Below are 72,089 nucleotides of genomic sequence, written 5' to 3'. Positions count from 1 at the left end.
CGTGCATCCGGACGGATGCCTGACAGCGTGCACGGTCACATCCGAGTGCACGTCTGTGTGTGTCTCACTGCCCAGCCCCGCGCATTATCAACCAGGCGCATGCCCAAATGCCCAGTGCTACCCCTGTGCGAGGTCTATCGCCCAGCATCGCCCATCAGCCTGCCAAAATAACCTCTAAAAGACGTTTTTTGGAAAGTTAGGCCTATTTTGGTTATTTTAAAAATGAGGAGAAATTCAAGGAGACAGGGCCAAGAGTTGTTTAGGGAGGAGGAACTGTGAGTGGTTATTCTTATTATTTTCCTATGTTGAATTCTATATATATATATGTGTGTGTGTGTAATTATATATATAGCAAATGTTTGAAACATTATTTATTGGTCATTGTGATTGTCTTTATTTTTCTTGTTGTGATTTGCATTGGAAATTAGGATTGTACCCGAGATATTGTTAGCATACGTCGTGGACGCTTGGCTAGGATTATCAGTATAACTGGTTGGGATTGTCGGCCTTCTCGAATATGACTAACAGGATATTGTCGATATGTGCACATTCAGCGAGATATATGGGTACTGGGATTGTTTTCACATCATTCATATCTGGGAATTCTTTCATATTTTTCTTCTCAAGTAGCGAAAGAGAAGAGTTCCAGGGTGCTACTCAGGTCAGGGTCTGCCACACTACAACCGCAATTTCGAATTTAAGTTTGTTGTTATAAACTTCTATAATTAAGAGTCTGGAGTTGTTGAGTTAAATTGGGAATTGTATAAACGGTATACTGAATGTAGTAAAATAAATTTAGCCAATGAGCTGTTGTTTATTTACTTGACTTTAATTTTAGAAATCGAGACAGGTTCAAATGGGTTGTAGGTATCAAAAAAGGGCGGTATTTTTCGTCTTCACATCTCCTTCCAAGTATAGAAGACAAGGCTCAGGAGAGGGCGTGACAAGTTGGTCTTAGAGCATAAGTTTCTGGGAAACTTGAGGTTTAAGTTTAGGAATTAGAGGGTTGTGTGGTAAAGTAGATTCCATAGGTTTAAGAGAAACTAGGAATAAGTCAAAGTGAGACTAGAGGAACAGTGGAAGCGGCAGACCTAGTAGACAAACCGAGCTGAAACTCACAACGCTACCTGAAGATGTGCCAAAGAAGGTAAGAGCAAATTAAGTTATTCTTAATTAGAATTTGAGATAGAAAAGTTATTTGTAGTTAGTTTGGTTTAAAAACTAGTCATGAGGCTAGGAGAAGTACTGTTGGCCAAATTAAGAATGTTATATCAGAGTAACGTAGTAGAAGCATAGTGGTAAAAAAGGGTTATAAAGTTTTTTATGTGGAGCCTTAACCCGAAGTAGGTTCAGACAAATTTCGAGGATGAAATTTCATAAGGGGGAAGTAATTGTGAAACCCTAACCCTAATTTCCCTATTTAAATATGTTTATTGTTGAGATTAGTAAAATGAGAGGTTTAATATTTAAGTTAATTGTAGGAAAATGGGTAAAGGATAAGGAAATGAAGAAGTAAAATGCTTAAATACTGGAAACTTGGCTCTCAGGTGTTTATAAGTTAGCCTTGTAAGAAGAAAATTTTGGCTAAGTATTGCCCGTGAAAATGGTGGCCAAGCATCAAGTAAAAGCCATGCATGATCGAGGAAGGGATCATGCATTGAGTATGTGTAAGCGAGGGAAGGATCATGCATCGAGTATGCGCGATCAAGGAAAGGCCATCGTGCATTGAGTAATGGTCATCGTGCATCGAGTAAATGCCATCGTGCATTGAGTAATGGTCATCGTGCATCAAGTAAAGGCCATGCGCGAGAGAGGAAGCACTCAATTACACGCAAGGCATTGGGCGAGCGTCATACGTACGACTATGAGCTGAACGTTGAGGCATAAGGCTGGTGGGTTTGCTATGCGATTCCAAGGCTATGCAATAAGGCTGTGAGCTATGTGATGAGGTTGGGATTTGTACGATAAGACTAAGTTGATGCATACAACAAGAGGGCTTAGGCAAGAGGTTTATGCAAACGTTGCCACACATGGGCTATCTAAGGTGAGCGTTGGTGTGGAGCATGCAGCCAAGACACCAAGCAAGGAGAGTTGTGCTTGGCAGAAAGCCATGATGAACGCATGGAATGGTAAGCAAGGACATAGGAGATTTGTCTAAGCATGGGCATGAGGAACATGCCAAACGCAAAGTGTTGGCCAAGGCAAATTGAGGTTAAATGTGGAGTGGTCGATCCTTGCTAAGTATGGATGGGATCCATGCTATGCCTAGATAAGCTTTGTTATGCATTAGTGGTGTGTTATGCATTGATGTTGAAGTGTAAAGCTTGGCAAAGAGCCAAGGTTGTTGAGGTTAGTGGTCGCATTAGGAGGCCCATGCGACAAAGCCATGTGATGGCTAGCTCTTTTAAAGTTAGAAAAAGGGTTCGCAGGCATATATGGCAAGGTTGGCTAGGCGTGGAGATGGTGTTATGGGTGGCATGCGATGGTCATGGTCCAAGTTGAATGTCTTGGGTGATTAAGGGATGTCTTGGGCTTCAAACAAGGTGAGATGGATGCGTGAAAGGACATGCAAATTGAAGGATATGTGTTGGCTAAAAGAGGTGATGCCACTTCAGGGATAATGTGGCAAGGGTTGGCGTTGGCAGCACGAGAAGAGAGAACTTAGACATGCAAACAAGCTGGAGGTGTTAAGCTTGAAAGAGGTTTGGATGCCTATAAATGTGGCATGTCGGGGCATTATGCTCTGACAATCCACTCGTGCCATTTTAGTGCAATTACTGTGACAGTGTTTAGAAGTAGGTGTAATATGAGGCCCCCGACTGCCATTTAAATTGGTATTCTAAATGATGAGGTAATTGCATTGCAAGTCAAGTGGCCCAGTTGATCGCATATCCCAGACGCTTGTCGCTGTGCCTATGTGCGCACTCCCAACAGCCGCACCACCCAGCCCTGTCGTGCATCCTTGCCACCACGAGCGCTCGCGCGCACCATCACCAGACTCACATTTGGACGGACGCCTGACAGTGTGCACGACCGCATCCCATCATCTATACACATCTCACTGCCCAACCCCATGCGTGATCAACCAGGTGCATGCCCAGACGCCCAACACTACCCCTATGCGAGGTCTGCCGCCCAACATCACCCATCAGCTTGCCAAAATAACCTCTAAAAGGCTGTTTTTGGAAAGTTAGGCCTATTTTGATTATTTTAAAGGGGAGGAGAAATTCAAGGAGATAGGGCCACGAGCTGTTTAAGGATTTGGTCAGGAGGAACTGTGAGTGGATATTCTTATTGTTTTCGTATGTTGGATTCTATATATATGTGTGTATATATAGGTAATGTTTGGAACATTGGCATGATCAGAAAATGTGTTGTCTAGATTTTATTGGTCATTGTGATTGTCGTTATTTTGCTTGTTGTGATTTGCATAGGAAAATAGGATTTTACCCGGGATATTGTTAGCATACGTCGTGGACACTTGGCTGGGATTGTTGGTATAACTGGCTGGGATTATCAGCGTTCCCAAATATGACTAACAGGATATTGTCAATATGTGCACATTCGACGTGATATATGGATACTGGGATTTTTCCACATCATTCATATCGGAGAATTCACAGGAATACTAGAGAAATATATGATCATGCCAGGGGTAACCAGCTAAGGCTAGGGAGGTTACATTCTGTTATGTGATAATTGTTTTGTTGTGATATTGTTTTCCCAAAGATAAATTTTGATAATCAAACCTATTTTCTTATAAAAGGTACCACTCACTGGGCTTCTTGAAGCTTATTCTTTCCTTTCATGTTTTTCTTCCCAAGTAGCGAAAGAGGGGAGTTCCAAGGTTCTGCTCAGGTCAGGGTCTGTCACGCCACAGCCACACTTTCAGATTTATGTTTGTTATTATAAACTTCTGTAATTAAGAGTTTAGAGTTGTTGAGTTAAGTTGGGAATTGTATAAACGTTATACTGATTGTACTAAAATAAGTTTAGCCAATGAACCGTTGTTTATTTACATGGTTTTAAGTTTAGAAAGCGAGACAAGTTCAAATGGGTTGTAGGTATCACAAAAGGGTGGTATCTGCTATCTTCACTTCTCCTTCTGGGTCTGGAAGACAAGGCTCGGAGGGGGCGTGACAACTAGATTCTACATATGGGAGGACCCACTACTATTCAAGATACGTGCAAACACCATTATACTTATAAAAAAAAAAAAAAAAAAAGTTTATGACATTTTCTATTTTCTATTTTTTTTAATTATGCTTATTTGTTCACAATCATGCTATAAGTTTGGATTTTTCGCCAAATTTAAAAAATAAAAATATATTTAAAAAGAACTCTTTTTAATTTTTAAAATTTCCTTAATTTTGATAACATTTTAGAATAAAAGAAATAGAAAAAAAGGGGAGTTTCAAAAATAGAAAAATAAAGGAAACTATTTACACAAAATAGCAAAATTTAATCTTCTTTAATAAAGGCTGATAGAGGCTGATAGAAATCTATCAGTGTCAATGATAGAGATTGATAGAAGTCTATCATTGTAGTATATGATAGATGCTGATAGAAGTCTATCAGTGTCTATCAATGTTTTTTTTTTCTTTTTGCTATTTTTGTAAATAGTTTGACATTTTTTCTATATATTAAAATTTTTCTAGATAAAATAGTATTTGTAGGATTAATTTTTAATTAAAATTTTAAAATCTAAAACTAATCGAATATATAAAATTATGCTAACTTTTTTATTTATCATTTTTTGTAATAATTTTATCAATTTACACCCTTCTTAAGACGTAGTACGAATGTCTAAAAAAGACGTAGTACATAAAATAAGATATTAAAATATAAGTGGTTCATTATGGATTGAACCCATAACCTCTTAAGAATGTCATGCTCCTCTATTATCCAATCTTATGTTCCTCTATTATCCAACCCATGATAGTTTCGTCTGAAATATATATAGTTCAAATTAAACTTGTAAATTATTATAAGTGAATCAATTTAGACCATTTATTAATATTTCATTTAGTCAAAATAATGATCCCCCCACCCCATATATCGTCAAAAATAAAAATTACACTTAAAAGTCTTACATGTATTCAATTCTTACGCGTGTCTAGACTTCTTCAAATGTCGAATTAATAAAATAGACATTTAGAATTTATACATAGACAATTTTCAAAGGAGATCTTAATTGAGAGTCTAAATTGACTCGTTTAAAAGGAAGTTTAATTGATAAAATTATAGCCTGATACACTATATATCCAAATAGAATGCAATGGAGGTGTAAATTAATACAAAGTTTAAGATTTAAATTGATTCAGTTATTAGTTCAGAGTTTAAATTGGTATAACTCTAAGTTAATGGGTATAAATTGTTATTTTCCCTAAAACAAAATTTTTCATTAGGATGTACAAGGGGTTGAGTAGGATTGAGGAGTTTTTTTTTTTTTTTTTTTTTTTTTGACCAGTTCGAAAATTTGAGCTAGTCAGATTGGCTACTCAAAAGATCCAACACACACACACACACACACACACACACACACACACACACACACACAATTTGAAATCCGACCCAATCCAATGCTATAAAATTAAAAAAAAAAATTAACTCAACTCAATCTAATAACAAAACTAATCCAATTTAATCTTTATAATTTGGGTTGAATAATCCCAATTCTCCAGCCATTTTGACACCCCTGATATATCATCTAAAAGGGTAATTTTGATATTTTAAAAAACCAAACTTAGGGAGAGAGAATTCCAAATTACGAAAGGCTAAAACCGTAAAATAGCTAAGAATAGTAACGGACAAAAAGGAATACTGTTGCGTGTGGGCCCATCACTACCGTACACGTGGCACACGTGAATGTCTGTTGGCATGCAATAATCCACTGGGTCCCACAAATTACGTGTTTTGACCACAAAACTAAAAAGAAAATATAATTTATCAATACTGAAAAAAATGCACTTTTGGTCCATCAAAAAAATTTCATATCAGCTTAGTCGAACTCATTTAAAAATCTTAGAAACTAAATGAATATTAATTTTAAATTTCAGAGACTAGAAATATATTTAATTTATAATATAATAATAATAATAAATTGGACGTGTTTGGATGAACTTTTTTTCAATTTTCAAGACTTGACTATTATATTCTGAATGCTTCTAAATACACAAAATTTCGTAGTCAAAACAACTATGAAACGATTTGTCAAACAATGGCTTTCGATTTAATATTAACTACCCATTTTATCGTCCTATTCTATTAAATTAAACAAAATCAATTTGGCAAATAAGAAATTTAGATTTTTTGTTTCTTATCTTATTATAATTCTTCTTTTTCTTTTTCTTTTTTTAATTTTTTCGACAATACTTCATTTTCGAGCAAAATACACACTTTACTAATTTTAGAGGTTTAAGGTGAAAATACCCGACATTTTAAACACAATGGACCTTTTGTAGATGTCATGACCACGAAAGTTACGATATTGCCCTTCTTTCTTTCTTTCTATATATATATATATATTCTTTTTCTTCTTCTTCTCCACTACGATTTCTAGTAAGTTTTTTTGTCTACTTCACATCTTCTTCTTCTCCTCTGGCATGTCTTTTTCTTCTCCGACATGACCACAACTTCTTCGGACGATGAATCCACACAAGCAGTTCCAACAGGACATACTTTAGGCAGAGTGAGACTACGAAGAGCGGATGAGGGAGCGAGAGTAAACAAGAGAGCGAGACAACAAGAGAGCGAGAGTGATCTGTGAGGGGAGAGTGATGTGAAGGACGAAAGAGGAGAGAGCGAGATAGTGAGATAGTGAGAGGTCATTCCGCGTGCGTGTGAAAGTTTCGTTTTGGTAATTACTCCCGGTGTTGACGTTAGCAAATGGTCAAAAACTTCTAATGAAAAAAAGGATAAATCACACTTTTATATTTGGGTCATCCATACAAAAATCCCACTGATTGAAAATATCTAATATTTTTGTAAAGATGTTGTATAAGTCCACATAGATTTTACATACTCAATCGTAACTCAAAATTAGAGTGTATGTTGGTTGATATTCTTTTAAAGTTTGCACTGTCCTTCTACAATCTCATTTTAGGAGTAAAAACTACTAAAACTAAAAATTTGTTAAAAAGGGGGTAAAATTTTCCCTTTCAATTCTAAATAATAAATAGATAAAAGAACCGAAAGAAGGTATAAAATTTGAAATTTATTAAGTGGCAATTGTTAGTATGTATTATAAATGGAAGAGGTTAATTGCATTGATTATGAAAATATCAATAATTAATTAAAATATATGCAAGGATTGTGGTAAATGAAATCTTCTGAGAATGGGATAAAGCAATAATATGTCCACTTTAAATGATTAATGGACCTACTTTGACCCAATCTTAGTGCCCTCCTTTCTCCTTTTTTCTCTATTATTTCTGTGTTTTTATTACATTTTTGTTTTCTAAGTACATTTATCTCATAATTATTAAAGAAAATGGTATTAAAAAAATTTAAAGATTTGGTGATAATAGTTAATCATCAGTGAACACAGCAAGCACTATGTGGCTTTAACTTACTCAGCCCTTTTTTCACAAGTAAATTATTTACTTAATTATATGCTGGATGGCTTTAATTATGATGTGATTATTCATAATTCGATGTATTCATTAAATTTAAATTAACTAAATTCTAAAATATTGCAAGTAGAGTTATTTTGAAAAATAAAAATTTAAACTTTCATTTGGTAATTATTTTATTATTATTTTTATTTTCTAAAATTAAATTTATACACACTATTTTTACCTCCAAATTTCTTCATTTGTTATCTATTTTTTACCAATAATTTAAAAAACTAAACCAGATTTTGAGAACTAGAATAATAGCTTTTTGTTTTTGAAATTAACTAAGAATTCAACTATCGTAATCAAGAAAGATACAAATCATTGTAAGAAATGTTTACTTCATGAGATTCCTTAAATCATGATTCAATGCCTTTTTTTTCCTCCTTATTCTGATTTTAAATGATATACTCATCAAAATAAATGATTCAATTTCCCTTTTTTGGGATGCAAAAATATTCAACACTAAAAACCAAAGAAGCATTATAATTTGGGTTTCTGAATCATCATCATGAAAGGCTTCATCTCTCTCTACAAATAAAGAGAGAACAAAGTCAAAACCCCCAAATAATGCTCAAAACTCAAGAACATAAAGAAAAACAAGAAGGAAAACACATTCAAATTCACCTGATAGAGAAAAAGAGAGAAATGAAATCAAAAAGTGGATCCAAAGTTGATAATCAAGATTTTCTTTTCCCCAACTTTAATTTACACATCTTGTGACCCAAAACAAGGCCAAATCTACCAAAAATCTTTCCCCCCCAAAAAAAAAAAAAACTCTCTTCCATATCTTCCTCTTCCTAGCTACTCTCTATTTACACTCCACAAAATTAAATAAAAAATAATAATCTGGAAAAAGAAAAAAAGCCCTAATTGGTCCTGTTTTTGGTGAGAGAGATGATGTGTATAATCTTCTAATCATGCCAACAAAGAAGCATAACAACACATCTTCTAATGATGTAAAGCTTAGCCCTTTGCTCTCTAAGAACTCCTCCAAATCCTCTACTTGGAGATGAAATCCTTCTCTTGGAGCTTCCACTACTTGACATCATCATCTTCATTTTAATTCTTTGTTTGTATTGTAAATTCTACTAGGTTTGAGCTGCTGCTGCTGCTTGGCTGAGTTTGTAAATGGGAGATTTGATTTGTTTTTTGTTTTGAAGAGAGATTGAGGGAAAGAGGGGTTCTTATATAGCAAAACAGAAGGGTCAGGCATGGACCATCAAACCCCTGTGGCTCTGTCCCCTAAGCCCACCAGACAACTCCCATTTTCATACACCCCACACACACTCTACCCCTTTCATTCATTTATTTATTTAAATCATTTCATTCAATTCCCCTTCCAATTAATTATTTTTTTAATTCCCTTTACTTTATTGGTTGTGTAGCCATCACCCACCAGCAAAATGGGTCACCCAGTTAAATAAAATAATTTCATATATAAAAAAATGGGTTTTATAATTATTTATGTATGTATGTGTGCATTATTTTCAACATGAACATGATAAGGTTATTATTATTATTCAGCTTATTAATTAGTGACAAAACCCCTGCCTTTTTTTTTGTTGGATCCTACTAAATAAGCAACATGAAACTATTTTTTATGAGTTGAGTCTCACAAGAAAAGGATAAATTTGATGATGTTTGCCTTACTCAAGTTACATGCATTTTTTAATTGGAAAATTTTCAAATCATTTATAGAACTAACTTATAAACTTTTATCAGTTTCTATCATTGATAAGACTTCTATTAATCTCTATTAAAGAAGATTAAATTTTGTTATTTTGTGTAAATCTCCTTTTTAACTGTATCTCTCCAATAATTTGGGGTGTTCGTGGGTTTAGTTGAAAGACTTTTTGGACCCAATCCAATTGTTCGGTTGTTAATTTCTTCAATCCAAATAACCCTTCTTAAAGTTTGAACCCAACCTAACCCAACCCAACCATAAAACATTTGGGTTAGGTTGGTTTGGGTTGATCGAGTTACTTTTGTTCTAAAAGAAAGTAATTTGTTAATATGTAAAAATTTGATTTAATTATTTTCATATATTGAATTAAGAATAACAACTCGATTTCAATTTATATAATGAATATTTTCATTCCAAAGTGCTAAAAAATTGTTTTTAGGAGTTGTTAGAGAATAAATTATCTAAAAAAATTGATAAAAATTAAATAAATATATGTATATATGATTGTATCGTAAGTAAAAAATATACATTATAAAGTTAATAAAAAGTTCGGGTTAGTTCGGGTTAGTTCGGATTGGTTTGAGTCATTTTAGGTGAACCCATGAACCAACCCAACCAAAAAAAAATTCATTTATTTGAACCCAATCCAACCCAAATGAGTTGATAACCCAACTCAAACTGCATGGATTGGGTTAGGTTAATTGATTTTTTGGATCATCGGGTTTTTTAAACACTCCTATCAATAATTGTTTGATAAATTCATAATTAAATTAATACTAAAGAGGATAACTTTTATTATTAGAATTATGTTCAGTTATTTTTAGTTGGGAGAGAGATTAAAAGACCGACCTTTGGTTAATACAATTTAACGTGATGTTTGACGAATTTTTGTTATATAAATTTACTTCAATGGCTAAGAATATTCTGAAGGAAGATGCTGTTAAATTTGTCTATAATTGACTCAGTTTCCTTGTGACATCAAAGGTCTAATTTATTACTACTATTTAATGTAATCCATGTTGAGTTTTATATATTATATGATATCTTGGTAAGAATTTTGAGGTGTGTCACATCAACATTTTTCCTTTATTAACTTCATAACTTTGTTTAATTATTATTAAAGACGTAAACAGAACAATTTATAAAATATGTAAGTGGTTAAGCAAACTATAGTCGAAAATGTAAATATTGAGATTCATATATTTTTAAAAATTAAAATTTGGAGGAAGAAAAAAAAACAAAAATAGACAAATGACAAAAAAGAAACATAGATAGCAAGACAAAAAGGTGGCATTAAGATTGTAATATGAAACAAAGAATGTTTTGAAGAAGGGGTTACTATTTTGTGTAGAGTTGGCAATCTGACATATCCTGACCTACCTGAGCTTAACATTTTCTATATATCCCACCGTATAAAGTTTCATACATTTTCAGCCATTTAAATGATAATAATACAACTTTTTATATCTTCAAAGTTTCTATAAATCGGTCGAATTTCCTGAATTTTGTGACGCTTTTCACACACAATTTTTAAAAAAATTATTTTTGGATTATTTTCTATAGTGTAGAATTTTAAAATATTTGTATGTTTTCTACTGTATCTCTTAAATTTAAAATTTTAAAATTTTAAATACAATTATCTATCATATATATATGGATAATAATTGAGATCCAACAAAGAAGGAATTAATTGGTGGATAGACATATTTTTATTATTCATATTTATTTTATAGACATATTTTGAACAATTTTCTAAATTGGACTCCATTTCTAAATTTGAAAAACTTTAAAAACAAAAAAAACACAGAATTCAATTCTACTTTTCTTTAAATTTCTAGTTTTTAAATTTTTGTTTTTAGGTTCACTAACAAATGCACCTAATTGAATGACTAAGCGTCCCTTTGAATTGAGTTAGAAAAAAAATATATTTTTTAAAAAATTCATTTTTTTTTATTTAAATAGTTCTTATAAAAGGGATTAAAATACACTTCAAAAACTATTTTGAATGATTGTCAAACATTTCAATTTCTTCTAAAATGACTTATTTTTTAAATTAAACACTTGAAAATGAATTCCAAACACACTCTAAATTAATTAATCTAGGTTGCACTTAGTTTCACTTTTTTTAGTGCAATAAATATAGAGATATGAGGATTTGAACCATTTAAAAGATATTGTTGGATTGTTCTTATGATTATAAGTTTCAATTTAATCTTTATAATTTGATCAAACCTCACTAATTAATCAACCCTGTAGAACCAAGCTTCCATTAGAGTTTTTATTTGGTTGACTATGTTAGTTGACTTAGGTGTTGAGTATAACTAATAACATATATGAAAAAATAGCGGATGAAAAATATACATATTAAAATTTTGTGAAGTTTAGCTACTAAATTAAGATATTTAAAATTAAAGTAAAATTATAACGAATAAATTTGTAATTAAAAATTAAGATTTTGTTGGTACTAAAAAGAAATGTTGTGCCAAATAAATTCAACTTTTAAAATGATATTAGAATAAATTCATATATTAGATTGGGCATATAAATAAAGGAAAACTTTTAATAGTAGAATATGAAAAAATTTCCATACTATCTCCATTTATTGTTTGTCACATAAAGATCTTTTAAAAATTACGTATAATCACGTAATAAATATTTAATAAATTAATAAATAATTTAATTTCATTCTATTTCAATAATACTGGTGGGTGAATAAAGAAATGGATGGTTTGATCTATATGCATGACCAAGATTCCAATTTGACACAAATGTAATTTAATTAAATGACAGGTTAATTAGTTGCATTAAACTATGTTGATATATTTAATTAAAGCTTCACTTTACCAAATGCAAAGCAAAGAATCCCAACTGGTTCTTGTGTTCCTCCCCGGTTTGTTTTCAATTCTTTAAACTACAATAAATAAAATAACAACCCCTTTAAATTTAATATGATTCTCTCCTTCGAGAATGTAAATATGGTTTATATAAAATTAAAATGTAATATAATAACTCAATTATTTGGTCCAATTCATATTTATTTAATCAAAAATTTGTATGAAAAAGGAAGTATAAATATTAGATGATATAATACTAAATCTACTTTTATTTATCAACTTAAAGTTTTTGGGTTAGTTAGTAAGATCCCGTTTGATAATCATTTGGAATTTTGTTTTTGATTTTGAAAATTAAGCTTATATACACTACTTTCATCTTTAAATTTATTCATTTGTTATCTACTTTTTTTACTAATGATTTAAAAAGCCAAGTCAGATTTTGAAAATTAAAAAAAAAAAAAACTTTTAAAAACTTGTTTTTATTTTTGGAATTTGATTAAGAATTCAACCATTGTACTTAAAAAAAATACAAATTATTGTAAGAAATGAGAGAAAATAAACTTAATTTTCAAAAATAAAAGATGACAAACGAAATAATTATAAAAAAGAGCCTACATTATTTTCTCCACAATTAATTTTAATTAACGATACTACATTTTATTATTCTACACGAAAGGGAGAAGTTTCCTTGCAATTATAAAAAAGCAAGCACATCCATGAAAAGAGACCCTACAAAAGGTATAATATCTTCCTCATAAACAATTGAATAATTAAAGTTGATGTCCAAATTTAACAGTAATTTATTCATGCATGTCTAACAGTACTTTTTGTTATAATGTACTATAATTTAATTAAAAGAGAATTTTAAGATTCAAAATTTGAAGAAGGTAGCTATTAATATTGTTTAACTCGTTAAACTATTATTAAAAATAATTATTTATAGAATACCTGAATGTCATAGAAATAACTGTCAGAAAGTCCATAAGTTAAAATTAAAGAGATCTGTCGCATGTTTATTTTTTGAAAAAGGAAGAGATTGCTTCGTAAGTATTTCCTCTCAAGTTGAGGCAACTCCGACTTACACAAAAGGATAAAAAAAAATCCTAAATTGATTAATAGGTTATCAAATCTTGCCTCATGTATCCCACTAACATCACAAAGTACTCAAATACAAAGTTCAAGAAATTGTCAGGAAAGATCGATAATGTAGAAAGGGATACATTCGCCAACTCCAAATATATGCAAGAACAATCTTTGTTCAATTCAACTCTACTTCAACTTACATTGACTTAAGCATTCGAGCGTGTTGGGCACAACAGCACATTGGTGCAATTTTTTATCCAACAAGTTAACGTAAATTGGACGATCAAGAATATTTGATCCAAACAATCATGTTCTTTCGAGTAAACTACGTTATCAATATCATACGTCAACCCATACAATTTTCGTGTAGAAACTAAATTTAAAAATTTTAAAAAAAAAAAAATCGCCCGAATTTGGTTGTTGGCATTGTTTTGTTTCTAATTTTATTTGTGCAAACAGAGAGTAATTATGGAATAAACTCTAGATTTTTTTATTTAATATATAAAAAAGGATGATTAATTTAATGGGCATAATTAGAACAAAAAAAGAGGAGACAGAGCATTGGGAATTAAAGAATTAATTATATTTAGGAGATAACATTAGCTAAGGGAAATGTGAATCACAGGAACCAAAGTTTAGAAGGTGGGGATTTTTGGTGAATAAAGAAAAATTGTGGGGTGGGAATGAACAAACAAACAAGTCAGAGTTGCACGTGAACTTCTCGTGCTTTGTCAATGTCTTTGTCTGTCTATGTGTACTGCTTTACTCAACCAAACACCACTTTTTTTAATATTATCTCCAACCTCTAAATCTCCATCTTTCCTTTTCTTTTTTTTTTTTAATATATATTTTATATATTGATTTCTCCATAACCATAACCATAAGAAGTTTTTATTTTTGTTTTTTTCTTTTAAAAAACCTGTCTCTATCACTCACTATTCTCTCTAAAAATTAGTTAATTAGGACAAATTTAGAAAGAAGATATCAATTAGGAATCATGAAAATTGAAGTTGTTTAGACCAATTTTAATTGGGACCTTGGTTTAGAGGCTAGGGTTTTTTTTTTTTTTTTTTTCTCTTCTTTTTTGTCTTTCTAGATAATATTGCCATTCTGATTTCCCTTTTGTTTATGATATTAACTGGTACATATATGTGTGTTTATTACCAATGTTTTAGAATTGGATCAATATTTTAAACAATTCCATCGACATATTATTTTTTAAGTGTTTCGATATCATCATAGGAAAAATTTACATTTTTATTCTATCAGAAAATGTCTATAAAATATAATAAAATTATAGATATTATTGATGTGAACTTAATCGTGATAATAAGATATTTTAAGGAGTAATATATAATTAATGCTCATCGAAAGGAGGGTGTCTAGTCCTTCTCCGACTCATCAAATAAAATTTATAAATTACTAAATACTAATATTGAATCAAGATATGTGTTTAATGTTGGATATTGATGTTGATCACCAAAGCATGGTTTGAATGTTCTAATGTTGGATTTCTATCTTGATATATTTGTTTAGATATGTTGAAGTTATTGTTGGTGTTTATTGGGCTTCATGTATATGTAGATTTGTGAAATCATGTTTTGTTCTACGTTTTTTTAATTTTATAGCATGCTCAATTGTACTCTATTTTAGAAAAATCCCACAACATTTGATGAATGACTTAAGTTGAATTCGATAGTAAATATATGTTCGTTTTGCATCATTCAAGGATAAGAGATAGGATAGATAATTGGGATGTGAAAAATAAAGGTTGCATCACATTGAAAAAGTTATATATTAATGGATACATGTGTATCTCAATAAAATTAGAAAGTCAAGATTACTTTCTTATTTAATTTATTTACTATATAAATGTAATTTGAAGAATATGACAATTTCACCCAATAAAATATGGTTATTTATGTTTGTGAAGTGTTGTAGTGATTGAAACATTACATCGGAGAGAGATATGTTTAGAATCTTAAAATTTTATTTTGATGTAAGTACAGTTTTTCACATTCAAGGTTTTTATAATTAAAGTTGATTTTACGTTTATATTTGTAACAATTTGTTACTCATATAAAGTCCAGTATCAATGAAATACAATTTGATTAAGATGAAAATTGTCTATATGTTATATCCTTTTTAAAACATTTTTTTACTACTGTAAAAAAATGCTATTAAAGGCTATTGTAAAAAATATGAATTATTGAATTCACATGTCATATCCAAACGAAATGAAAAATAAAGACAAACTAATATACAAAAAGATGTTTGATATTTCAAATTAGAGGTATAGAAAATTCAATCTATTGGAGAATATTATTGTATAACAAATGGAGAATAATTATTTGAAATCTTATTAAAGAAAGTTTATTTTTTTATTTATGTGTTATATATGAATATATGAAGACTTATTTTATTTAAAAAAAAAAAAAACAAAACAAAAGGAGTCAAATATTCCATCAAAACATATTGGGCATATCTTTGTAAAATGGGGCTTAATTTTTTAAATGTGGCAATGCTTTCAAAATCTTTTCTTTAGTGGGGTGAAAGAATCTCACCAATAAGATTTTTGTAAGAAGAATATCTTGATTAATAATTTAAATTGCTGAAACTTACATTTTAAGACATCATATCACAACTTTTTTTAAGAATGAAAAATAGATTAAATTATAAATTTAGTCTTAAAAATTATGTCAACATTTTAACAAGTACTCTATAAATTAATTAGGTTTCTTAACTTGATAATCTATTTAATAAGTTCCTAAAATTTTCAATTTTATATTTAATAATTTTTAAAATTTTCAATTTTATATTAGATAGGTATACATAAAATTTTATTTTATATCTAATACATATTTTAACTTGAAACTTCGAAATTTGAAGTTCGATCCTCCATCCTACTATCTAAAATTTTTTTTTGGAACATATCATATGTTAGAGATCTCTTAGACCCAAAACTGAAAATTTACATACTTGATGTTATTTTTAAAGTTTAAGAAATTTTTAGATATAAAATTAAAAGTTCATTGATCAATTAGATACTTTTAAAAGTTTAGGACGTATTACTAATACCTCTGTTCAAAATTTGAAAATTTAAGGTCCTTGGAATAGCTATTTTGTCTTAAATATTATATTTTTAGAAAAGCTTTTGTTTGTTAATTAAATTATAACCAAAGTTTAAAGACTAACAAACTAAAATCAAGAAGTTAATTTTTGTTTTTGAGATTTGATGAGGGAGGCCTTATTTATTGTTGAAATAAAAACTACAGAGAAAACATGTTTAGGAGACTAGCTATTTTCTTTTAATTTGTCTCATTTACATGCCCTACTTCTAGAACAATTAAAGTTATTATTTTTTGAGAAACCATAGAGCTGTATATTTATAATTAGTTTACAATAAATTTTAACCTTGACCACAATCATTCTTGCATAGAGATGCATATATGATTTTGGAGATTTTTTCTAATGGGCTTCTGAAGAATGGATATTAGATTCCTGAGAAGAAGAAGCTCTTCACTATAAAAAGTGCATATAAAATGGTTTTGAATGAGTTAACGAGAGCCAGGGACCCACATCTAACGTTGAGCAATGGTGGTTTAGTGAAGAAGATTATGACAATGTCCCTTGCCTCGTAAAGTAAAGATCAGTTGTTGGAAGATTCTTAATGACACCATTTCCACAGTCTCTTGTGTTTGAGTGAGTCACCATACGTTGTGTCACTAAGGCCTGGTATGTTCATCTGCTCTGAAAATAAAATGCTTTGTTACTTATAAGGCTATTTGGTACTATTTTTCCTCTACTAATATTGTGTCTTTTATTTTCTGGCATGAACAAGTGGTCAACATTAGATCACTTTGAGCTTATGGGGGAGAATGAAATGTTTGATCGTTCTGATTTTTCGTATGGATGACTAATCTATGTGGATCTTGGTGGAGTCCATTCAGGGTTCCCTTGCATCCTGTTCAGGTAGGTTGATTGTATGGACAGGATAAAAGGTTGAAAGTCGTGGTTTGATTAAAAAAAAAGGTAGGATGACCCGTGCTTGGGTGGATGGGCGATTAGCACAATCGTGCAATGTTGCTTGGGATGCTTTGTAATGCAAGAGAAGTATTGGTTGGATGCTTTGAGATCATAGGGGCGTTCGTGACAACTGGAGGGGAAGCTGTGAAAGGATCTTTTGATGTGTTGTATACGGAGGTTTCTGCAATTTTCGATAGGCTTTGGCGTGTGATTTCAAGGGTGTGCAATTACCTTTAGTGGTGGAGCTGGATTATATAACAACAACCGTTTATTTATAATCTTACCTAAAGTATTTTTTTTTTCAATTTAGTCCTTATTACTAAAAAAATTTATTGATGTTTTTATATTTTATTTATTGATAAATGTTGTCACTAAATTGATGATATTTTTTTTTTTTTGTTTTTTTAAATAACAGATTGATGATAAACATACTTGATATGATATTTAGTAAATATAATTGATAAAAGAAAACTAGAAGCTGAATTAGATGTGATGTAACTAAGTTCTTACCCACCAATTTAAACATTCATAATGAAAAGAGTAGAATAGAAAATTCTCATTTCATTAATTGCTTAAAAACAACAAAGTCTAAAATTAAAAAAAAAAAAAAAAAACACTAAAAACATTAAGAAGTAAAATATATATTTAGCAAAAACTTGCATGGGTATTTGGATTAGAAGAGATGTAGGGACAAACTTGAGAGAAGATAAACTGAAATAGATTTCAATAACAAATGAATAAAATATAAAAACCAAATGCAAATTAGAATAGAGAATTATAATCAAAATATGAACCTAAGAAATTCCCCATGTGGAGAAATGATTGAAAAATGGTGCAAGGCAAGTACTTTAAGAACATTTGGGGCATTACAGTTGTCCTTGTAATACATGTTGGGTGTGGGGATGTCTGAGATTTAGACAGCCTTTGGTGAACAGGAAACATAATAAACATATATTCTTTAATAATCATCATATCATCTTCTTCTTCATTTTCTTCCCTTTTATTTATTTGCAGTGTCCAAATACACTGCCTTTAATTTCCTTTTTATGTTTTTTTTTTCTTGAAGTTGTCTCCCAACAATTTCAAGTGTATATAGTGAACTTTGTTGGTTCTTTTCATTCAAACCATGCTAAAAAATAGACAGAGCACTCTCATTTATTTCATGAAAGGGAAAATTATTCTATTGCAAAAGATAAAAACCCCTTTTAGTTAGTTTGTATACAGTGCAAAAGATTATTGTTAAATAGATAAGAGATCAAAGTTAACTTTGTGCATAAAAGTTATGGTGAGAGAGTGGTTGTTAGAGCAATTGGCTCTCAATAATTCTAACATTTTGGTAATATTGTCCAGTTTGAGTCTAAGGGTCGGTTTGGATTGCAATCCAAACATACCCTAAATTCATATCATTTTATTATTGGATAGTTACAAATATAGCAGTCAGACCTAGAGTATGATCAAATATAATACAAAATGTTAAAAATAAAGAATAGGGAAGAGAAGAACAACAAGATTACGTGGAAACCCTAGTGCAGGGACAAAAACCACGATATAAAGTCTTTTCTTATTTGTTTTTAAACTGATACACTAAACACACAGGGACACACTGTATAAATAGACAGTAAGAAACCTTAGGGGTCTTACACAATTACATAAATGCCCCTAGATTAAAAACCTTATTTCCAACACTCCCCCTCAGGTTGGTGCATAGATATCAACAAGCCCCAACTTGCTTACACAATAATTAAAATTTTGTCTCAATAACCCTTTTGTAAGTACATCAGCAACTTGTTGATTCGAAGGAATATAAGGAATGCATATGTTTCTACTGTCTAACCTCTACTTAATGTAATTTATCTCCACGTATTTAGTTTGTCATGTTGAACTAGGTTGTTTGCAATACTGATGGCAGCTTACAAAATAATTTCATTGGAAGCTCATTATCTTGCTGGAGATCTGATAATACTTTCTTCAACCAGATTTCTTCACAAATCTCTAGACTCATGGCCCGATACTCTGCCTCAACACTACCTCTAGCAACAACTCCTTATTTTTTTACTTCTCCAGGTGACTAGATTTCCTCAGACAAACGTACAATATCCAGACATAGATCTTCTATCAACAACAGACCCTGCTCAGTGAGAATCAGTGTAAGCTTCAACAGATCGTTTATCAGTTTTCCTGAACATTAGGCCTTTACCAGGAGTTCCTTTTAGATACCGAAGAATACGTTCAACTGCTATCATATGATCCTCACAAGGAGCTAGCATGAACTGACTCACAACACTTACTGCATAAGAAATATCCGGTCTTGTGTGAGACAAGTATATCAACTTCCCAACTAACTGCTGATACCTTTCTTTATTAACAGGAATTCCATCATTCTTATCATCGATTTTCGCATTGTATTCTACTGGCGTGTCAGCAGGTTTACACCCAGTCATACCTGTTTCCTTTAGCAAGTCTAGTGTATATTTTCGTTGAGAAACTGATATACCCTCTTTTGAGCGAGCCACTTCTATTCCCAGAAAGTATCTTAGCTTCCCGAGGTCTTTAATTTCAAACTCTCTAACCATCTCTGTTTTTAGTCTTGTGACTTCTACATCATCATCCCTAGATAAAACAATGTCATCAACATAGACAATAAGAACAACTATTTTCCCTGAAGTTAATCTTCTTATAAAAAGAGTGTGATCGGAATGTCCTTGAACATATCCCTGTGCTTTCACAAATGTTGTAAACCTGTCAAACCAGGCCCTTGGAGACTGTTTCAATTTGTATAGTGATTTCCTCAATCTACACACACTTTATTATTTAATTGACTCTCAAACCTGGGAGGGAGACTAACGCATTTTTAACATCAAGCTGGTGTAGGGGCCAATCTTTATTCACAGCTACTGACAAAAACACTTAAATCGTGTTAAGTTTAGCCACAGGTGAAAACGTCTCAGAATAATCCACTCCATATGTTTGGGTGAAGTCTATTGCAACAAGTCTAGCCTTGTATCGATCAATCGTCCCATCTGACTTGTACTTTATAGTAAACACCCATTTACATCCTACTATTTTGTACCCTTCAGGCAGAGTCACCGGTTCCCAAGTTTTATTCTTTTCCAGAGCCCTTATTTCTTCATAACAGCAGATCGCCATTCTGGGTTTTTTCATTGCAACACTTATGTTATCTAGAACCACCTCAGTGTACAAGCTAGTAGTAAAAGCCTTGTACTAGGATGTCAGATTACTATATGTCATGTAACTATGCATAGGATATTTAGTACATGAATGGGTACCTTTCCTCAGGGCTATAGGAAGATCAAGTGATGCATCACGTTCTTTCACCTCTTCAGGCTTCTCACCATGATTTACTATCTATGTATCAGAAACTTCAGTAGTATCTTCCACATCATCGTTAGCACGGACCATTTCATCTTCTGTAGCTTCAATTATTTCATCCTCTACAATTTCCCTTTCTATCACTCTCTTAGTATCACTACTCCTTTCCCCCTTGTCATGACTGCCTTCATCATTCTCCATACATAAATCAACATCATTAGAAATATACGTACTTGGACCTTATGACAGGTCTGACTCCTGCACTAGAGCCGACAGTTCTGGTTCAACAAGTGACACTGCTTCCTTCCTGAGATTCTTCCTGTAGTATGTTTTCCAAAGAACTTGATTGATAGGAAGAACCAGACTATCATGCTCAAGACTAGGTTTAGAAAAGGTTTGAATGGGCGCTGACTCTAAAGGAATAGCATAAGATGACCAGTTAGTCTCTTCATTTATGTTCTCCCCCTGTAGATGACTAATAGGGAAGAATGACTGATCCTCGAGAAAGGTGACATCCATAGAGACATAGTACTTTCGATATGACGGGTGATAGCACTTATATCCACGTTGATGGAGTGGATATCCAACAAAGACACACTTCTGAGCATGAGGAGTAAATTTCGTGTGGTTTGGACCATGGGAGTGAACAAAAGCAACGCAACCAAAAACCCGAATAGAAACATCAGAAATCAACCGAGTAATAGGAAAAGACTCTTTAAACAATTCTAAAGCGGTATGAAGATTAAGAATACGAGAGGGCATCCGATTAATGAGGTGAGTAGCAGTAAGAACTGCATCTCCCCAGAGGTATTACAGAAGGGTGGCAGATAACATAAGAGATCAGACTACTTCAACTAGATGCCGATTTTTACACTCAGCTACTCCATTTTGTTGCGGAGTGTAAGCACATGAGCTCTGGTGGACAATACCTTTAGAGTCGAGAAATTCTCTGAAAAAGGCATTAAAGAATTCTCACCCATTATCACTTTTTAAAATCCCAATCTTTGTTTTAAATTGAGTTTCGACAGTTGTGTAAAACTGTTGGAAAACAGAGGACACTTCAGATTTATCAGTGAGCAGGAAAACCTAGGTGAGACGGGTGTGATTATCTATAAACGTGACAAACCACCGTTTTCCCATGGAAGTAGTAACCAGTGAGGGACCCCATACATCACTATGAATAAGTGAAAAAGGACTCGAGGGTTTATAAGGCTGAGAATGGAAAGAAACACGATGTTGCTTGGCACGAATACAAACATCACAATTAAAAGAAGAAGTACTAGCATTATGAAATATGAGGAAATAAATATTTCATATATTGAAAATTCGGATGTCCTAAGCAAAAATTCCATAACATAACATCATTTTCAGAAACAAAGAAATTTAAAGACATAAACCCCAATTATGGGTGTTCACAATGATATAAGTGCTCACAATGATGTGATACTACTTCTATTTATGGTTAATTATGGGTGTTCACGTAGTATGCCATGCGTTGTCACAAGTTTCCTTACGATGGAACCAAGTGTAATTCCACCACAAGTTTCTCGGTGTGATCTGAGGTCGAACACGGTGAAATGGTATAGGTTATTGCGGTATGTTCATGGTATATGTGACCAGGTTTTCAATTTTTTAAAAATGAGTTTGTACAAGTATATAAATTGCGATAAAATAAAGGAAAGTAGTAAAGATGCGATAAAACAGAAAAATACAATAAACTTAAGCTAGATGTTACAAGATACAGATTTCATGTACAAGATGCTGGGATTAAGGTTGGCTGTGAAAGTTGTGCAAAGACGTGGGATACGGCGACAAGTCTTATGGACAGAATAGAAAGAGAAAGACAAATAATACAAACAACGCAAGTTCTTAATTTGATTGAAGGTACAAATACTATTCCGCTCTTATCTTGGCGTACAACTCTCAGTGATCGACCGCGCTCCCACATGTCTGTGGTGAAACAGAGATTAACGTAATGAACGCAAGGTTGCTTCCATTTCTGGAAGTACTACTCGCTTTAGTTAATGCACTCTTCTGACCTTCTCTCGATAGATCAGAATGACATCTTCATTTCTGCTCTCACAGGTGAAGATGTCGTCTAGCATGCTTTAGCTAAACCTATTTTATAACTTTAATAAAGATTAAGTTCTTAATTACTCATATTGCTCATCAGGGGATTAAGAAGACATCATGAAGTAAGTGACTAATGGGTGAACGAAAATAGACAGAAAATGGTAAATGGAATCTATCGAAACATTTAATATTTCTACTAAGCGTTTGATACATGATGTGTGAATGAAGGGATAAAGAAAACATGAAATACACAGTGAAAGAAAGATAGAACAGATACAAACAAGTGTCAATGTCTTGGCACAAATTTGATGGAGATCTGCTTGTCGGATAGAATGGTTTCGATGGCAGGAAGAGCTTTCCTCTCAGGTGCCCTCCACCGGTAGCATGGTTCTTTGGATAGAGCTTTGATTGGGTATATGGCAGGTTGGATCTGAGATTCACCTTTCGGCCTTATCTCGTTTTCTTCTCGGATTTCTTCTCTTTAAGTACTCAGCTTAGCCTTTTCTCTCTAAAATCTTGCAGCACTTAGCCCAGTATCAAATGGCATACCTTTTCTCTGAAATCAATAAAGTATTTATAGGTGTAGATCTTTGACTCCGGCCTTGTGGTCCCCACTTGATTGTTATGGTAATTCCGAAGATGGAGGGATATTATTCCTTCTATTATGCAATCAGACCATTAATTCTGCACAATTGTTAGTTGTACACGTGTCTTAATCCTCTGCTCTTGCGTTTCTCAGTTGCATCTTTCGATCATAGGTTTGCATGTGGTGTTTGTTTTTATTACCGCATGCGGTTGAAGCATAGCTCTGGACCGACTGTCGCATTGCACCGTCACTGCGGTAATCATCTCTTCATGATTTATCAATGGGCGCAATGTGACAGAGATGCGTTGATTAGTCTCTCATGAGCCTTGAGCGCAAGCGGTGACTTGGTCTCCTACAAAACAAAGTAAAGTTTGGCTTGTCTTCCATCTTTTTGGCATTAATGGGTGTAATCGCAAACATTTATAATTATTGTCATACTAGGCTAATTTTCATACAATTGGCGCATAATTACTAACTTTTGGTCGCAATATCTAGATAAGGTGGCATAAATAACTAGTATTTCTACAAATTATCATACCCCCAAATTTAAATATATGCTTGTCCTCAAGCATATCTTTTACCAAGGCATTCATGCTTCATTCCTATCCTATATTTCTACGATGATTGGTTGCTTTGAATGTTACACTTAGGCACATTACCTAACATCGCACTTTCCTTCTATCCTTGCTAATTCTTAGCAAGCCTTACTTTATTCTTCTATGTAACAAAATTCTGCTCAAAGACACTTTTCTAGTTTTCCAAAATAGAATGTTTATCTCTTCCTTATCAAAGCAACTTGATGTATCTATATGCGGTGAGCAATACTTTGCGTCATTTATTCACTTAGAGACAGTTGGTCATGGTTACACTCTTCGTTTTGGCTTGTCCCCCCCGGTGTCATGTGAACATCCAACTACAGTTGTGTGCCAATTTCAACTTTAACTCATGATAATCAGAGGAGTTGTCCCTTGCATTCTTTTATTTTTCTCTTTTTGGTTTATACTACATTGTTCTTAGAAACCCACCTTCATTTTGGCTTGCTCCTACGGGTGTCATACAAACATCCAACTACGAGCAGGCTCCTTTCACAACTAAACTTTATCAGGTTGGGAACAGTTTTGAAATTTCCCCTTGCACTGACATTGGAGTTTTGCATAATTTTTTTTTTGGTAAATGGACGCATTTTCTTAAATATTGCATATTTCTGATCTCATCTGCTCAGACCTTCCCCACCCCCAAATTTAAAGATGAGCAAGGTCCTTATTGCGTTGTTTGGACAGACTAGACAAACACTTAGAAGAAAATTTCAAAAAGAAGGTTTGAGCAGGACTTTGAAAGAAAAAAGTTAAAGTACTGCTAAATTAAGAATTAACTAAGTGTTAGTCAGACTTTACTAAGTATGTAAAGGTTTCTAAATGTAACACATAATACATCATAGCAACGTAATGAATATTGTAAAAATAAAAGAGGAAGAATATAGCAAAGATTATCAAAGGAAGATAAAGAAAGAGGCAGAGGCAAAAAGTAGAGTGAATTATGTACTCTGATTGTATTGACTATTAACAAAGTACGCGAATATAATACAAATGAATGCATTACAAAAAATTTTCTATTGCCTGTATAAGAGTCAAAGAATTTGATTAACTTACAAAATAAAAGAAGAGAATGCATGATTTTAAATTCACACTATGCTTCTAATAAACACAGATAAATTTTTGCCAAGGACGAGCAACACGCATACATCCCCGCAACACACCCCTTACCTAAACACATTACTGGAGGGTACCTCAACATGGTGCATTTAACTAAGGTGGGGAAAAGGATGTATACGTGCGCAACACACCCCTCACCGCAATGCATTTGGGTGTACTAGACGCATATCTTCTCTTATTTCAACTTACTACACCCATCCTCACGTTTCATACCAATTTATTTTCCTCTCTTCATAATTCATCAAAAATGTAGGCCGAAAAGACCTTGTGGTAATTTATTTCAACATTCACAAAATTCTACGACCATCGCTACTACATTTAAAGTATGGAAACCTATGCGAAATTAAATTGCCAAAACATTAAAGACTAATCCTACTACACAATAATTACAAAATTAAGAAAACTGTAAAAGAAAGCAATAAAGAAAGCAAGTAAACATAGATAGGAAGGCCGATTGAAAGAAGTTCTTAGAGTTACCACAATCGCTTTCCCTGCAAGCGGTCTAAACTTGCTTGCCCAAGTCAATGGTATCCATGCATCGATCGAAGTTGCCTCCATAGTAGGGCTTGATCCACTGACCATTGACTTTGAATGCACTGTTCCCGTCTAAAGTTGTTAATTCCACTATGCCGTGAGGAAAGATTATCTTGATTAGAAATGGCCCCGACCAGTGAGACTTCAAATTTCCTGGGAACAGTTGCAAACGTGCATTAAATAACAATACCTGTTGACCATCAGTGAATGTTCGGTCATTAATGCGGTCGTCGTGCCATATCTTTGTTTTCTTCTTGTATATCTTGGCATTTTCATAGGCATCCCTTCACCATTCGACCAGTTGATTCAATTACAGATTCCGGACTTTCCCCGCACTGGCTAAATCAAACCTTACCTTCTTGCATGCCCACATCGCCTTGTGTTCCAACTCAAGTGGCAGATGACAGGCTTTCTTGAAGACCAAGGCATACGGAGACATGCGAATTGGTGTTTTGTAGGCAGTCCTGTAAGCCCATAGTGCTTCATCAAGCTTGGGTGACCAATCCTTTCTGGTAGTATTAACTACCTTCTCCAAGATAGTTTTGATCTCTCTGTTAGAAATCTCTGCCTGCCCATTAGTCTGTGGGTGATAAGCAGTTGCAACTCGATGGCTGGCGTTGAATTTAGTCAACAGGTTTGCAATTATGCGTTTGATAAAGTGAGAGCCCTCATCGCTGATTAAAGCCCGTGGCGTCCCATATCGAGCAAACATGTTTTTCTTCAGAAATTTCGCCACAGTGGCTGCGTCATTCTTGGCACATGCGATGGCCTCAACCCATTTTTATACATAATCAACCGCAACCAGAATATATTGATGACCTTCGGATGGTGGAAACGGGCCCATGAAGTCAATTCCCCAAACATCGAATAATTCAACTTCTAAGATTGACGTCAATGGAATTTCATTTCTTTTAGACATATTCCCTGTCCTTTCACACCTGCCACATTGCACAACATGGGCATGGGCATCCTTGAATAGAGTTGGCCAAAAGTAGCCGCACTGTAAGACTTTTCCTACAGTTCTTTGCCCCCCAAAATGTCCTCCATATGGAGACTCATGACAGAGCTCTAAAATGTGCTTGGCTTCATGCTCAGGAACGCATCAACGTATTATATGATCAGGTCCTTGTCGATATAGGAAGAATCGTCCCATAAATAAAATTTTGCGTCATGTCTTAGCTTCTTCTTTTGTTGGTATGTATAATCATCCGGTAGTTGACCGCAAGCTATGAAGTTTACTATGTTCGTATGCAAGGGAACATTAATGTCTACTGCCATTAGCAGTTCATTGGGGAATCTTTCTTCAATATCTTTTTCTGTCCCTTAAACCTCGTAATTTTTCAATCTTGACAAATGATCTGCGACTTGGTTCTCGGTGCCCTTCTGGTCTTTGATTGCTAGGTCAAACTCTTGCAGGAGCAACACCCACCGTATCAACCTCGGTTTTACATCCTTCTTCATCATTAGATATTTAATCATAGAATGATCTGTATACACCACCACTTTTGTTCCAATTAAGTATTGTCGGAACTTCTCTAGTGCAAATACTACTGCGAGCATTTCCTTTTTTGTGGTCGTATAGCTCTCCTGCGCGTCGTTCAGTGTTTTGCTCGCATAATAAATAGGATGCAACACCTTTTCCCTACGCTGACTCAAAAATGCGCCCACAACATATCCGCTAGCATCACACATGAATGCAAATGGTTGTGCCCAATCGGGCGCATTCAAAATTGGTGCGAAGATTAGTTTCCCTTTCAAGGTGTTAAATGGTGCAATCGTCATCAAAATTATACTCGCGGTCAGCTTCTAGAAGCGCACTTAAGGGTCTTGCGATCTGGGAAAAGTTGCGAATAAATCTTTTATAAAAGTCCGCGTGTCCCAAAAGCTCCTAAGTGTCTTTACGTTCACGGTGGGGGTAATTTAGAAATTGTGTCGATTTTGCCTGATTGACTTCCAATCCTACCTTGGAGATTTTGTGACTCAGAACTATTCCAATCCTGCCTTGGAGATTTTATGACCCTGAACTATTCCTTCTTCCACCATAAAGTGGCATTTCTCCCAGTTTAGGACAAGATTTGTTACCACGCATCTCTTCAAGACTTTTTCGAGATTAATCAAACAGGAGTCATAATTACTGCCGAAGACTGAGAAATCATCCATGAATACCTTGAATGACTCCTCCAAGTAATCTGAAAATATTTCCATCGTGCAACGTTGGAAGGTGCCTGGTGCATTACAGAGTCCAAATGGCATGTGTCAGAATGCAAACGTACCAAATAGGCACGTGAAGGTTGTCTTGTCTTGGTCCTCCGACACAATTGCTATTTGGTTATACCCTGAATAGCCATCAAGAAAACAGAAAAATTCATTCCTAGCAAGTCTATCTAACATCTGATCAATGAACGAGAGTGGAAAGTGGTCCTTTTTAGTGGCCAAATTCAGCTTGCGATAATCCGTGCAGATTCTCCATCCCGTAGTTGTCCTTGTGAGAACCAATTCATTCTTGTCATTAGTGATGACTGTCATCCCCCCTTTCTTCGGAACACATTGCACTGGGCTCACCCAACTACTATCAGATATCGGGTAGATGACACCGGCATCCAGCCACTTTACTATTTCCTTCTTTACAACCTCTTTCATGGCAGGGTTCAAGCAACATTGCCTTTCTACTGATCCATTCTTTCCTTCTTCCAGATGAATCTTATGCATACAATACGAGGGACTGATTCCTCGAATATCTGCCAAGGTCCATTTTAAGGCTTTTGCGTTATTTCTTAGGATCTGTACGAGAACATCTTCTTTCTCCTTACTCAATGATGCAGAAATAATAACTGGTAACGTGTCGTTACTCCCTAAGTAAGCATACTTTAAGTGCACCGGCAACGACTTTAACTCTAACACAGGTGGCTCTTCTAAATATGGCTTAATTCGCTGTGATGTTCGTTCAGAAAACTTGAGCGGTTTGAAATTAGATTCAACATGAATTGTGGTGCAGTCCTCCTCCAATATTGTGCCGCTTTCCAAATCTTCCTCTTCCATTTCCTTCAGGGGTTCGTGCCACTGTTCTCCCTATAGTTCTTCGATACATTGGCAGTTCTCTATATCTTCTAGGTACTTCAACGCATTGAGTATGTTGAACTTTACTTCTTGATCAACGATCCGGATGGTCAATTCCCCTTTCTACACATTGATCAATGCTCGCCCTGTGGCGAGAAATGGGTGACCTAGGATGATAGGAATTTCTCTATCTACCTCATAATCCAATATAACAAAATCTGCGGGGAAGATAAACTTGTCCACCTGCACGAGATCTTCTATCTTGCCCTCCGGAAGCTTTATTTATCTATCGGCTAGCTGTAATGTGATTGTGGTTGGCCTGGCTTCGCCGATGTCCAGCTTCTTAAAAATTGACAAGGGCATCAAATTTATGCTCGCCCCTAAATCACATAGTGCGTTTCCGACCATCTTCCCTCCTATGGTGCAGGGTAATGTAAAAGCCCAGGATTCTTCATTTTAGCAGGGAGATTGTTTTGAAACAAAGCACTACACTCATATGTTAGTGCAACTATTTCATTTTCCCCAATCTTTCTCTTGTTGGCGAGAATATCCTTGAGAAATTTCACATAGCTCGGCATCTGCTCTAATGCCTTTATTAAGGGAATATTAATATGTAGTTGTCGAAGAACATCCAGGAACCTCTGAAACTACTTACTATCATCTTTCTTTTTCAGCCTGGACGGGAAAGGTGGAGGATCCCGTCGTGTTTCTTGCTCACGTTGCTGCTTGGTGAGGTCCTGTGCTTGCTGTGTGTCATTGATTGGAGGTTGCGTTCATTGAGAATTCAAGTCTTGAGAAGTTTCATCTTTTGTAGATAATCTTGCTTCTGAATTGGGGTTACTTCCGTTATTCCGTAACTGGTCATCATCAATAGTTAAATCTTCTGGTGTTGTTACCACATCTGGTACCTTTGGTATAATGGGGGTTGTTGTTCTACCGCTCCGCAATGTCACTACATGACATTGTTCTTTACCTTTTTGCCCCAACATTCCTGAACTTCCTTGCTGTGTACCAGGCGTTTTCTTCTTTAATTCCCTCACAAGTTGATCTATCTGGTCTTCTAATTCTTTGAGAGATTCAGCTTGCGATTGACGCATTGCCTCGTTATTTTCAATATAATGCTTTAATGATGTCTCTAGAGACGAGGTACTGCAAGAGGTATCATATGCAAACAATTGGTCACATGGTTGCATACCTTGAGAATTACTTGGGCTGCAGTTCGGGGTAATGAAAATCGGAGGATTTCCTCAATCCTCTTGATAACTAAATTGATAGAAACTATGGCCCTCATGATTGAGGTTCTCATCCAAATCGAAAATTGGGTGACCCCCCCAACCAAGTTGTGGTTGTTACCCCATGATTCATCATAAATAGCATATACGGGTTGTTGATCCCATGGGCAGACGTCTATTGGATGTACCTCTCCCCATTGAGTGAAATCCATAGCGGTCTTATGAGTCACCGCATTAACTTGTGCTGTTCCTTGGGAAAGAGTTTTCTGATGATTAGCCACCGTCTGGAGGAGTGATGTCATCGTGGTCATTTGTTCGACCAATGCACTCATTATGTCCGTTGGCATATCGGCCCTTTCTACTCTTTCTGGCTCCAGACATCTTACCTAAAGGCCATTATCAATCCATTCGTCAGAATGTCGCGATATGAGATCCAATATGTTCTTTGCTTTCGTATATGGCTTATTCATTAATCCTCCTTCTATGGAGGAGTTGGCACCTGCTCGCGTCGATGGGTCCAGGCCATTATAAAAGGTTTCCATCAAGATACTATCAGGAATCCCGAAATGAGGACAATTCTTTACTAATTATCGGAATCGCACCCAAGCGGTGCTCAAGGTTTCATAACTCTTTTGCTCGAAATTCAACACCTCTCTTCGCCTCTTTGCGTTGATGGATGGAGGGAAGAATCTGTTCATGGACCTATCAATCAACTGCTTCCATCCATGAATTTCGCCCGGCTCTAATGCTTGAGTCCATCTCTTTGCTTCATCCCGCAATGTGTATGGGAATAGATACAGTTTAAGACTTTCTTGAGTTACACCAGGCATGGAGAATGCGCTACACATGTCTGTGGAGTTAGTCAAATGTGCATGTGGGTCTTCTCCTTGTAGTCCTCCGAATTTTCCCACATTCTGAATCATTTGAAGCATGATAGGCTTTATTTCAAAGCTTGCATTGCCCTCAACTACTGGTCTTGAAATCCCTGGTGAAAAATTATAAAAATCTGGCGCTGCATATTCCCTTATAGGGATGTTCTGGTCAGCAGCAAGAAGAATAGGATCTTGCACTGGCAAATCTCCTCTCAAGTTTCCAGCAGGTGCCATATTTTCTTCAGCCATACTTCTTCACCAATTAGTTCGGTCCTCATGAACTCTGCGAAAAGAATATACTTGATTTATGGGTCCACTTAGAGTTACCAGATCACCTCAGCATTCCTAAGTCGTCAGACTACTCTCCGCGTTGAATAGTCAGTACAAAGAGATTTGTCCTGCACATAACATGAAAATATTCAACATTAACCGTTAATCAAGTTCCCGGCAACGATGCCATAAACTTGTAACGCTTCTGGGATGTATGATATAAGTGCTCACAATGATGCGATACTACTTCTATTTATGCATTAATTATGGGTGTTCATGTAGTATTCCATGCGTTGTCACAAGTTTCCTTACGATGGAACCAAGTGTAATTCCACCACAAGTTTCTCGGTGTGATTCGAGGTCGAACATGGGGAAATGGTTTATGTTATTGCGGTATGTTCATGGTATATGCGACCAGGTTTTCAATTTTTTAAAAATGAGTTTGTACAAGTATGTAAATTGCGATAAAATAAAGGAAAGCAATAAAGATGCAATAAAACAGAAAAATACAATAAACCTAAGCTAGATGTTACAAGATACAGACTTCATGTACAAGATGCTGGGATTAAGGTTGGCTGTGAAAGTTGTGCAAAGACGTGGGATATGGCGACAAGTCTTATGGACAGAATAGAAAAAGAAAGACAAATAATACAAACAACACAAGTTCTTAATTTGATTGAAGGTACAAATACTGTTCTGCTCTTATCTTGGCGTACACCTCTCAATGATTGGCCGTGCTCCCACATGTCTGTGGTGAAACAGAGATTAACGAAATGAATGCAAGGTTGCTTCCATGTCTGGAAGTACTACTCGCTTTAGTTAACGCACTCTTCTGACCTTCTCTCGATAGATCATAATGACATCTTCACTTCTGCTCTCACAGGTGAAGATGACGTCTAGCATGCTTTAGCTAAACCTATTTTATAACTTTAATACAGATTAAGTTCTTAGTGACTCATATTGCTCATCAGGGGATTAAGAAGACATCATGAAGAAAGTAACTAATGGGTGAACAGAAATAGACAGAAAATGGTAAATGGAATCTATCAAAACATTTAATATTTCTACTAAGCGTTTGATATATGATGTGTGAATGAAGGGATAAAGAAAACATGAAATACATAGTGAAAGAGAGCTAGAACAGATACAAACAAGTGCCAATGTCTTGGCACAGATTTGATGGCATAAATAACTTGTATTTCTACAAGTTTAGGTGACATAAATAACTTGTATTTCTACAAGTTATTAGCATACATAATACAAGATGATTGCATAAAGTGAAGATCTCAGGTTATGCTAGCTAAGTGCTTCTCAACCCATTCGATAGTTTAGTTACTCATGTGTAATGTAAAGAGAGTGAACAGATGTAGAGATGCAAATTCCATTTTATAAATAAGATCAGAATACAGAATGACAATGGAAAATAGGGATAGAGAGCCTTGTAACAATGTCTTACTTCCCAAGGCTTTTACACTGAGTTTTCCCTCTACTTTGCCCAAAAGAATGTTCTTGCTTCCGCAAGAGTCGACCCTCTCTCTATTCCCAATGCTTCTTGGCACTCTTCTGAGCTAACCAAGACGATCTTTTGACGTCTTCTCTCTTCACTCACCTCCACCTTCTAAGTATATAAGTTACAGACTACGACTATCTATGTATATGGCGAAGAAGAACTCTGAATTCTCAATAGCGGAACCCCATTAACGAAGGTGGCCTTTGGTATTTATAGAGCTTCAGGGTGAAGAGCTTTTCTCTCAAATGATTGCACTGATGTGATGTCATTAACTCTCTGTCTGATGCGTCGATTAATTGTCACCGAAAAGTTGAGTGTACTTGCTAAAGTGTGTCGTTAACGGCTTGTCAATTTAATTCGGATTCGACCGTCATCAGCTTTCTGTCCCATCGTGATTTATTAAGCTTCCACCTTGATGTGCCGTCTCTGTGCGGCCACCTTCTTGAGCAGGTCTTCACGAATGCATACAATCGCATAGCCTTGCAGTCGCAATCTTTTAATGCATTTGGATGCTAAATTCCTTGGATCGCAATTCTGCCCTGCACCAACGTATTTTCCTGCATAAAATACGTAAATTAACTGCTTAAATGTGATGGACGCATCCAATCGCAATGTTCTCAACTTAATGCTTTTGGACACAATTTTACATATTTTTACTGTTGCAATCCTACATTGTTTTATATTTTTGCGTTGTAATAACGTACATTTCTGCCCGTTATCAACACCCTATGTCCCCAACTATCTATTAGGTCTTACCCCTGAAATGGGAGTCTTATTGAGCCGACACTGTTGAGCCAACTCTCACCTATGCAAATCTAAGGGTAATCCCGAATAAACATGAGTTCATAGTTAGCTCAGGATTAAGATCGAGTTACCTAGGTCATCTAAGTGAAATAGTCAGTCTTATATAGTAAACAATGTTATAAAGTAAGAGTGACTCATTGCATAGGACGCCCCCACTCCTCATGTCATAACATGTACGAATTAGGATCACATTGTATGTAGCACTTTACAACTCTTTGTAACAAATAAAGAGTAGGCCGCATCCAATAATGTTACCAGAATAAGGTACCCAACCTTATTCATGTACTATAGATTATTTTGACTATTTACTCGAACTTGATCCACTCTTATGTCTCCACATAAAGTTCAAGTACTCTTGCAATAGTCACGGGTCTTAGTTTTTTTGGATTTAGACTTTCATACAATTTATGAAATCAATAACAAGTATATTGATTATAGAAAATGTTTATTATTTTACAAACTGCGAGTTTTAGGACATAAAACCCAACAACAACTCCCTTTTAATTAAACTAGCATGCGTTAATCGTTCTTCTAAACTTGATTTGCTTGGAAACTTACTTTGAATTAAGCTAGCATGAGAATAACTTTCATGTAAAAACATTAATTACTAAATCATTTAGGAAACATTCATAGTCACTCACGACTTTAGGCAATCCTCCTATGGTTGATAAGTTTCTCCTATTGGTGTCAACACTGTGGACATAACAACTCACTTTAGCTAGAAATGGTCTCACTTTTTAGACTAACTTACATAATTAAGCTCACATTTTCCTTGACACATCGGTCTTGCCTACCATATTATGCGTTGAGCATTTAGAAATTTCTTTAGATTTTAAAACTTGGCTATGTAGCAATCACACACCAACAACGCATAACATACATGCACTCATCTCATGACTAGACGCTTCAACCCACACATCATCGCATAGCCCTGCCCTTATGTGTCCAAGCCTTCCACGCTTGCATACATAGCCCCACACTCAGCTCAACGTAGGCTAACGCTCATTCCTACCCTTGCATACTGATAACTTGTAGAAATACAAGTTATTTATACCATCTTATTTAGATTATGCGGCAAAAAGAAGGAAAAAGTTTCGTCGAACATATAGAAATTGGCTTAGAAACGCAAAAGTTGTAAGGTGTCGGAAGCACACCCGCTAACCCCATTGTGATGGCAAAATGGAATGTCCAAGTCTTTGTTTTACAGGAAACAGGTCACCACATGCGACAATCGCTCGAGGAAAAAAAGAGCAACACATTCGCACCGAATGCGACGGTCGATCATGGATTCAAACGAGCAACGCAATTGCACTGCATGCGACGATTGATAAAAAGACCAACACATTTGCACCGCAAGCGGCGATCGATCGTAGATGAAAAGAGCGACACATTCGCGGGAATTTTTGAAATTGTACAACTTTTATGTTGTACGATCTGACAAATTGAATGTGGAGTAGAGCAAACGTTTCCACTAAGCCATGGTAGAAAAAGCAGCTTTTCAGAGAGGGACCACTGACGAAGGAGGTGCCAAGGTCTATAAATAACTATATCAATTCCAAAGAAAGCAGGCTGGTCTAAAGAGACAACTAGAGAAAATCCCGAGAGAAGTTCTGTGCAAAGATCATTTCGACTTAGGAAACCAGCTTGAGAAGGAAGTTTTCCACCACACTCCTCCTACACGCTGGTAAGCAAATCGTCTCCGATCAGGATCCGTGTCAAGACATTGACACACTTTTCTTATTTGTTCTCACTTTCTATTCATCAACTGTTGTTCATCTCTAATCTTTCATTCATCATCTATAACAAACGCTTATCTTTAACTTTTAATATCATTATCATATTCATCGTCATCTCTCTATTCTTTACCATACATTCATCGTCCATTTCTTTCACTATATGTAACTAACCCCCCAGGGTACGAGGGAAGGATTAAGCGAGTAAGTTAATCCTTGTTGAAGAAATCAACTAAGTTTAGCTAATGCATGCTCAACGACATCTTCACCTGTGAGAGCAGAAGTGAAGATGTTAATCCACCTCTTGAAAGAAGGTTGGAAGAATGTGTTAACTAAAGTAAGAACTATTTCCAGAGATGGAAACAACCTTGCGTTCACAACGTTCATCCCTAATTCACCATAGACATATGGGAACATGGCCGATCACTGAGAGGTGTAAGCCAAGGGAAAGCGGAATCTTAGTTGCGTCTTCAACAGGATTGATGAACTTGCGATGTCCTTTCCCCCAACCCATTCTCTTTCTAACTCATTTCACAAGACTTTCCATCGCATTGCATCAGATACTTGAACATCTTCACAGACAGCCGTTTATTAGTTTATTGCTTTGTTTATTTATTTATTTTTCATCGCATTTAACTTTCCCAATACAATTCATTATTATTTTGTTTTCGGTTATCGCATTGATCATCGCAATCCCCGTGTTCAACCTCAGATCACTTTGAGAAACTTGCATTGGAATTATACTTGTTTCCAGCGCAAGAAAACTTGTGACACTCGAGTACTACATAAACGCATACTACGAATGCATATCAGCAGCATCGCATACAGTACTTAAGGACGTAGTATCGCATTTATTATCGAGAAGCGTGATTCATCACCACATACACATCATCCACACGTCTTCATCCAGTTCATTCATCTCCCCACCACTATCACCACCATCATTTTTCTCATCTTTGTTGCGGCATTACATTACATTGCATTACATATTATGTTCCGTCCGCTGCAATAAAAAATTCATTCAACAAGTTTTTGGCGCCGTTGCTGGGGACTGACAATTTTTAGTGCTGAATATTTTTGTGATATTTTGCAGGACAGATTTCTATTGTACAGTCTGTTTACGCGAAGAGCAGGCTGACGGTGCATGAGTACTAGAACTGAACCAGAATTCGACGTCAACCAAGAGATCGAGCGAACCTTTTGTAGAAGAGCACGTTAAAACCGTACTAGCCATAGAAGAAATATGGCAAAAAACAATGAGAGGCCTGAGGGGAATCAGGGAAGGTATCCACCAGTGCAAGACCCAGTCTTTCTATTCGCTGACTGCAATATTCTCATGAGGCACTATGCGGCGCCTAATCTATACGACTTCTCTTGTGGTATCACAAGGCCTAAAGTAGAGGAGAACACCATATTTGAAATTAAGTCTGTCATGCTCCAAATGATTCAGAATGCAAGTCAGTTTGGAGGGTTATAAGAAGAGGACCCGCATGCACATCTGATCAGTATTGTAGAGATGTGTAACACATTTTCCATCCCTGGCGTGACTCCAGAAGGAATTAGACTATATCTTTTTCCGTATACACTTAGAGACGAAGCAAAGAGGTGGGCTCATTCATTGGAGCCAAATGAGATAAATTCTTTGGATCAGTTAGTTGAACGGTTCATGAAGAATTTTTTCCCTCCCGCGGTCAATGCAAGAAGACGACGAGAAGTGTTAAACTTTAATCAAACAAAAAACAAAACTCTGAGTACCGCATGAGTGCGATTTAGACGATTGGTGAAAAACTATCCGCATATCAGGATTCCCGTTTGCGTTCTCATGGAGACTTTTTATAACGGCCTGGATAAAGCCACACAAGCATTTACAGATGACTCCACGACAGGAGGATTTATGGATAAAACGTATACTGAAGCAAAAGTCATCTTAGATCACATCTCGTGAAATACGGATGACTGGGTAGATGCCGGGTATGGAGGAAGAGGCCCAGAACGAAGGAAAGCAGAACACACCATTGTACCAGCTAATACAATGACCACATTGGCCACCCAGATGGCTACAGTCATCTCGCTCCTCCAGGCAATGGCTATAATTCAAGGAACTCTCTCACAGAGTGTAGCGCAAGCCAATGCGTTAACGCAAGTGGCGGTAGAAAGCTGTGTACAATGCGGAGGGGGTCATTTAGTGGAAGTCTGCCCGTCAAATCAACAGACAGTATAATCTATCTAACAACCCATTGAGCAATACATACAACCCAGGTTGGAAGAATCATCCCAACTTCAGTTGCGATGGAAACAACAACCAGGGGGGCCAAAGAAACATGCAGACCAATCATTCCGGGAATCGAGGAAGTCCTTTGATTTTTCATCATCAGGGTCAAGGTCAAAATAACTATCAAAACAAGCAATTTCACAACCAACCTTCTTCATCTAGCACCTCATTCAATTCGTCATACTCGGAAGCTATGCTCAAGCAATACATAGAAAAGAATGATGTGATCATGCAATCAAAAGCATCTTCCATTAGGACTTTGGAGGTACAGGTCGGGTAGCTTGCGGTCGAACTTGGAAGCAGAACACCTGAGACGCTGCGCCCAACTTGGAAGCACCTAGACCAAGTGGGAAGGAGCAATGTCAAGAAGTAACATTGGGCAGGCAAGCCTGATCGCCTGTGGGGATGCGTTTGCGATAACATTGAAGACCCTTTTTAAATAGCATCCCTATCAACTATCTTTACCGCTTTATTTACCATTTTATTATTTCTTTATTGAAATTAGTTTATTGCTTTAGTGAATTATTTTCCCTACCTATTTGAATCGTTGATCTCAATTTACTGTTGAATGATTGATTTAATTGAACATCACAACGACTTATCAATATGGTTTTGGGATAAGCGTTGCGATGTTGGTAATACATAGTAATGTCAGGTATGCATTACGTCGACGGGTGTATCTTGCGTTAATGGATACACTTTTCGCCCGTCAGCCAAAGATGCATTGCGTTGACAGATGTGTTGCGCTAGTATATACATTGTGCTCGTCCTCCACAAATATGCACTATGTTGACACATGTGTTGGTTGGTAGAAATACCTTGCACCCGTCCTCCAAAGTTGCGTTGCGTTGCGTTGAGGGATGTGTTGCGCTAATATATACATTGCGGTCGTCCTCCAAATATGCATTGCAGTGACAGATGCGTTGCGTTCAAAACTAAACATTACGCCTGTCCTCCAAAAATAAAAGAAAAAAATGATAAAATATTTGCAGAGAGGGTAATTGAACGATTGTTTCAGCTCACGAGGTGAATTATTACATAGCAGACTAAAGGACGTCCTTTCCTACCACGTCTTAATGGGAGGGGTGCGATAGGTTTTTTGGATTACCAAAGCCTACCAACACACCGATTACATTGGGCCCATCAAGGCCCAACCTATAAATCACCCCTCCTCAGCCCGTTGGAATTCACTTTCATTATTTTCGCGAAAAGCCTACCGAAAAACTCCCTGCATACTTTCATCGCCGTCCACATTTTCTTCTGAGAAAAGAAAATTTTCTAACTTCTTTCCCTTAACTGAACTCATGGAGGGACAATCATCTCATTCCTCTTCCCAGCCATCATCCTCTTCCCACGCCTTGTCAACGTGCGGGAGGTGGCCTTCCTCGCTGTCAACCGCCACCTTGCCACTTAGCCCAAGCCAACCCCCAGAATCATTGAAAAACCCAGGCGAAAACCCTCTGTAACCGCTACACCATCCACCCACCGTGAGGGGTCGAGCATGCAGAGTGCCTCTACCACCAAACCGGAGGTGGCGCTCCCAATACCTTCAACCGAAAGTGAGCTGTAAAGAAAAGACGACAAGAAGGTGTTCGAGAGTATCCTGAGCCATTTAAAGAAGGACGGGGGGTTGCCAGAGGCCGGAGTAGTAAACCAACCCCTGCTGTCAGAGGAGGAGTTAGCTTTAGCTTCACGAAGAATAGCCCTCACCATCTCGAATCCTAAGAAGACTGCCTCAATTGACTCCAATGAGGGACCCATAAGGGTTGTTCTGGAGCTTATGGAGGCGAAGAAGCAGATGGAGAAGTCTGAAGAAAGGAAGCAGGAGAGAAGAGTTGAAGAAACACGGGCAGAAGAAGATGGAGTTGCCCGACTGGAGAAAGAGAAGAAAGAAAAACGAACATGTGAAAGAAAACAACGCAAGTGAGAAGAGAAGCGGCTGAGAAAAGAGGAAGAAAGGAGGAAAATGGTGGAAAGTACGGAGTTCGACGAAGAATCAACCACCACAAGGGTGGAAGTGGAGGTGTCAGCGCAAGTTAAACCATCAACGCAATAACAAGCCTCATGGTTGCAATCCAGACTAGTTGCGTCGGAGGCTCAACTCCCGGGTTTGGACGACAAGGAAGATCCTGACATCTCCCCTTTAATGCGGCGTCACAAGAAGAATGCGCCGCAAGGGTCCACAAGACACCCAACAATTCATGAATGCATAGAGAAATAGAAGGAGAAGGAAGAAGAAAATTAGAGGAAAAGGAAGAGAAAATGGCACGGGCGCGCCAAATCATCGCCTCAGCCGATTTGGCCAGATAGCTTCATGATGAGAAGGTTCGCCGTGAAAACGCAAGGGCAGAAGAAGAGGAGAAAAGAAGGCTCGAGGATGAGCAGCGCATTGCGCTTACCTCTAAGCAGTTTGAAAAGGAAATGAGAGAAGAAGAAGAGGCGGAGAAGAAAGCAAAGGAGGAAAAAAGTTGCGCCACAAAGTAAACATCCAGCGCACTAGAGAGCAAAAAAGAAAAGAATGGGAAGAATGGGAAAAGGAAGAACAAGAGCGACGCAAGGAGCGGGAACGCATCCAAAGAAAAAAGTCCCATCTTACGTCCACTCAAGAAAAAGGAAAAGTAAAGGTGGAAAACAGTGAGCTTGCACCAGCCAGAAGGCACCCAAAAACCAAGAAGGAAAATGATGATCTATTGATGGAAATAGGCTTCTTTCCTGCACCGGCGCCACTACTAGATCTTATCATCAGCATCGTGGTGGAGCATGGGTGGGAAGCTTTTTGCCAGTGCCCATCCATTGTCATTCCATCAGTAATGAGGGCCTTCTACCATGGCCAGCTCCACGACACCGAAGATGCGATGATCGTCGACAGGAGGGTAGTGCCATTTAGCGCAGAGGACATCAATCGGCTTTTCTAGTTGAAGAATTTACCGAAAGCACCGGGTAACAAATTGATTGATGATCCTACCGAAGAAGATATGGAGGATGCGCTGAACATATTAACGCAACCGGGCACCAAGTGGACGTTATCCTTAACTGGCATCAAAACCCTCGCCTTCAACCATCTGCTACCTGAAGCGCGCCTTTGGGTATACTTGGTGAAAAGATGGCTCATCCCGACATCGCATGATAAAACTATTTCATGGGATAGAGTCATGGCTGCATACTGTGTTGCATGCGGCATTCTGATTGATGTGGGCCAGCTTCTTGTGAAGCAAATCCGAGGTTATGTTGGCTGCGTGAGAGGCCAGTACTTTTTTCCATGGACGGTTTCTAGCCTATGCTAATCTGTGGGTGCGGGCATTGAAGAAGAACCCATGTCAGAAGTCCACAGCATCATCAGCACGAAAATCCTGAGAATCCTTCTCAAGGATTTGCCGTATTGCCTCAAGCCTCCACCGAAGTGGCCCCTCATCGATTTGAATGCGCCCCAACCACCGAGACTCAAGAAGCGGCTTCGCAATGACAAAGGGAAGGAAATCATCCAAAAAAGTGCATCGCATCAACAATCCAATTTACCCTTGGACCCCTTACCCTTAGTCATCCGTCCACCAAGCCCAACAGCTGAAACCCTTCCCCTCTTCCCGAGCAATTTACCAACCTTCTTCTTGCACCCGACTCCAACCCCGCATCACCAGCAACTTCCACCTGCCATCCATCTCCACCCCATTTTTCCCTACAAACATCGCTGCATGTTGATGACCCAACGATTTGGGAGCAAGCCCTTCTGCTCAACCCCAAACCGATGTTGGTAAAGCATCCACGGCACCACCTCCCACCACATCCCTAGCTGCTGCCCTCAAAGACATGCAGGGCGTTTTGCCTCAAGACCTATCCTTCTTCTACCCTTCATTGATGGAGTTGCGAGAGAGCAATGCAGAGCTGCATCAGGCGATGATCAATATTCAACGCAATATTTATACACTTCACCTAAATCAAAGGCAGATGGCCGAACACAACCACAAATACTTCAATTTCTTGACCGCATATTTGCATGGTCCCGTGGTGCCTCAACATCTGCAGCAGTCTCTATTCTTTCAAGAAGCGCCGTAAGGAGCTCTTCCGCAACACCCTCCTCACCAAAAGCCCCTACCACAAAGTTAAATTTGGGGTTGTACCATCTTCTCCTTCACAATTTTGAATTCTTTTTACGGTCATTCCAATTTATTTATAGATAGCTATACCTTTGTATTCTTCTGTACATGATTACAATTTTGTGTTTGCAATCATTATAATTCTTTGTGTACTTAGACAATTTTTATACAACTGAGTGATTATTCTTTCCTTATGCGTTGGCCTCTTTATTTATATCATCCTTTGTCAATTTATTGGGGTAATTCCTTTCTGTTCGTTTGTGTTGTTTATTTGCGCTGCCATGACAAGTATTATGCATAACCTTAGCGCAATTTCTTTATACATTGCATTTTCTGCCTAACACTTAGACAATTTATCGCAATAGCTCTACTTTACCTTCTCTACTACAAGACTCTACTAAACCTTCTTTTCAAAATTTTGACTAAGTGTTTAGTCTTTTCTGTCCAAAACAACACAATGAGGACCTTGCAGTTCTCTAAATTTGGGGGTGGGAAAGGTCTGAGCAAATGTGATCAAGGAATGCGTTCATATCAGGAAAATGCGATCGTCAAAAAAAAAAAAAAACTCCGCTGTCAACGCAAGGGAAAATCCCAACCTGATAAGAGTTAAGTCGTGAAAGGAACCTGCTCGTAGTTGGATGTTTGCATGACACCCGTGGGAGCAAGCCAAAACGAAGGTAGGTTACCAGGATCGACGCAATACAAAAATAAAATAAGAATAAAAGAGACAACTCTACTAACCAGCTAAAGTTAAAACTTGGCTAAGGATCAAGAGTTGAACTTGAGCTTAGTACACAACCGAAGTTGGATGCTCGTATGACACCCGTGGGAGCAAGCCAAAACGAAGGGTGTAACCATGATCAACGCTCTCTATAGGAAGACACAGACCAGGCCACCGTATAAAAGGTGCACTTCGTTGTTTTCACAAAAATAGGAAAAACATTCTTTTCAAAACAAGAAGAAAACTTTGAGCAGAGATTTGTCTTAGGTAAGAATAAAGTAGAGCATGCTGAAGAAATGTTCAACGGATAGAAGGAACTAATAATTTTGGGAAATTATGTAGAGGTGGAGCATTCGAAGTAGCCGATCGACACAAAGTTAGGAGAGGATTTGAGTTGAATTGCCTAAGTAGAGGATATGCTTGAGGGCAAGTATATATCTAAATTTGAGGGTGTGATAACTTGTAGAAATACAAGTTATTTATACCATCTTATTTAGATTATGCGGCAAAAAGAAGGAAAAAGTTGCGTCGAACATATAGAAATTGGCTTAGAAATGCAAAAGTTGTAAACTGTCAGAAGCAGACCTGCTAACCCCATTGTGATGGCAAAATGGAATGTCCAAGTCTTTGTTTTGCAGGAAACAGGTCACTACATACGACGATCGCTCGAGGACAAAAAGCGCAACGCATTCGCACCGAATGTGACGGTCGATCATGGATGCAAACGAGCAACGCAATTGCACTGCATGCGACGATCGATAAAAAAACCAACACATTTGCACCGCATGCGGCGATCGATCGTAGATGAAAAGAGTGGCGCATTCGCGGGAATTTCTAAAATTGTACAACTTTTCTATTGTACGATCTGACAAATTGAATGTGGAGCAGAGCGGACGTTTCCACCAAGCCATGGCAGAAAAAGCAGCTTTTCAGAGCGGGACCACTGACGAAAGAGGTGCCACGGTCTATAAATAGCTATATCAATTCCAAAGAAAGCAGGCTGGTCTAAAGAGACAACTAGAGAAAATCTCGAGAGAAGCTCTGTGCAAAGATCATTTCGACCTGGGTAACCAGCCTGAGAAGGAAGTTTTCCACCACACTCCTCCTACACACTGGCAAGCAAATCGTCTCCGATCGGGATCCGTGTCAAGACATTGACACACTTTCCTTATTTGTTCTCACTTTCTATTCATCAACTTTTGTTTATCTCTAATCTTTCATTCATCATCTGTAACAAATGCTTATCTTTAACTTTTCATATCGTTATCATATTCATCGTCATCTATCTGTTCTTCACCATACATTCATCATCCATTTCTTGCACTATGTGTAACTAACCAAGTAAGGGGGAAGAATTAAGCGAGTAAGTTAATCCTTCTTGAAGAAATCAGCTAAGTTTAGCTAATGCATGCTCAATGGCATCTTCACCTATGAGAGCATAAGTGAAGATGTTAATCCACCTCTTGAAAGAAGGTTGGAAGAATTTGTTAACTAAAGCAAGAAGTATTTACAGATATGGACACAACCTTGTGTTCGCAACGTTCATCCCTGATTCACCATAGACATATGGGAACGCGGCCGATCACTGAGAGGTGTAAGCCAAGGGAAAGCAGAACCTTAGTTGTGTCCTCAACAGGATTGATGAACTTGTGATGTCCTTCTCCCAACCCATTCTCTTTTTGACTCATTTCACAAGACTTGCCATCGCATTCCATCAGATACTTGCACATCTTTACAAATAGTCGTTTATTAGTTTATTGCTTTGTTTATTTATTTATTTGTCATCGCATTTAACTTTCCTAATACAATTCATTATTATTTTGTTTTCAGTCACATATATCACATTAGTATCGCATTGATCATCGCAATCCCCGTGTTCGACCTTAAATCACTCTAAGAAACTTGCGTTGGATACTTGGTTCCAACGCAAGAAAACTTCTGACACGCAAGTACTACATGAATGCATACTACGAACATATCAGCAACATCGCATACAGTACTTTAAGACGTAGTATCACATTTATTATCGAGAAGCGTGATTCATCACCGCATACATATCATCCACTTCATTCATCTCCCCATCACCATCACCACCATCCATTTTTCTCATCCTTGTGGCGGCATTACATTGCATTGCATTACGTATTACGTTCCGTCCACCACAATAAAAAATTCATTCAACACACACGTCAACCGATGAGCTGCTTGCTTGCTCATGTCAAGCAGCTACCTGCTTATTCAAGATTTCCAAATTCAATTTATGATTCACATAACTCATTTTTCATACCTTTTCTAAGAAAAATTTCTTCAAACTTGTTCAAAATTGTCTTAACATGCTTACCTTAAAATTTGAGCTCACAATTCCTCGTGGTTTGGCCATAAACTCTTCATCACTGCCAAGTTCACCCAAGAAATTGACCTTCTTAAAATTCTTCAGTTTCTAGCTCAATTCCTTTGGAGTTTCCTTTCGACAGCCCTATCTCATCAACTAGACTCACCAAGCTTTCAGATGGCTTTGGAATCACTCAATAGCATAAGTAGATTGCTCAAATTGTGCTTCTGAAGTCAGCCTTCATTTTTATACTTAAGTCTGCATGCTAACCTTTAACTATTAAACTACCACCTCATCCTTAAGTTAAAACGTTGGTTGAGCTGATTATCTTCCCATAATCACCAACGCGTGGCTCCTCACCATCAACACCATCAACGCAAGTCGTATAACTCATGCCATCTGATAGCTTTTTTGATCGCACGCCTTGTGCCCAACACCTGACCTCCTTTACCATAGTCTTTACTTTGAATATCACATAGACTTCAACCAACGAATGTTTAGCCTTAACGCATAGCTCTCTAGCTAGCATCATTGCATAGCCACCAGCCAACACCATCGCCTTGCCTAAATGCCTTGCCTTACCGCACGCACAACCTACTACCCGATGCATGTTTTGATGCATCTTGCAACTTCACCTTGCATAGGCTCGTGGCCGATGCATAGTCCTCACAGCCCGCACACTGGCCAGTGCACACGCCCAGCCTCAATGCCTATGTAGCCTCATTCACGCCCTCCTAGATTACCCTAGAAACCTAGATGGAAGTTTGACTGTAGCAGTTACTAACCCTTTATGTGGCAGTTACTGCCTAGCTGACCTGTTTAGGAACCCTGAACATCATAAGTAACAATCAAGAACTAACAGCACTTCGAACATTAAGACAACTTTAGGGTACCATTCATAGTAACTTATAATATGTACATACAGATGCAAGGTTTAGTGGGTCCCACACACTCAGAACTAGTCCCTAATATACAACACTTGTGTACAAATATTTACAAAGTAGCCACCTATGTTTCCTTCAACTAATCTTTAAGTGGCAGAGCAGCAACGCAGTTAACTTCTGGGGAGATGACCACTACCTGGAAAGGAAAACATTTAAAACAAGTGAGCTACTAGCCCAATGAGTGATTAAATTTAAAAACATAGAAATCGTGCTTATAACTGAAAGCAATGTTTGAATGCTGTAAACTGTAAATTGAAAAATTTACGAAGCAAACATTTACATAAAACCTTTTAAATGTAAGCTATCTGGAAGGATAACTGAACTGATCCTCAGTCGAGAGGGGCCTTTTTGCTCAACTCCCAATATCTTACATCCTTGTTTGAGAGTGAATCCTCTTGTCAGCTCTTGACCATATCTTAACTGAACTAATACTTGGTTGAGGGAGAGAACCCTTTTGATAAGAAGCTGACCTCATAGGAGAACATGAAGTTTTACAAGAGAAAAATGAAGCTCAACAAGCTCAATCCAACTCAATTGAAGCTCATGCTAAAAATCTATGGAAGAGCTTTCCAAGTCAATCTAATCATGAGGCAATCATTATGCCCCAAAAACCAATGATGAGCTAGAGCTAAAAGACTTTTAGAAGGATTAAATGCTTGCTTTGAAGATAAGTTTCCAGTCAAAGGTGAAGAGTTGCAACCATTGAAGCTCTAAGAGTCATTTGGTCATCCAAAAGCCATCATGAATCTAAAAATTCAGATTCATTTACATTATTAACATCCCACGTATTTAAATAATGTTATGAATTTACATTTATTAGAGTAGTTGAAAGAGAACTAGATGAATGTAGCCAATATAGGTTTGGTTGCATCCTTTCAAGGTTTCTTTTCAATTAGTATAAATACCTATGTACTTTGGTCATTGGAACAACACTTTGAATTTGAATGAAATTTATTAGAGTTTATTCTCTCAAGCTTTATGCTTTTTCTTTGTATTCTTGTGTTTAGAATGCATGTATTAGAATTTTCAATCTAGTTTGATCAATTGGATTATGTAGATTTCGAAATCTTGAAGTTAGGAACAAGTTCTTCTTTCTTCTTGATCATTAATCAATCTTCCAAGCCAAATCTATTTAGTTTTCTTAGGGTTGTTATCATTTTGTTTATTGGGGTTATTCTTATTATCGTTGTGGGGGTTCACCTAAAATAAAAGGGGGGTTCTCATACGTGATTGAGGTAGTTCCCTTTATCACCTTTTTTCCAACTCTCACTGAAATCTAGGCTAAGGTATGGACGCCTTTGCCAACACCTTACAACTGACCTTCATGTGAGGGAGAGACCCTTTTGCTCAGCCCTCCATCCTAAACCTTTATACTTAACATACGTGCACGTATAGCTAACTTGGATCCTGACATCAAGGGTCATAACTAAAACTAAGCTCAGATACCTTCTCCTACTACTTTAGTATTGAGCTATTCATACATCATAAGAAAATAATTCATAGAACATAGCATTCATGAGAACTTTGTTTCAGACGCATGCTCATATCATCAAGAGCACACAACTAGAACATACTATGTAGCTGATAACTAGCATGCGTTCATTGACGCAAGGAAATGTGTTGCTAACCATTTTCTGAGGAGCTAGCATGCGTTTCATAAGTCATGCTTCATAACATCATGAATTAGCATGCGTTGGGAACATGGTTAAATACGTTTTCTTGGTAAACTCCTTGTAACATAACCAGCATAAGATTAATCCTTCATTTAAAACATGAATTGCTACAACATTCATAATACATTTATAAAACGTTTACAGTCACTCATAGTCTTTGGATAATCCTCACAAGATTAATGAGCTTCTTTTCTTGATGTCACCCTGTGGACTTACCTACCAACACCAGCTTCACAAGGCGTTGAACACTTAGAACTTTGCCTCTTAGTGCTAAACTTTATTATTCGGTAACCACCACTCTACCACCCAACCTTGCATCAATTGCAACATCTCTCACCTTGCTGCCCATTAACACATGCACAACCTCCTATGCATTCCAACCTTCAACACATTCCTTCACGGACTTTTGATTAGCTCAATGCACAACCTAGCATTTTCCACATGTGGTGAGTTGTTTGCTAATTCTTCCCAGGCAGCTGCCTACTTGTTCAAGATTTCAAAATTTAAATTACTCTTTAAATAACTCATATTCCAAGGATTTTCGCAAGAAACTTCCTTCTTAAAAACTTGTTCAAAATGATCTTAACATGCTTACCTTAAAATTTGAGCTCATTTCTCGTGGTTTGGCTAGAAACTTCAAATCTTCAACACTAGCCCTAAATTACCCAAGAGCTCGACCTTTCTGCAACTTTCTCAATCTCCAGCTCGATTCCTTTGGGTTTTTCTTCCGGCAGCCATATCTCATCAACTAGACTTATTCAGGGTTTAGATGGCTCTAGAATCACTTCATTTTTACGAGTAGAGTGCTCGAACCCTCCTCTTGAAGTTAACCCTTCTATTTATACTAAATCCTGAATGCTAAACTTTCTTTACTAGGTTGCTACCTCTACATCTACTTTTGGGTTTTATGTCCTAAAACTCGTGGTTTGTAAATAGTAAACTTATTCTGAAAATTCAATAAGTTGTTATTGAATATATGAATTGCTTATTTCGTTTCAGAAATAAATCCAATAAACAAAAAGATCCATGACTATTACATGAGTACTTGAATTTTATGTGGAGACATAAAAGCGGATCAGGTTTGAGTAAATAGTCAAAATAATTTATAGTATATGAATAAGGTTGAGTGCCTTATTCTGGTAACACTATTGGATGCGGCCCACCCTGTAGTTATTACAAAGAGTTGTAAAGTGCAACAAACAATGTGATCCTAATTTGTACATGTGATGACATGAGGAATGGGGGCGTCCTGTGCAATGAGTTTGCACAAGATCTGATCACAAAATAAGTCACTCTTACCTTATAATGTTGTTAGTTTAAGACTGATTATATCAAAACGATGACCTTGGTAACTTAAGCTAACTATGAACTTCTGTTTATTCGGGATTATCCTTAGATTTGCATAGGTGGGGGTTGGCTCAACAGCGCCGACTCAATAAACCGCCCATTTCAAAGGTAAGACCAGGTAGATAGCTGGGGACATAGAGTGAAAGATGGAATTCACTCCTACCTGCTTTTAGAGATAGTAGAGAGGTTGTTCTCTTATCTACTGACTTCGGGTCTTGAACAAAGGGCTCCACCCTTTCATTGGCCTGGAAGGGGCTCGTTTTGATGATCTAATCACAAACCAATTGTTCATTAGAGGATCAGTGGGACTTAAGGAATAAGAGGTAATCTCGGGGGTAAAAAAGCCTTTTGACCCAGTCGTTATTACGAACAATCTGTGAAGGGTTAACATACTAATAATGGTTATATCGAGTGAATACAATATATCTACAGTGAGGGGAGTGCAACTACGGGCTTTAGTGGAGTGACCCAGTAGTTAACGAATGGGGGTTAATTAGGTGTAAGAGTTTAGCCAATTAATCTCGGATCGTTGGAGCCCATGATTTGTAGGTCCACGTGGTCCATTTACTAACTCACAAATGGAGTAGTCTTAGAATAGCGTGATAAGTTGATTTGAAACGTTCAAATTAGAATTAAAGGAAATTGGTAATTATATGTGATATAATCACACGTTTAATTTTAGAAATAAACATACTTGGAGAATAAATTAATATTTAAATATGATTTAAATATTAACTTCATGAATGAGGTTTCATGATGGTGGAATTGGTGTTAAATTAATTTAATATTTGATATTAAATTAATTTGATTAATTAAATTGTTTAATTATTATTAATTATTAATTTTATTAAAAAAATTAGTTTTGAATTAATTTTTGTAAAATTAAATATAATTTCAATTTTAATTATTGAATTAAAAGCTGGAATTAAAATTAATTTGAAAATAAGTTTAAAAAAGAATTAGAAAGTGGAAAAACCCATAAAAATGGGATTTTTCCACTTACTATATAACCACCTTACTCACTATTCCACTTTTCAAATTCAATCAATCTTCCAAGCATGAGCTGCAATTCATGCAGCAATAGTGTTTGCATGATAATCATGCAATAAATAAAGAAGATTGGACTAAAAACAAAGATACAGAATGCAACTATTGTTGAAAATCTGAAATTTTGGGTGTTGAAGAAGAGTTCTTCAAGTTACTGAAAACCAGTACCATTTCCTCCAAATTCCCCCAACTCAAGCTTATTTTGAGTCTCACAACTCAATCTAAGGCACCAAGAGAATAGAAGGGAAGTCCTTGTGGTGGTTTATGAGTTGAATACAAGGAGATTGCAGCTGAGAATTGTGATTCAAGGTGTTCTCCCAAGGTTAGTGATGAAACTCTGTTTCTAGTTTATGAGCATGCTTAGTTTAAAACAAAAATTAATGAATTAGAATGCTTAATAATCCTGTTTTATTTCCACAGCTTGTTTCCTTAATCCAACCATTGGTATCAGAGCACCATTTAAGCATTCAATTTAGTTTAACTTTGGCTTGGTGGGTGTTGTTTCATAAGTTGTATAAAAATGATGAACAGATATGGTTTCTCTGAGTTTTGGCATTTTTTTCTTTTCAGTTATGTTGTAATTCTTGTAATTGGCTCTTGTTTGATAAGCCTTAATGTATGTCTAAGTGTCTGTAATTCGTATGGAGTCATTAGAGTTGCAATTAAGTTGTAATTGAAGAAAGAAGTGAAGAAGGTCGAGCAGCAGGAACCAGATTTTCAGCATCTGCTCAAAACTTAATGCTCGATGCATGATGCCTTACTCGATGACCAACTCGATGGTATTTTGTGAAATACTTGATGCACGATGCCATACTCGATGGTACTTGATGCTTATACTCGATAGTATTTCGTGAAATACTCGATGCATGATACCATACTCGATAGTAGTCGATGCTCATACTTGCTGGTATTTAATGAAATACTCGATGCATAATGGTGCTTGAAGGCATACTTGATGCTTGATGGTACTTGACGGTTTTTTGGACAGTTCAAGATAGTTTTTAGCATTGGAGGTCCGATTCAAGGTGGTTCAAACAATCCATAAGTGTTATGAAGCCGATTTTTGCTGGTTTTTGTAATATTTAGGTCTTTGCTTGCTTGAAAATGCAAAAAACAAAAACCATATAAGTTTATGTTTAATTATTTATGCATGTGGTGTATGTTATAATTAAATAAATCTTGTATGTGCAAAAAGTATATCATGTAGATTTAAAATCCCACCATAGGAAGCATGTTATATGCATTCAAAGTATGTTATAAAATGTTATAATATATAGTATGCATGTATAGGGTTTCAAACGTTTTAATACAAATGTTGTATTAAATATTGAATGCCTTTGATGTATTTTGTGGATGGATAGCATGTCCAAAATTTTGTAAGTTGTTATAAAATTGGGTTTGACATTTAAAATCCATAACAAAGATAAGTTGCATGCTCATGCAGGTTAATCACCTATTTTAATAATTAAAATAGGTCGACATCTTGTAAAATATGGTTACAAACTCAACCGATATATAATCCTATCTAAGGCTGGGGGTATTTAAGTTGATGGTCTATAGAACACCTCCTACCTGGGAATTATGGCTGAATAATTCATCGTTGTTAACTAGTTTTATGAGCAATACGTGAACAGTGTGAGGCTTTAAAACTGGTTTATCATCTGGACATCATAGGTTAAATCTAAATATAAACGTTATACTTGGATAAAAACCTAGACTTAGGTTCTTTAATTAGCCGGAACAAACTTGAGTAAAATTATACCCAAATAAATGTTAGGACATTTTAGTGGGAGTTTAATAGCATATATGATATGTTATTAGAATACTTTAGTGAGAGATTATTAATATATACGATATGTATTTTTTAGCTCTTGTGTCCTTAAGAGTTCACAATCTCGATCCATGTTTCGCTTCATGTCACCTTGGGAGTGACCTCCGAAAAGTGAGTACATGAATTGAAATTATGGTGAATAGGGGAAGTTATTCACAACAAAATCAAAAGTGATATTTTGATTTTCATTCTCACGTCCTAAGAATTTCACATTGTGAGATTTATGCAAAACTTCGTGTCACCTTGGGACTGAACTGGGTGACTGACCTCAATTTAGAAAGTGTTTGCATAAGTCAATATCAAGGTGAATGAGGGGAAGTTGTTCAATGCAAAATAAAATATATGATATATTGATTTCAATTCTCACGTCCCTAGAAAGTTCACACCATGAGATTCATATGATGCTTCGTTTCACCCTGGGAGTGACCTCCATTCAGAAAGTATTTGTATGGGTCAATATCAAAGTGAATGGGGGAAGTAGTTAATAGTAAGTGGGTGAAGGATATGTGTCAACATATCCTACGGTCTCTTCTGTTTGTTTGGACCGAGAGATTTCTATGTTGTGCCTGCTTGTCATCTTTAAGTTGGCCTCGCTAGTCATTTTAACGACATCTTTCCCCTCGGAGGGTTGTAACATAGGATTCGGAACAACTCAAACTCTAAAAATGGATAGGGTATCTAAGGTCGATTTCAACTTTGACATTCCAATTCGATAGCATTATTGGGGCTGACTTCTGAGGTCTAAAAACGGAGGGTTACACTTACGAAATTACTAAAGTGTTGGTAATTTCTAATAAAAAATGGTAGCTAAATGACTATCGTAATATGAGTTATTCTGGGATAGTATTTAGTCAAGAATGTCTTGTATAGTATCATTGCCAAAATAATGAGAATTTTGCGTACATTATTAATTTGTTAAAACATGATTGGGTTTAAAAGCAATTCACTAATAAAATTTGTTTATATTTTTAGAATGACGAGTTCTTTAGTACAACTGTTGGCTTCTGATAAACTTACTGGAGATAATTATGCCACGTGGAAAACAAACCTAAATACTATACTGGTGATGATGACCTACGATTCGTTTTAACAGAGGAATGTTCTCCCATTCCTGTCTCAAATGCAAACCGAAATGTTTAGGATGCATAAGACAGATGGATCAGGACTAACGAGAAAGCCCGTGCCTATGTTCTTGCCAGCATATCTGATGTATTAGCCAAGAAGCATGAGAGCATGAGTACTGCCAGGCAGATTATGAAATCTCTGCGTAGGATGTTTGGGCAACCATCCTTCTCCCTAAGGCATGATGCTATCAAATACGTTTGCAATTGTCGTATGAAAGAAGGGGCCCCTGTTAGAGAATATGTCCTTGACATGATGGTCTATTTCAATATGACAGAAGTAAACAGTATTTTCATTGATGAGAAGAGTCAAGTTGGTTTTATTCTTGAATCTCTTTCGAAGAGTTTCTTGCAGTACTACATGAACGCACTCATGAATAAAATAGAATATAACTTGACTTCTCAATGAGCTACAGGCTTATTAGACATTGATGAGGGCTAAAGGACTGGAACCAGAAGTAAATGTTACTACTATTGAAAAAAAAGGATCGTCCCCTAAGAAGCCTAATAGTGCTTCTTCTTCACAGAATAAAAGTATTCCAGTAAAGAAGAACAAAGGGAAAGGAAAAAAAGAAACCTGCTAGTAGAAAAGGCAAGGTAAATGCTGCAAATAAAGAAAAATGTCCACAATACCTTATGAAGAAAAGATCAGAGAAAGCAAAACAGGGAAACTAGTTCCTGAGGATTGCTTGCTATGAGATAGTACTCCAAATTGTGTATACATTAGCATATCTCAAAATGACCAGTGGGAGATTTTCCAGTTGCAGTAGTTGTCAGAAGATAACCTTGTTTACTTTTCATTATGAAAATTATTTTATCTTTTTGTAAAGAACATATTGTATAAACTTTTTTGTTATAAAAGAAATGTTTATTAACAAAAATTTTATTTGTTCTACTGTAAAGCAACTTCTGTTAGAACCAACCTAGTTAAAAGCCATTTGCAAATATTTAGATATTTAAAAACAGCTAGCAAACAATAAAGGAAAATAGTTATTTAACCTAAACTATAAGTTCAGAACACTTGAAAGGTTCGAAGTGTATAAAACTTGTTAGGTAAAATAAAGAATACTTCGATTGGATCAAAGTAAGGAATATAGAAAGTTTGAGATTTCTAGGGCTATTCTGATAGAACATGAAATCAAGTGAAAACCTTCTACATCTAGTTGCCTCAATTGTTTTGAACAATGTTCCATAAAAGCAAATATATCAATAAAGAGTTATTGATCAAAACTGATACTATAAACAAAAGTTGTTTGAGTAGATTTGGTTTATCTTACTCAAAGAGTTAAGAGTACCTCGATGTAGTGGGAGGAATGTATGACCTCCTAAAAATTATTGAGAAATAAGAGTTGTGAAAATAAAATACATTCCCTATATAGTTTAATAAGAAGTTCATTGTATACTAACATGTTTATAGCGATTCTCCCGACTAAAGTGTTTGAGAATCTCCTAGTAAGACTAGGATTACAAGGTATATAACCTAGGGAAAGTGGGAGAAAAACCCATGGGTATGTGATGCCTTAGTTTATTGTATTTCTCCGTGAAACTAAAAAAACTCAGTACTATATATTCATATATATGTTACAACTGGAGTTTTAGTCCAAATGGGAGTTTGTTGGGTTTTATGTCCTAAAACTCGTGGTTTGTAAACAATAAACTTATTCTAAAAAATCAATAAGTTGTTATTGAATATATGAATTGCTTATTTCGTTTCAGAAATAAATCCAATCAACTAAAAGATCCATGACTATTATATGAGTACTTGAACTTTATGTGGAGACATAAAAGTGGATCAGGTTCAAGTAAATAGTCAAAATGGTCTATAGTATATGAATAAGGCTAGCTGTCTTATTCTGGTAACACTATTGGATGCGGCTCACTCTGTAGTTGTTACAAAGAATTGTAAAGTGCTACAAACGAAATGATCCTGATCAGATGAGAAGTGGAGGCGTCCTGTGCAATGAGTTTGCATAAGATTGGACCATGAAATAAATCACTCTTACTTTATAACGCTGTTTACTGTTTAAGACTGACTATTTCACAACGATGACCTAAGTAACTTAGCCTAAATCCTGAGCAAACTATGAATTCCTATTTATTCAGGATTATCCTTAGATTTGCATAGGTGAGGGTTTTCTCAATAGTGCGGGCTCAATAAACCTCTCATTTTTGGGGTAAGACCAGGTAGATAGGGGGACATAGGGTACAAGATGGAATTCACTCCTACTCGCTTTCAGGGATAGTAGAGAGGTCATTCCCTTAAGTACTGACTTCGGGTTTGAACAAAGGGTTCCATCCTCTCATTGGCTTGAGAAGAACTCGGTTTGATGATCGAATCACAAACTAATTGTTCATTAGAGGATCAGTGGGACTTAAAGAACAAGAGGTAATCTCGGGGGTAAAACAGCCTTTTGGCCCAGCTGTTATAACGAACAACCTGTGAAGGGTTAACTTACTAATCATGGTTATATCGAATGGACACAATATATCTATAGTGAGGGGAATGCAACTATGGACTTTAGTGGAGTGACCCACTAGTTATCGAATGGGGGTTAATTTAGTGTAAAGAATTTAGCCAATTACTTTCGGATTGTTGGAACCCATGATTTGTAGGTCCACTAGGTTCCTCTACTAGCTCACAAACGAATTAGTCTTAGAATAGCGTGATAAGTTGATTTAAAACATTCAAATTAGAATTAAATTGAATTGGTAATTATATGTGATATAATTACACGTTTAATTTTGGAATTAAACGAAATTGGAGAATCGATTAAAATTTAAATTTGATTCAAATATTAAAATCATAAATAGGGATTCATGGTAGTGGAGTTGGTGATTAATTAATTTAATAATTGATATTATATTAGTTAGATTTAATTAATTATATTAGAAAATTAATTTTGAATATTTTTTTTTATAAAATTAATATAATTTCAGTTTTAATTATAAAATAAAAACTGAAAATTGAATTTTGTCTTTGAAATTAGTTTCAGAATTTAAAATTTGATGAAAATGGAGAAATCCAAAAGGTTGGATTTTTCCACTAAAAGTCCAACTAGCTCACTTATAATCCACTTCGTTTCTCAGTCAAAATTCTAAGCATGTGTTGGAACTCATGCAACATTCCTTCTTGCATGATGATCATGCAATAAATACTGAAGAGTCTGAGTGGAATTCTTCATGTAATTGTTGCTGAAACTCTGAAATTTTGTGTGTTGAAGAAGAGTTCTTCAAGCTGCTGAAAACTAGTACCATTTCGTCCAAATTTCCTTCAATTTAAGCTTATTTTGAGTCTCACAAATCAATCTAAGGTACCTAAAGGATAGTAGGGAAGGCCTTGTGGTACTTCACGAGCTAAATTCAAGGAGATTACAATTGAAAATCATGATTCAAGGTGTTCTTCAAAGGTATGTCATGAAACCCTCTTTTAATCTCATGAGCATGCTTAATTTAAAAACAAAATTAATGAACTAGAATGCTTAATGATCCTGTTTTACTTCCGTTGTTTGCTTCATCATTCTAACACACACAAACGCTTCTGCTGCAAGATTTGATCCCTTCAACCACATCCTATACAACACAAGAAGAGTTGGATGATGCGATCAACAGTGTGGCCAAGCCCAGGTGCACCCAACACACCTCCAAAACGGGCCTCAAGACGTTAACTTCCAAATACCTGACCCTGGAAGCTAATGTGTGGCTCTTCTTTGTTAAGCATCGTCTTTTGCTTACAACGCATGATGAAACGGTATCTAGAGAAAGAGTCATGGCCACCTACTGCATTATGAAGCGCATTACTCTTGACATAGGATGCATCATCGCTAGCCAAGTCAGAAGTGTCAAGAATAAGCCCCACGACCAGCTATATTTTCCATGGATGATTTGCGAACTATGCTCCAATGCAGCTATACCAATGGGAAAAGAAATGGCAGAAGTGGATGAGCTCATTAACAATAAGCTCCTTTGGCGCCTACTGAGAGGGTTGCCATATCAGCCTCTCCCTTAGTCCAGAAAGACTAAGTTTAAGCCTCAACCCTCCCAGAGCGAGAAAAAGCGCATGTGGGAAGCTTCTTCTATATAAGAACCAAACGATGAAGCCTCACTCAACACAAACAGATCAATAGCTAAGCGTGAGTTTGTAGAAGAATTCCACAGTCAGAATTTACCAACTTTACCTGTAGAAAGTGAAAATAGAGACTTCATTCCTCCCCCTCCTCTAGAAGATGAATGTGAAAAAATGCCTCCTCTTCCACAAGAAGTAAAAAAGACTTCCTTTCCTCTAAAATCAACGTCTAATATCTCCCTTTAACCTCCAACTCTCAGCCATGACCCAACTGGCATAGGCGCGAGCACTTCACATCATATACCTAGGCCAAGGATTGGTGAAACAAGTGCTCCACACACTGAAAATGAGCTTGTGTGGAACTTTACCCGTGACCCTAATGCAAATTATGTTGACTTTGATATAGCCGACCACGACCAATATTTGCACATAGCCATCTTGCAGCCTCTGATGCAGTCAATCGATAGGTTGGCCAACCAACAAGAAATACTTATGCATCTGCAGCATGCTTTAGAAATATTTGTTCGTCGACAAGCTCAAAGACAAGACGATCAATTCCATACAATGATGAATTATATTCATGACGTCTTTGTCCAGCACACTCCTGCCCCTACCATTCCTCCATCCCTTTAACAACCCTTGCGATTCCCTGACAATGATGGAGATAATCCACCCCCGCACCTAACAATGACACTGACGCAAGGGAAAGCTAAATTGAAGGGTGTAGTTTTGTATTAATTTTAGAACTTTTAACACAATGTATTATCTTTCACATGGAATCAATTTGAAAGCTTGATGCATTTTTTTCATCAGCTTTCCTTGTGTGTGTCTCTTGAATGTATTTATTTGTTGCCTTAGTGTTCCTCCTTGTTTTTATGTGTTTGCATTAAGACCTCAATTATAACACTTATGCTAATCAACATTTAGATTCTTTAAGATAGGTATTAGAACTCAATTTTAGAATCTTTTCTTTAGGAAACATTTCTTGAATTTATTATGCGTGCAAGCTTTACCTCTAACCTCTTTTGCAAAATTTTCTAAGGCAATCTCATAACTCGATTTCAACAATGAGTACCTTACTGCCTTTAAATTTTGGGGTGGAGAGGTTTGAGCTAATGCATTCAAACTCGTCAAAATCTCATTATCAGTAATTAATTCCAAAAAAAATAAAAATAAAAATAAAAAATAAATTGATGAAAATAACAACTAAATAATAAAAATAAAAAGTAACTTGTTCAACTATGTTGTCGTTCTTGGAAAAAGAAAGATTTTATTAAAACTTCTAGAAAAAACTTATCCCTTAGCAATGTATTGTATATTTCCTTCATTGAATTGTGTTTGAGGCTGACAAGGTTATCATCACAAAAAAGGATGACTTTGTTGGCGAGGAATATCTAATTCATGTTTGTTTGTTTTAAATATTATTTATGTTCTTGCTTCCATGAATGAAAATGTCTCTCGTTTTACTTATGTTGTTAAATCTATTGATGTGTGGCATGGTAAAACTAGGATATGTAAATATTGCATCGATTAAAAGACTTAAAAACTTGCATCTTATTAATGTATCTGATTCACATGAAAATAGTAAATGCTAATATGCGTAGAAGCAAAATCACCAAAAAAAAAAAAAACTTTTAAAACACAACACATTAGAACTACTTGAGTTAATTCACACAAATCTAGTTGATTTAGAAACACTATGAGTAAAGGTGGCAAAAATATTGCATATTCTTTGTTGATGATTATTCTAGATATACAAAAGTTTATTTTCTAAAATCACAAGATGAAGCTAGAATGTTTGTGAAATTTAATATTGAAGTATAAAATCAATTAGGTATAAAAATAAAAAGATTAGGATCAGATAGAGAAGGTGAATATAGTGATAATTTCCTTAAGAAATTCTGTGAATTAAATGATATCATTCATGAAGTAACTGCTCCATATTCACCCCAACAAAATGGCATAACATAACATAAGAATAGAACGTTAAAAGAAATTATGAATGTCATGTTATTGATTTTTGGATTATCAGATAATATGTGGGGGAAACTGTACATTTTGCCTATTTTATTCTTAACAAGGCTCCTTACAAAGAGCTAGAATGACCTACAATTACCAAGGCCCATGGCCCAATAGCCAATTCACACTTGAGAGAGAATTCCTTGTCCACATTGGAAGTTTAAGGATTGGGAAGGATATAAATATGAGAGCACAACAAGGAACTTACAAAAGTGGTTAGAGTGGGAGTTAAAACTCTTCCACCACATGTGCACTACTGCCACTATCCGTCCAATTAGACGGGTGGGTAGGTTTGGATAACCGTGCTCACACGAAAGACAAAGAGAAACTTTTATTTCTTTTTCTTTATTCTTTTAAAATGTTATAGAATTAATTTGGATATGAAATTTTTAATTGTATAATAATTTCATATCTGAAAATTTTATTTTTCTCTAGATTTGAATGTTTTCTTCTTATTCAAAAACCAAAATCCTAATTTCCATGGTTACATAATACTATTTTTTTTTCATCTTCTCCTTCATTTCCTCACTGATTTTAAGCTCTCTTGATTCCAATCCTCTCTCTAACGAATGCACATTCGAAGTGGGTGTTGTGTTTGGAGAACAACCAACATAAATGATTCACACCATGGTCGTGTCGAAATTGCTTTCAAGATAGTAGTTTCCATGGCATAATACTTTATATCCGAATTAGACAACGAATTACATTTAGATACAAGAATGAAACTAAACTTACAAATTATATGTTAAAACTTACAAATTAAAAACAACATTAAAAATACAAACTTAAATTACTTAAGGAAACTTAAAAAACTTAATAGATTTACCATCAACTTTAAATCAAAAATTAAAATTAACAAATAAATTCGTAAAATTAAAACACAGTAGTTTCATATTGGTAGAAAAATCTGTTGAATTGTAGAAAAATTGCATGGCTTTAACTATAGTTTTATTGTTTCATTTGAATTAACGTTCCCATTAAAAAATCTGTCGCTTTAACCACAAAAGGAAAAAAAAAATTGAAACATACCTTATTGTTCCCCAAGTTGAGTCCAGTAACCATTTGGTGCATGTTATAAAACACTAATAGGTTTATACTCTTTACCAATACAAAAAATACCGATAGATCGTAAAAAACTTTGTCAAAGGCTCTGCTAATATTTTTATGTGTGCAAGAAACATAGATAGAAGTCCGTCACCAAAACTTCGCCGACACATTCGGTGTTACGTCAATAGTTCTATCGACGCAAATAAAAAGTGTGGGCAGAAAGTTTTTTCTACTGATGCAACATAAAACGCGACAAAAATGCTATTTTCATTAGTCGTTTATCCCTAAATTTTATGCTATTAATCCTTCGATTTCAAAATCTTACATATTCTGAGGTTTGAATTTTGTCTTCACTAAATCCCCAAGTTTCAAGATTTATACTTGTAAGTTTGATTTTTCACTAAATAGACATTTTCTATCTTTAGTGTAATGCTTATTAATTAATTTCAAAAGATTAAAAGAATTATAATTTTCACTCATTCTTCATTATTATTAAAATTAATTATAAATTTTGAGCATCATGTAACAGAATAGTAAGAAATTCCGTCAAAAATGGCTTCCAGAGTTCCTAAGTACTCTTTTTACTACAAGATGTTCGCTCGAGTCAAAATTTAGTTCAACTTTATCTAAAATTTTTCTAATTTACTCCAACATTTCTCAATTGTTGCTAATCGATTTTTGGATATCAAATGAATCTTCAAAATGTAATTTTAGTATAGCTAAATTCATCTCTTTAAATAAAAAATTTTAAGTATTTTATTTTCATAAAATATTATTTGACATATCTCTTGATCGAAAACATATAACATAATGAATTGAATCCTTATGAACACTTATGCTAGCAACTTTAATTCATACAACATTTCTAAACGTAATATTTAATTTGGAAGTACTTTAATTACACCAAAAACATGTCCAAACATATCCTCACCCTTTCAACTTCTAGATTTCATGAGAATGTCAAAGAAAACCGTGTGATGTTAGAAAGCACTAAAACAAAGATATTATCCGACATGATGTCTCAACATCTCCCAACTCAACATGTTCGAATGTTGTGTATATACATTTAATAGCTATAACAAAAGTCTTACAATATGATTTAAAACTTTGACTAAATATATAATTTTTATCTTCATTTTATATGTCATTTTTTAATTTTCAGGGATTTCAACTTTAACCTATAGATATTCATTTTATATGTCACAAAATGATGTGAGAATGTAAATTAATTTTGCATTTTTTCAAACTAGATTTTCGAATGTTAGTATAGTGCCATCTTTAGCTAGTCTTATTCTTTTAATAATATCAATCCATTTTGGCTTTGTTAAGTCATTATGAATTTTGGTTGTTAATTTAAAATAGGGCCACTTCCATTAATAGCAAAACAACTTGTAAAAATTGGATCTGTAGTTTTGATTTTTTGAGGGGATAACCGCAAAAATAGCCAAAATTAAACACGCGTCTTGAAATATGAACAAAATGAATTTTTATTGGATAAATAGCAAAAACACTTTTTTTAGTTTTATTTAATATTTATCAAGTTACTAAAATACCCCTAACAAACTATATAATTGAAATCGTGAATACAGTCATTGAAGCAAATCTTCAACAGATATATAATCAACCAAACTCCCATAAATCAAAGGATCATTCAACTCCAAAAAAAGAGAAAATTACTAGATAATTAAATATTCATCCCAACGATTAAGGAAGTATATTTGATTTATCTTCATAATTTTGAAGATATCAAATTTTTAAAAATCTATTTTAAACTGAACAACAAAATTTTAATGCTTTTAAAAAATAATATTTTAATGAATTTTAGAAGAATTACAATTACAGTATACGGTATCTGCAGTCCATTGACAACTATAAGCTAAAAATCAAAACAAACAATAGAAAAATAGATGAAAAAACATGTAGTGCGTGGTATTTGTAACACATTGGAAATCTCTAAGTGTTTGGAATAACAAAAAGGTAAGTAAATAGTGCAAATAACAGTTCAACAGATTTGAGAAAAACATACAAATACCTGGTATTTGATTTAAAATTCACTTAAGTAAAGAAAAAAGAGAGAGAGAAGAAGAATAGAGGCAAAAAAATATAGTGCATGTAAATACCAAGTATTTACAACTCATCAAAATCGTTTTAGAATAACAAGAATCGAGAAAATAGTATAAAAGAGACTTTACTAGATTTGAGAAAATATGCAAATAGCTTATATTTGCTATATTCCAATGAAACTCTCAAGAACACATTTTATTTCTATAGAGAGTGTAACGGTACCTTTTTTCCATCTCCTGTTCTTTTGACTAGCGCAAATGTGTCTACATATTTTCAATGATATTAGGAGAGCTTCCCATAAACCGCTATCTATATTGCAAGAACTAGTACAAATAATTACATGTTGGGTTTTATGTCCTAAAACTCGTAGATAGTAAATGTTATTAATTTATCATCATCAATAAAGAGTTACGATATTAATTCAATAAATGTTATTGATCGTGTTGTATTCTATTTTATCTTAACAACCTTAAATCCAATAAACTAACATCCAGTCTTATGAGTCTTGAACTATATGTGAAAATATATAGGGATCAATGTTCAAGAAGCCTAAAGGGTCTATATAGTAGGGATAAAGTTGGTATCTTATCTTTGTGATACTATGGATAAGGTCCACTTTGTATTTGATACAAATGCAACGATCCAACATGTTGGTGTAGGTGATACGCGAGTGGAGATATCCTATGCAATGAGTTTGCATAAGACCAGACCGTGAAATAGTAACCACTAGATGTAGCATTGTTAACTAGTTAGGTTCCTATTTCAATTGGATGACCTAGGCAGTAGTCTTAATCTTGAGTATATTACGAACTCCTATTCACGAAGGATTGTCCTTTGATTTGTATGGGTGAGAGTGGCCAGTTCGCCAACTCTACATGCCTATCATTTTGGGACAAGACCGAGTGAAAAGTTGCAAATATAATAATATAAGATAGAATTCACTCCTTCCCGATTTCAGAGTAAGTAGATGAGTATTCCCTTAAATGGTATCTCAGGGACTTCAACAAAGGACCCTATCCTCTCATTGGCCCAAGAGAGGTTTCTATTTATTGTTAGACCATAAACAGATTGTTCATTAGAGGAGCACTAGTACTTAAGGAGTCAAAGGTAACCTAAAGGTAAAAGAATAATTTGACCCAGTTGGTGTTACGAAGTGGATCTTTAGTAGAGTGTACCTACAGTTAACACATATTGATTAATTTGGTTAATGAGTTTAGCCAATTAATCTCATATCGTTGGAGCTTTTGTTCAGCGTTCCCTTGTTAGCTCATTAAAGGATATTAAAGAGGAATGATTTGAATTGTTCAATTTGAAGAAATTGTATATTAACATGATTAATATGTAATTGATTGTGGATTGATATATAATTTAAATTAAGTTGGAAAGAAACATTTGAATGAAATTCAAATAAATTAGATTCCCAAAGAGTTAATTAATTATTTATGGTAAAGATACGTTAAATTAGATTTAATGTATAAAGGATTTTTTTAATTAATTGTGCACAAGGATAAATTGGAAAAGACTTGGAGAAGGGGCTAACCCTTCTCCATATCAAGTCTTACTTATGACTCTTTTGGGCAAGATTTCATTTTGCAAATTTTACCTACCCACCAAAAGAAATCCTCTCTACTCACTCCAAAGAATAACAAGGTTATTTTCGTGGTCACGTTCAATATTGTTCGAGGAAACGTTCATGTTCGAGATCGTGTTCGTCGGAAAAGCAAGAGGGTCGTTCTAGGAGCTTGGAAATCTTCAAAGGTAAGAATAATTCTTCTTTCTTATTTTCCTTCTTCTCAAGCATGCTTTTAATATATTTATCTTTCCATATTCTGTTTAGAACGCTTCTGCTCGATATTCGATCTCAACACGGGTCCTTAAAGTTGTCCAACCCTTCAATTTGTAGGAAAATCTATTCAGTGTATTCACCTATGGTCACAATCAAACATTTGACAAAATACTCAAATATCACCCTATACTTTTTAACTTTTCCGTGATCCAACAAAACCCAAATCACTCACCTCATGAAAACAATCTAACCTATAAATTGTTGCTTGGTTGCGTAAATGGGGAAATCTGAATAGGCGGCCATAAGGATGGGAGGTGATAAAACATGAGATACAAATAAAGACAAGTCATATAAAAAGGAATCCAATAAAAGAATACAGGATATTGTTCTTATGTTTTTTGCCACAATAAACAATATTGGCTCATGTTTTTGGCGGAGAGAACCATAGATCAAAAGGTGAGTGAACTAATTCTAAGAAAACATAGCCCATAAAAAAGGAGTCTAACATAAGTTAAAAGAATAAATAAATCACTTCAGATTTTAAAGATATTTGATATTGGATTTTATAGTTCAACCGCTACATCATCTCTCATCCCAAAATAGTATAAACTTAGCCCACATTCATAGGGGCAATGTGGGAATAAGAAAAAATATTAGACTTGTTTTTTTACGTTTGGCCATAAATCATAAAGATCTTCTTTTGGATATTTTTCAAAGCCGAGCTTTTATTTTGGCCATACAGTAGAATTTCTCTTTTTTAAGTTTGCAAAAATAGCAAAAACAAGGCAACAACAGCGTAGCTCAATTGACATAGTGTTCATACTATCAATCTCATGGTATGAGATCCGATTCCCCCACCCCACATTTTAATATTCTAAAAGACAAACGTTAATAGATATCTGGTATCTTATTAATAATCTTCTTCAAATTTTAATATTATTGAGAATGAAGTTGATTGATGTTTGATTGCTTACTAATATACTTTAGAATTTAATATTTCCATTGATTGATGTCTAATAGTCTGCTAATGTATTAAAAAAATTAATATACTTGCTAATTGACGTCTCATAGTTTGTTGATTTACTAAAAAATTTAATATGTTTGTTAATTGATGCCTCATAGATTACTGATGTATTTTACGATTTTGGTATACGATTAATTTATGAAAAAAAAAAATTGAAGGGTCTATTGTTGATGAATTTCTAATACATCCATGTATGATGCCTGATTTCTGATATATTAGTTTTATTTTTTTTTTCTTTTTTAAGTTTCTTAATTGATATACTTATTAGATCTTCTAGTTAAATGATAGACTTAAAATGAACCAAATTCAGTAGCTTATCAAATATGTAAAAATATCTTTGATAGATCCTATAGACCCATGCTCTGAAGGTGACCCTCGGACACTATAGCTGTGAGAGCCTTTGTAAACGAATCAACAACATTTTTCTCCGAGGCGATCTTCGTGACGATCACTTCACCTCGATGCACTATCATGCGGATCGACTTTAACATGGCGTGAGAGAGTTTCCTCATAGTCGACTCCCTCCACTTGGGTATAACCCTTTGCCACAAGTCTATTATATACTCTATTATATAGAGTACATCATTTCAATTGATATACCTAAAATTTAGTATATCACTGACATACTATCAATATATCTAAAATTAAGTATATCAACAGTATAATCCATCTCATGTAGTGATATGGATCAGGATCGATGAGTTGCATTAGTAAACTTTAGTTGTTTTTAGTTAAATTTCAACATTTTAATTTTAGAGATATTTGTTGTCTTTAATTAATTTCTAGTTTTTAAGTATTAAATTTTATGTCTAATCAATGTTTCTAGAAGAAATGCATTAAATATGGTAGTTGGAAAATGGTGGCGACTATTAATGGAGTTTGCATTAAAGGAAGGGGGTTCTAGATGAAACTTGAGAAGAAAACTTTAATGCTTTATTTACTTTTGTTTATTTGTATTAAATAGATTACGATCTCTACAAGGCTATATAAAGCCTTTTATCCTTGATTTGTAATGAGATTAAGATTTTGATGAATGAAACTTGAGATCTCATATTTGAGACTTTTTCCTTAGAATTTTGCAATTTCTGTGATATAATGCATGTGAGTCACTCAATCTAACATTGATCAAGTTAATTGTAGAGTGACTCAATCTAGAACAAGATTTTCTAATCTTGCTTTTAGAACCTTGATCGAGAGGTAATCTAATTCTAGTATTTTCTCGTGAACTAAATCGTATGGGAAGGTATTAATTTCTTAGATTTAAAGGTTCTTGCTACATAATAGCTTAGGTCTTTCGGTTGAGGGTTAGGATTACCTTATCATTTCGTATCAAAGAATTGGGTTACCTTATTCTTTGGTATCAAAGAATAGATTGCATCTTTGTGGTCTACTCTAGAATTGATTCTATCTGCCTTTATTGTTTTTACATTTTAATTCAAGCTTTCAATTCTGTTCATTGATTCCTTTTCATCCATTGTTCTTTCATCTTTTTATGTAAAAATCAGAACTTGTTTAGGCAATTGTTCATGCAAATTGAGTGTATGATCTTTGATATTTAAATCAATTTGATATAATGGAGTTATTACATTAACTTTCTCTGTTTTTTGTCAATTCCAAGATCAACTGCATGTTATTTTCAGAGTCCTTTCGACTTCCTATCATTAATTATTAAAAAATATTCTCAATGCTGAACTTCCTACTTTTCTTTTGAATCTTTCTCAATGCAAATGACTGAATTTGATTTGGTATCCTTCCACATAAGCTTAGTTCAACCTCTTATCTTTTTTGTTAAGAAGGGCATTTAGTTAAGAGCAATACGTAAGACTCATTTATTTGCAATTTCATTCTTGTGTTCAGTTTTATCCGAAATTTGCTTTGTACTTTTCCTTTTTTGTTTGTGCCTTTCATTGTTTTCATGTTCTGTTTTTAGCCTATTTTCATATAGAGTCTTGCTTATATTGAATATCTCTATTTCAAGAATTTCTTATTCCACGTAAGCCTACTCTAATACATATTTAGCCACTTTCCCAAATAGCCTACCTTTTGTATGCAAACACAAGTGTTCTTGAGTGAACAATCCAGCGAGTTGAGTGTTTTTAGGTCTATTTTTTTCATCTTACTATCATGTTTCATCGAGGAAGAATTCGCCATGAGAGGTGCAATAGCAATGAAAATTTTTCGAAGAATTTTCACAATAGTTTGGTCGAATTACATCAAGCTGTCAATTACTTATCTAAATTAATTCAAGAGTTGAATTTGGGAGACCAAAATTTAAAAAAAAAAATGCTTAATTTATCTGAATAAAGTATACCTATTGTTGTGGTAGAGCATAAAGTTCAAGATGACATACTTTGTGAAAATTTAGTTGATTGTATTGTAACACCTAATATTGAAGTTCATGTTTATGTGTTTGAGTTAGAGGAAAAGGCAAAAAAAGGCCAAAATAAAAGTATGTAAATTGATTGAAAAAGAATCTTGTGAGAAAAGAGTGAGAAAGAAAATATCACACCCCCTCTCGAGTTCTATTCCCCAAACCCGAAAGGAGATGTGAAGACAGCTAACATCACCCTTGTGATATCAGCTGTCCAACCTTAACCAACATATCAGATACTAACATGCATATTTTAATTAACTTTTAATAAAAATTACAAGTGTTCATTCTAAATTTATTTTTAAGCCTAGTTAATCCTAATGACTTTCAATAGTAACCATATCCGAGGTTACACTTCGTGAAAGAGAAATATTTTAAAGTGGTTCCTTCAAACATAGTAGCTCCTAACGATCTTAAGCGCTCTATACCATACTTTTTCTTCGGGTCGAGTTGTATGGTTCCCAGGCTCTCATGTAGCTTGCAAACGAATATATCTAACAATCGCTCTTCCTCTCTAACTCTTTCCTGGGGATGGCTAGATTCCCCTTCATTTTCCTCTTCAGATCTATCAGTATTGCGTTGATCTTGGCGTTTCTCGCTTCTCAGCATAATTTTTCTACAAGGTAGCCAAATATCGATTAAGTATAAATCGTATCTTACTTAATTACTTACCACACACTAACTACACAAGCTCCCAATTATTTATTCACATTATTAGTTATTTACAGCGCTAGTCCTATTCACTTATTTACATTCTTTGTTTTCTCCTTGGACTTTTCTTTTCTTCTATATATTTTTTTCTTCCTAATCCTTAATAGATAGTCTTCTGAAAATCGCTTCCTTAGTAGTCATGCCAGGTTTCTTTTCTTGTTTCCAAGGGCAATCTCCCTGAGCATATCCAGGTTGTTGACAGGACAAGCAGAATTTTCGAGAGTCTTCAACACAAACCTCATATGGAGATTTGTCGTCAAATTCAATTATTATTCTATGGAAAATATCGGTTTCAGAATTCCAAATAGAGCCTCTCGACTGGCCAGAACTTCCTGATGTGTGAGTCTTTTTTTTTTCCATACCTACTGCTTACCGGTGCAACTTGTTGTAGTTGGTTTTCTCTCATAATTTGTTCTTGTCTTTTCCTAGTCTTCTGTTGGAAGTATACGTAATTATTCCTAAAGTGGCCCTGTCGACCACAACCATAACATATGCTTGTTCCTAACAAAAATGGGCTTTGGTGATTTTTCCCACACTTCGGACATTCAGATTCCTTACTGAATCTTGGTGTATTTACTCCTGGGTTAATGATCTGGTATCCCAAATCAATGTCTAAGTAAGGGTTGTTAATTTCAATGTTTCCTTTATTTCCCCTAGAGTCAGTGCTACAGGTAGCGTCACTTGTTCTAGAATCTTGCCACCACCAGGGTCTGCCACTCAGATACATTTTCCTATACTGAACATCATTTTTAAGTTATATTCTAAATTGTAGCTAACTCCTATTGTTCCCAGGGTTTCCTGTGACCCTCTCCCATGCCTGTTATGAGCTAGCCAAAACCTATAAACCTATACTAATTTTTATTCTCAAGGTTTTTCTAGAACCTTATGCTCTGATACCAACTTGTCACACTGTAAAATTTGAACCCTAACTACTTTAAGTAGTAATGTGATGTCTTCTAGTGAGTTAAATGAAGCCATGTTTTAGGAGGGTTAGATGATGGAAGCAAGAAGAAATAAGCTCTTGTGTAGCTAAGTGTAAACCCCGAATTCTAAGTTCCTAAACAAGTATGTTTAGCTAAAAGGAATGATATATTAAATATTTAATAAGTGAAAATTCATGTTAGTTATAGAAGTTGTGGAGAAAGAAAAAGAAAAACATATTAAATAAGGAAACTCACTTATTGGTTTGACACGTGGCGGTTAATCCTTGAATTCGGGAGGCAGCAGGAAGATTAAAAGAAAAAGGAACTTCGAAAGCTTGGTTTCGACAATTTACATGAGCAAATTTAGTGAAATTGGTGTCATTTGAAAGCTAGGAGAATCTAGTTTTCAAAGTTATCTTGCTGGAGAAAGATTACAGGAGAAGAAGAATAAAAAGTGATGAAATTATAGAAGAGCTGAATCTTGGGTTAATCAGTGCCTGAGATGATTATTGGAAGCTCTTGGACTTATAAGGAATTTTTGGCTGAAATTTTAAGGTAAGAAATTTAACTCAATTTTAAACATGTTTAATAAAGGAAGTTTCTTCAAAAGAGAACTGGATTTTGAGTTATGAATTTTTGAAATTGTAATAGAGAAGCTGTACATAAGCAGACCGTTGCTTGGGAAGAACAAGCAAATAGCTCATATGGAGAATGAGGATCTCACTAATGAAGGAAATCTCGCTAATTTTGTGCTGAGGATCTCACTCTAGAGGGAAATCTCGCTAGAAATTGGGCTGAATATTGTTGGTAAGGTTAGTATTGCTAGGATGAAAGGTTGCCAGGAAAAAAACTTGATCTCACTCATGAGGATCTCGTTGTCTCGCTCATGAGGATCTCGCTGATCTCGCTCATGAAGATCTCGCTGATCTCGCTCATGAGAATCTCACTGGTCTCACTCATGAGGAGGATCTCGCTCATGAGGATCTCATTTATGAGGAGGATCTCGCTAGTAAAGCTGTCTTTGATGATGAAAGTTCCATTAGTAAATGAACTATTTAAGGTATTTTGCTAAGAATTCTAAGTAGTTAACCGGGAATTATGTCCTTTCAAGCAAAGAAGAGCTAGGAGAGGCGTATAACTCGTTAAAAGGCCAACGAGCTGTGAGTGACTATGTGATGATTTATTGTTTTAATGGTTTAGAAACTATGATTTCCTTGAAGTTATTTCTCATGCTAAGTGTTAGAAACTATGATTTCTTTGAATATATTCCTCATGCTAAGTGTTTAAATGAAATGCCAAGCAACGTATTTGTGAAACTATTTCTCATGCTAAGTAAAACATGTTTTCCATGGAATTGACATGAGTTAAATATGTTATCTTGTCCAAATACTTTTAGCATGTCTTAGTAACTCCATTTTCATGATGTTTACTAGTGTATGGGTTTTCCAAGTATGTTTTCCATGTCTAACGCATGCTAGTGGTTTTTACAAGCTGGTTCAGTATGTTTTAAGCCAACTTATTTCACAAAGTATGAAGCATGCGTTAGCATTAAAGCTAAGGTTGAATGAAGCTTGATGTACTATGTTTTAAATACCTAAGGTTGTCAAACTACATGCGTTGGTATTCCTAAACAAAATGAAAAGGGATACTGAAGGTAAGGAAGGTATCCTAAAAAGTTTTCTATGTTATATTTGAAAACTATTCTTTTAATGCTCTTCGAGAACTTGATAACTTAAGTGAGCCAGATACTGAAGGTAAGGAAGGTATCTGAATAAATATACCGAAGGTGTTGACAGTACATAGAAAACACCACATGCACGTTGGTAATACGACGTCGAGGAATTGAGCAAAAGGGTTCTCCCCAACTAAGATTGACGTTGAGGAATTGAGCAAAAGGGTTCTCCCCGACTAAGGTTGACGTTAAGGGATTGAGCAAAAGGGTTCTCCCCGACTAAGGTTGACGTTGAGGGATTGAGCAAAAGGGTTCTCCCCGACTAAGATTGACATTGAGGGATTGAGCAAAAGGGTTCTCCCCAACTAAGGTTGACATTGAGGGTTAGATCTAGTAGTTCACTCTCGACTAAGGATAAAGGAAGGTCGAAGTATGAGTCTCTTGATTAGTAACAGACGTTGGGAGCTAGAGCGATGTATGCTCGTTCTCAACTAAGGAACATTGATGTTTAAATGGTGGTTTTAAAGGTTTTATGTACATGTTTGCTTGGTATATTCTAGTTTCAGTATTATGTTTTCAAGCTTTTGGTTTAAAGCATGAGATTTATATTTTTATTAAGTCACTCACTGGGCTTCTAGTTCACATTTTTAAATGTTTTCCTTTTCAAGTAGTAGTCAGTTCCCAAAAGACTTTTCTGCTGCTGCTCTGCCACTCAAGACACAGGTTGAAGGAAGTGTAATTGAAGACCTGTATTAGTTAGTACACATGCATCTATCTAGTGACTAGTATTCTTGATAGGGCTCACTAGGTTGTATTATCTATGTATGTTAAACAATGCTGCGAAACCCTATAATGTAAATGTGTTAAGTTCTGAGTTATTATGTATGTATTCAAGGTTTGAGCAAGATTTAACAGGTAAAATAGGCAGTAAGTGCCAGCAAAAGGGTTGGTAATTGCTGCAGTCACCATTCCATCCAGGTTAGGAGAGTAATCTGGAGCGAGATTTGATACACACCCCCTCCCGAGTTCTATTACCCAAACCCGAAAAGAGATGTGAAGACAGTTAACACCACCCATGTGATATTAACTGTCCAACCTTAACTAACACATCAGATACTAACATGCATAATTTAATTAACTTTTAATAGCAATTACAAGTGTTCATTCTAAATACATTTCCAAATTTCATTAATCCTAATGACTTTTAATAGTAACCAAATCTGAGGTTTCGCTTCGTGAGAGAGTGGCAATCGGCAATCCAGACCTTGAATGGCTTTTCAGAACGTTCTTTTATTCCGCTACCTAGGGGGAAAATAAAACATTGGAAAACGTGAGCTAAAAGCCCTGTGAGTGGTATATTTTATAAGAAAATACGTTTGTTCTAGAAATTTATTTTTGGAAACCAATTTCACTATCAAGCAATCATAACACATAAGAATGTAACTCTTCCAGCCTGATAATTGGCTACCCCAAGTGTGATCATATATTTTTCAGGTATTCCCATGAATTTCCCGATATGAATGTTGAGGAAACAATCCCAGTACCCTTATAACCGCCGAATGTGCACATGTTGACAATTTTCTATTAGACGTGCTTGAGACACGCTAACAATTTCCCAGGGCACAATCCCAGTTTCCAATGCAACATGTTATGCAAAACATCAAGAATCAAATCAACAAATAAAATCCAGAAAAACACATTTTTCAATCATTCAAATTTTCAAACCTTATAATCCAAACATACGAAAAATAGAAAACCACTCACAGTCCTCTTGTTAATTTCCTTTACAGTCCTCTTAGAGCAACCCTTTGTCCAGTTTTCTTGAGTTCTACTTATTTTCAAAGAATTCCTAAATTAGCTCGAAATTCCTCAAATAAATCAATTTTAGCTTTAAATATATCCTTGAATTGAAATAAGTAGCTTACCCACTTCAAATTACCCAAAAAATAGGTCTAACGCCCAAAAACACAACTTTTGAGGTTATTTAGGTAATCTGGTGGTGTCAACGGCAGTCAGCGTGTTGGGTTGGGCGTAGCTGGGCGACAATCCTCACACAGGCGTGGCATAACAT

General features: G+C 35.4%; 1 protein-coding gene and 1 long non-coding RNA gene across 2 annotated transcripts; one reads left to right on the top strand and one right to left on the bottom strand.

The window, feature by feature from the left end:
• Positions 1–8,265: 8,265 nt before the first annotated feature.
• LOC120067970 (small polypeptide DEVIL 6-like) lies at positions 8,266–8,883 on the bottom strand. Its single transcript, XM_039019628.2, has one exon. The coding sequence runs from the start codon at positions 8,675–8,677 to the stop codon at positions 8,531–8,533; it is 147 nt and encodes a 48-aa protein (XP_038875556.1). The 5' UTR covers positions 8,678–8,883; the 3' UTR covers positions 8,266–8,530.
• A 54,222-nt stretch (positions 8,884–63,105) lies between these two features.
• LOC150032018 (uncharacterized) lies at positions 63,106–65,409 on the top strand. Its single transcript, XR_016525462.1, has 2 exons — positions 63,106–63,289; positions 64,686–65,409. It is a non-coding gene; the product is annotated as an uncharacterized LOC150032018 (long non-coding RNA).
• The last annotated feature ends 6,680 nt before the right edge of the window (positions 65,410–72,089 follow it).

The sequence above is a fragment of the Benincasa hispida genome, chromosome 12, assembly GCF_027475165.1.
Source record: "Benincasa hispida cultivar pf3 chromosome 12, pf3_genome.v1.1, whole genome shotgun sequence".
Lineage (NCBI taxonomy): Eukaryota > Viridiplantae > Streptophyta > Magnoliopsida > Cucurbitales > Cucurbitaceae > Benincasa > Benincasa hispida.
This window is presented reverse-complemented; position numbering and strand designations above follow the sequence as displayed.

What these genes read in the sequence shown, in the direction of transcription:
- LOC120067970 (XM_039019628.2), bottom strand. Translation starts at nt 8,677, where the DNA reads ATGAAGATGATGATGTCAAGTAGTGGAAGCTCCAAGAGAAGGATTTCA.